Source organism: Barbatula barbatula, assembly GCF_947034865.1.
Source record: "Barbatula barbatula genome assembly, chromosome: 25".
Lineage (NCBI taxonomy): Eukaryota > Metazoa > Chordata > Actinopteri > Cypriniformes > Nemacheilidae > Barbatula > Barbatula barbatula.
This window is the reverse complement of record NC_136788.1, coordinates 12,522,798-12,585,054: the sequence shown is the minus strand read 5'-3', so window position 1 is coordinate 12,585,054 and position 62,257 is coordinate 12,522,798. Positions and strand designations below refer to the sequence as shown.

General features: G+C 39.3%; 1 protein-coding gene across 1 annotated transcript; it reads left to right on the top strand.

The window, feature by feature from the left end:
* Positions 1–4,376: 4,376 nt before the first annotated feature.
* mpped2 (metallophosphoesterase domain containing 2b) lies at positions 4,377–22,930 on the top strand. The gene is made up of 7 exons (XM_079450174.1): positions 4,377–4,749; positions 5,993–6,247; positions 7,979–8,160; positions 9,107–9,332; positions 21,294–21,409; positions 21,541–21,654; positions 21,774–22,930. The coding sequence occupies exons 2-7, from the start codon at positions 6,120–6,122 to the stop codon at positions 21,890–21,892; spliced, it is 885 nt and encodes a 294-aa protein (XP_079306300.1). The 5' UTR covers positions 4,377–4,749; positions 5,993–6,119; the 3' UTR covers positions 21,893–22,930.
* Positions 22,931–62,257: the final 39,327 nt, after the last annotated feature.

Below are 62,257 nucleotides of genomic sequence, written 5' to 3'. Positions count from 1 at the left end.
ATCATTGTTTAAAGGGATACTTCCCCCAAATATCTAAATTCTGTTATCGTTTACTCACCTTCAAGTTGTTCCACATCTGTATAAATGTCTTTGTTCTGATGAACACAGAGAAAGATATTTGGAGAATATTATAACCAAACAGATCTTGCCCCAATGAGTCCCATGGAAGGAAAAATAACTTAATCGTTTTTGTCATAAAAGAAGACATTGTGAAGAATGTAGCAAAGCAAAAAGTTCTGGGGCACGTTTGACTACCATTATTAGTAGTAATATAGCTTTTGTGTGAAGTATCCCTTGGAACTGTGATTTTGGGGATGGGGTTATTTGTCCAAACTCACCTATAGATGACAGTGGGTGGTATGGAACCTGTTAAATTTTATTGAAAACAAACACTCCCTTACCATTGCCATTGATCAGGCAAAAATATAGTCCGGTCCAATACTCACACGATTGGTTTAGCAGTTGTTGTTCTGTATGGCCAAGTTGTGTTGCATTTATGTGTTGCTAGTCGCACAAACATTTTATCAAATAGTTTACATCTTTAAGTTAGATGTGAGTCCTAGCATGCTTTATGGTAGGCTGTAATATACTTTAAGACCTGTAACCTTCTGTCTTTGATAAACCCACTTTGGCAACATCAATGATTGAGAACAGTAGAATTAATTGAATCAGAGATGGAGCGAGACCGAGGTCCTGAGATGACAGGAAGGGAGGGAACAAGGTTAAGGTCTAAATAAGCTTTTTACAGAGACACATGACTTGCGGTCTCTAACTCACTCGCTCGGCCACTCACTCTCTCTTTAGCCCATGGAAGCAAGTCAGTGTATCACAGCATCAGGGACAAGGTGATTGCAAGGCCACGGAGACACAAATCAATACTTCATTTGCCGGGCAAGATGCACTTTCCGTTGCCATATCAAACCCATCAGATGTAGTGGAAAAAGAGGGGGGGATCAGAATCTGTGAAAAACTTCACTTAAGACCTTTAATTTTCCCAAGAAGTGATGAATGTCGGAGAGGGCCCGAGCCCATTATAAGTCAAGACACAATTGTGAGGTCAAGCCCTGTATATGTTTTAACTCAGTTTTAACATCTCAGCGAACAATATCTCTTTGGGGAAGAACATCAGCTGTAATCCACATAAAAGATGCTTGGCTAATTGCTTGAAAGATCGAAGAAGGTCTCTAATGAGTGTCATTCTTAATGTGAGATGGTTACCCATCATGTTTTTATGTTTCCGTCTTCAGTGAATAGTCCTTTGTGTAAAGTGTCAGGTGTGTAACCTGTAAATGCAGTTTCAGACTATTACATTTTACTTGTTCCTGTGTTAACAATTAGTTAATTCATTTATTTTTCTGCAAAACATTTTGAAGGTGCTTCTTGGTTGTTAAGGTCCATTTTGAAGGATATGTCCAGTCACTAACAACGATAACAGAACATCTCTCCTCAAAAATTCTCTATGATTTGAGGTATATTTCATGTCCATAGCACAGTTTGAATTATGCACCACAAAACTCTGAAATATATAACCTAAGGTTTTGCAAACCAAGTGGGAATTATGATTGAAACTTATTGACCTCTTCACCGATCTGAGTATGTATTTGATTAACCTTTACCAAGGTTAGTTTATTGTGTTCACTGTAGTTATTCAAGCCCTCAGTATTCATGTCCTGCCCCTTGATAATACAGTACACTGTTGTTTTGGCTTATATGCTGAAATTGCACATTTAATATTGACTACACGTCATTTGCAATGTTTGACAGCTGCGCCACCCCCCTCTGTTCTTATTCATTGGAAAAGCACTGTCCCCATTACCTCATTCCAGAACCTCCTGTAATTATTGAAAAGGTCAAAGGGCATCCGGCCTTCCTTCTCCAAGGGGCTTAAACTGCATGCCAGAGTTCTAAAGGTAAAGGAAATGATAGTGTCATGGTGTCGTGTAACCTTTGACATATTGACAAATATTCATGTTCATGAAAGACGCATAAACGGGGTTAGCTGAGAGTTTCACAATCAATATTAAACTCCACAGTAGTCCTCTTCAGTCATATTTATATGGCACATTAGTTGTATTTTTAACAGTATCTGCAAACGTCTGGTTTAAATTTGAGGTCTTTAGGGAGAAATAATCAGGTCTGTTAGAATTTTTTTCTCGTGATTTTGAACCTGAGAGACAATTTCAAAAATTCACAATGCATGGTAGAAATTCTGGCTAGGTTAAATCTGTATGTTATTATACTGAACTAAATGTCACTATTTGAAAAGATGGTTCAGGGAGGTGCGGTCCCACGTCCCCCTTTACTAATTATCCCAGCCACCACTGAGTCAATTCTTTTTATAAGGGCGGGCTCCTCGCAAGCTGCTGCAATTGTCAGGACTCCACAGGGGATGGCAAATGCCCAGTGACCACTGTTGAAGACCCAAACCCTATTGCATTATGGGGAATTAGTGTGTATTGATTCATCCTCTCTAGATTATGGATTTGTGCCCTTAATTATTACTTTGGAGGTCAGTTAGTGGTCGACTTTTAAAAAAGGATTAGTACTTTGTTTCATTAGCACAAGTTTTTTGCTTTAAGTGTATTACCCTACTGTTTGAGTCATTTGGAGCAACCATGAACTGCTTCTTAAAAATCAGCATGATTACTTTCTTGAGGGGAGGAGCAAAAATGTAAGGTTTGGTGATGTCAGCCGATAAGTAAAGACATGTCAAAGGTACAATGATTTATTCAAAGACAAATATAAACATGTGTAGTTAAAGTTCTCCTCATTTCTGTTCTGGTTTTATGTTGACTGTTCTACTCATGCCTATGTGCGCATTATATTATTTATATCAAATAATACAGCCACTTTTTTGATCATTTTGATTTCTTGAGGCCCATTCAAATAGTCTACCTTTTCTATTTACATAAATCCATTAAAGCTATTTTGAGCACGACACAGAGACGCCGTCATTAGGATTATGTGATGTCTCAGATACATCTCCTGAAGGAGAATTGTCCTTACATAAGAAGATTTAATCTCATCCATCCTTTAAGAACACATTCACCACATACTTCATTCAGAAAAATGCTCCAGGATAAACATGTTTATCAAAGACCGCTATGAGACCATCCAAAATGCCCACCTACAAACATCCACAATCCCACATACACCAATACGACACGACACTGTGCCGTAAACAACATGTGCAAACAGAAGAGCAGCACGGGTGATGCTAGCCTCTGTCAGTATATAACTGGATGACAGAAGGCACGGAAGCCAGAACAGCTTGGTTGCCATGGAAGTAAAATTCCCTTTCAGCTTGCATTTGCCTGCCTCCCTCAGCCTCTGTTCTTCAAAGAATGCCTGTTCTTTCTCGCTTTCTTTCTCACTCGCATAAACCTCAATGACAACCATGTACATGCAAGGACAACATAAGGGTTTAGTACCTATGCATGTTTGCGCGTGCATGAAGAAGAGGTACGAATCAGAGTTTCATTCTGTCTCGTTGTCTCAATAGTGTTACTGCATTAATTCAGTAATTCAATATATTGTACTTATCTCGGCAATTTAGTTTTTTCATGTATGCGCTTTGGCAGACCCTTTTATCCAAACAGTGCATTAAAGCTAGACATTTTTACATAAGTATGTGTATTCCTTATTGAACCCATGACCCCTGTGCAGCTAATTATATTTTATGAATAGGTCTTTAATTAATGCATTGATGCATATGAGGCACATTTATTAGTCATACAAAATAATTTAGTGATATGTGATCATAAGTTACCTCGCTAGAGCAGTTCTCAGATGGCTCACAGGTCGGTTCTGAATGTAAATAATACTTATACATAAATAAATATATGAAGAGTTTGGTTCCAAAATGAGATGCAATTGTGCCAATTGATATCAATCACACTGCAGTTGATTTGTTTAGATTTGAGCCCTAATGACTTAAAATACTGCAAACTAACACAATGAAAACATAGTAACATAATAAAGAAACATGAGTTATCTCATTTTGGAATCAAACTCTTCATACGTCCCTTTACATGTCTAACTCTAGTACAATATCTGTACGAGACTGAAAACAAAATCACGCTATCCTTGTACATTTACACAATGTTGATTCTTTAATATTTAACCTGCAAGTGTTTCATATCAGGCAATTGTCATGTGCATAATAAAACTTTAATTCATTTTCTCTTACTTTAATAACACAGGTTATCCTTGTAAGATCAGGGGCCAGATGAGAATCAGTGTGATAGACCACAAAGCCAACCCGGCCTTCGAAGCACTTACAAAATACAAAACAGTACAAAACCAATTCAAATGCAAAAATCCTTCCTCCCTGACCTTTGTTTTTTTTGTAAAATACCTGCGGTTTAAAATTGGCAAGATCATTGGCTGTCTGCCCTGCCGCGTACGTTTTCCGGTTTAAGGTACTATCCAATGGCGGTCGGGTTTTTTCCCCCAGACGTGACAGTGGCGCTCTACCGTTGTGCTCTCTGACCCCAGTGGCAGCGAGAGCTCATTGCACTCGTATCTCTCGGGCTCCCCCTCTTCCCCCATCGACGCTGCTCTCCCTCCTACCTCCCGCCTTCTTCGTCTGTCGCATTTCACTGGGAGTGCTGGTGGAGAAAGACCCTGGGGGTCGAAGGTTCTGCCCTACCCGACACGACCTCAACCTTTCGCGGCTTCTTAAATATCCGATGACCGTCGTCTATGACAGTTCAGCGGACGACCCCCGATTTTGGGCCAGAAGAGAAGGTACATACAAGTCGCTTTTCGAGAAGAAGATCGCTAGGGGAAAAAACAGCGAGGCACAAAGCGGTAATGGGTTAGAGGTGGCTGCTTGTCATGTTCGAGGGAAATAGATCAGAACGTTTCCAGCGATACGTTGTAGCGTTTTTAGAACAGCGCGGCGGATATTTTGCAACATTTTTTTGCATCGGCGCAGTGGATACATTGTAACATTTTCCCGCGGTCAAGTTTCTTTCATGTTTCAGCCTTGCTCGGCGTCGGAATAAAGGAATTATGTGGAAAGCGGAAATATTTGATCGCATGGCTTTCATGCGCTTTAGGTCGTTCTTGCCTTGCTAAAACGAGGTCTTTCCGATTTTGCTTATTTGTGGTTTTTGAGTGAAAGTTTTTTACGTTTTACTACCAAAAGCAGCTTGTTTATAGTAACCCGACCTGGTTTTGAAAAACCGGTAGAATGAAACAAAAATACAGAGTTTTCCGTGCCAGTTTCGAAGCTTGGCTTTTGTTGACAGGTAATGAAAGAGTCAAGGGCTGCCAGCTCACCGTGTTACACGAGCTGTTGGCCACAAGCGTTATTAATGTGCCCGGTCTAAGGTCGTCTAGGGAAGGTGACCAAAGTTCAAGTTTACGGCGAAAGGTTAGCTCGCCAGAGACCGTAGAGATAGTGCAGCTGAATGAAATAAACGAAGAATTGTACGACCTGCGCAAACCATCTTGTGTATGTATTTGACTGGTAAGGTTAGGCAACAAAACGTTTTGATGCGATTATAAAATCACCACATATGCACTTTTTAAATGATAATTTAGACGTTTTCCCTGCTATTATAAGCAGATGTCTATAAAATATCTGATTTAATTGGGCATGAACATGAAGCTGTAGAAAATATGTGCTGCCTGTGGGAACAAACAAACAAGAAATAAAAATGACAACTGCTGTAGTGGAGAATGGATATTCTCATTTTTGTTCATGACTGGACAGAGGTATTTCTTTGTTTTGAAAAATAATTCAAATTTTCAGCTAAAATATAAAGACGGAACTGTTCGTGTATTTGGAAAATTATTTAATAAAAATTTTCCTCTAGCTCAATTGGTAGAGCATTGAGTTAGCAGTGCAAAGGTAATGTCATTGATTCCCAGGGAACACACAAACTCAAATTTATACATTAAATTTTAAGTCACTTTGCATTGCCAAATGCATAAATGTATTAATACTTTCTCCCTTTTTATTGTATCGTGTTTTGTTTTATAGAAACAACGTTGATGTCCTCATAGGCGGTGGTTACTCGGATCAAACCTTTGCATGTTGACTTGAGATGCTAGCTCACCGGATCAGTTCTGTTCCTCTGTGACCCGCTCATGTCCCAACCAGAGGTGCCATGGCTCGCAGAATTTCCTCTCAGGGGAAGGTCACCATCTCTGTGGATGAGTACAGCTCCAACCCGACCCAGGCCTTTACCCACTACAACATCAACCAAAGCCGTTTTCAGCCCCCACATGTTCACATGTGAGTGTGTGTGTGTGTGTGTGTACAGTCCTGCTGTAAACGAAACATTGATTTAATTGATTGATTCAGGAAAGAGGAGAATGTTGACAGAAAGGACATCTGGTCGCCTTTGTCTCATCTCACCCACCAGGTGACCAGGAACTCCTGCGGTTTCACTTCTGTTGAAATGAATTAAATTGACCGTTTTAACTTAATTTTGGAAGATTAAGCGTCTTAATTATATTTTTTCCGGCATAACAACAAGGTTTAATTATGCTTTCATGTCTGAGATAATGAGAGTTTTTTTGCCACTGCATAAATCTCATTTAAATTCTTCAAATACGGTTTTATCCTAACCATGAACTGTACATGTAGATTTTCAAATTCTTACTTGTATGTCTAAATTTGTGATTTGGTTGCACAAAAAGAAACTTTGTTGTCCCATCCATCCTAATCTTGGATCACCACGCAAATAGGCTTTTGGATTAGCAGATGCACAATGAATGAGTCATTTAAAGTGCATTGTGGGATTGAGTTTTGAATAATATTTATATCTAAATGCAGGTTAAGAACAAAGACACATCACAATGTTGTACATCATTCATACATAAAAAAAATCGTTTTGTGATTTTTATACACAAGATCCTTGGATGTTCGGACAAATACAGTGGCTTGCCCCTCTTGTTCGTGTACTTATTAACCAGAGGGAGGTCAAAGGTTAGTTGACTTGATTAGCTCTTTAACAATAGCTCTTTGACCTCCGGGTCAGGGCTTACCTCTATAGAAATCTAACTATTGACCGATGCTGATGATGGCGTAATGAGGAGCAGTGTGGATATTGGAAAACGCACCACGCTGATTAGCCAAGCCAGATTGCTGCCTCATTGGTACTGTGCAATTAAGGCACATGAAGTTAAGCAAAGAGAATCGACCGGGATGCATGTGCCATTGAATTGCTTTTAGCCTAAGTGTGGAAAAACAGCCATTTGCCATTTTACTCCATTATCTGCCTGCAGCAAAGCACTTTTTCCAACAAATGTACAGCGGAGCTTTATTTATCAGTGTGGTAACAATGCAGAGGAAACATTTGTAGGTAGACAGTGATATAATTTTGCACATAGAATGCTTGATAGAGGAGGACAGACAAGGTACATAAATAGCCTTTAACATCAGCATAAGTGTTATGAGGCTTACAGAAGCATTGATTTACTGCTTTGTTTTGTTTCTCTCGCCGGGCCATTTCCAATTTACACTGGAACTTCACTTGTAAGGCAACAGGATTGGGTTATGTTTTTTTTATGGATCTTGTAGATGCTAGAGAATATTTCCGAGCTTGTTTTTGTCAGTTGAATGTGGTTTGATTGCAGAACTGTTAGTGAACGTGTGTATAAAATATAGAAACATGGTACCCGTGTGCCGGTATTTATGCTTTAAACCATATTAGCATACACAAAAATACATTAAATGTACACGTAACTTCACAGTGTAATTTGATGAAAATTTAAAAAAAAAAAGTATTTTTATGAATCAAAGGAAGTTTTATGTTTTCGAAATGTTTAAAAAAGGTTTGTAATAAAGTAAATTCAAATATCGTTGGATAAAGAAACCTTAACATCTTTAGTTTTATTGTTTTTAAATAAAATAAACATGGTTCATTGAACGAAGCTATAGAAACGGGCATCATGTTAAAAAAAGAAAAGAAATGTGTACAAATACGTTTCTAACACAAACACTTTCTCACTATCTCCACAGGGTAGAGCCACTTCCCTACGATGCGCCAAAACCCGTGGGTCACACACGATTCGTCTGCGTCTCGGACACTCACTCGAGGACAGATAATATCCAGATGCCTTTTGGTGATGTGTTGCTTCACACAGGTGACTTCACTGAGCTCGGCCTCCCGTCTGAAGTGAAGAAGTTTAATGACTGGTTAGGTAAGTTTTTAAAAGCAGTCCTGTCACAATTGCTGACAATCACCTCGTGTTTAAGTGACTTAAACAGTCAGAATCTGTAAGAAGATTTTAAATTCCCATTAGACAATTGCAAATGACAGTTGCAAATCAGTGCATTGTGTTACTCTGAACTTGCGTGAATTATGTCAGTGGAGTATATTTTGTTAGTATGATGTCAGAACTGATTTAAACTGAATCTATAGAGCTGCTCTGAGTACATGCTGTACAATTCATCAGCATTGTTTCTGGCAAGTAGAAAGGCCTGTAGTGTTACCGGGGGGTGAAGGAGGTCAAATTGGAAATTGAAAAATGCCCAGGTGTTGCCTTTAATAGTTGCTCTTCGCTCTTGCCTTGTTGGTCTCGGCAACAATTCACTTTGATAAAATCATGAAGGTTCTTTTAGTGTTACGGGGGTCAAAAAGATTGTTTATCTAGTGAAATCAAAGTCATTCCACTGCCTACAAATAGTAGCCTTTGTGTTGGGCTGAATTATACGCTCGCCTTTGGACTGTCAAAGCCTTTATATAAACCCTCTTTATATGTTGTGATATTTTTAGATGACCTAAATGCCATACAAAATGTAAAAAATTACATAAATAGAAAAGCCACGATGTCATAATGGGTCAGAGGTTTGGTCCTACATGATTTCAAACAACATCTCATTTCAGAATTACATTTTAGACTTTTATTGACCACACGCGTTTCATTGGACACACGTGCCTGGCCTGAAGTTAACTTATGGTTTGGTCATAAATCATATTATTATTTTATTGTATTAAATTATTAAAATTGATTCTTTGGGGATGTCTACCGAAAGTTAAGTTTGGGCCACATAACGTTTGTGTAAGTTGTGGCCGCTGAACGTCTATACAGCAGAAACTTAGGGTTCCGAAATTGTGTTTCTCTCATTGTCTTTCTTCTCTCACAGGCACTCTTCCCTATGAGTACAAAGTTGTTATCGCTGGAAACCATGAACTTACGTTCGATAAAGACTTTATGTCAGAACTCATAAAGCAGGATTACTACCGTTTCCCGTCAGTGTCCAAACTGAGGCCTGAGGATTTCGACGACGTTCAGTCCGTCCTTACAAACTGTGTGTATTTACAGGACTCCGAGGTCACCATTAAAGGCTTCCGAATATATGGAACTCCTTGGTAAGTTAAAAAAAGATATAATTCTCAAGTTGTATGAAGCATTGCTGGTTTGCGTTGGTTGTGTTTATGATCCCACGCAGTGGGGAAGACAATTACAAACACTTCAAACAGACATTTGAAGCTAAGGCATGCTTTATTTATCCAAATATCGATATCAAACAGATACCATATAAAATTGCTTTTGTTTATGTATAGCCAAAGTAGAACCAGTAGCCGTGTGATGAAGTTTTGATAAAGCTCCATAAATCGCAATCAGAGTTGTATATATTGAAACCGCACGTAACATAAGTGAGGTCTTTTAGTTCAGTAACAGATGGCTAGATTGACCCACATTGTTCTTTGTCTCTGATTAATTGAAATCAAATAAGTATAATGATCATTTTTCATGGCTGGGCCGTACCGTGAGATTGACTGATGGACTTTGGCCGTGGACAGACAGACCTCTGTAGACCTGGGTTATGTTAGACACTGTTGTACTTTCTGCTCTGCAGGACATGAGACATGTTCTCACTCGTTGCAGATAATGTTACAGACACACACACATTCACTCTCTCATTCCATCCATCATTGTTTCTCTATTAGTCCGACTCGCGCGCACACACATACACACACCCGTCATCGCACATCGGCATCCTTATGTGAAGTCCTGACCGTCTGATAAGCCAACCCATTATCTCAGTTAACCCCTCACCCACTGGCCTTCCTCTCTCCCGCGGGACGCCCACAGGGCTGTGTTAGATTTCAGGTGTGGATAGATGCTTAGCAGTGTTTGGCATGGAGAGCGTTGCGGCAATATGAAACGACGGTCGACAGTTAGAATAAGTCTGTGGAGACGAAAGCGATGCGGTGTCAATGAAAGATGAGGAGGGTGGCTTAATGTGTTTGAGCAAATCTCATGAAAACACGTGAAGGTCACATTTGATTTAGTCTCCAATTAAAAGCAATAACTTTTTTTTGCATACAGAAAATTCACCTTTGTGTGTTTTAAATTCCAAAATACTTAGAGAAATTAAAATCACAATTGTCATTATATTTATCTTCATGTTATTTAAACCTGTATATGACTTTTTCATCTGTAGAACACAAATATTTTGAGAAAAAGTCCAATGCTGTTTGGTTACAAAAGTTCTTCAAAATATCCCCTTTCATGTTTTGCAGAAGAAAGTCATACAGGTTTGGAATAACATGAGGTTCAATAATTGATTAATGTTTATGAAATATGTTTGGGTTAAATATCCCTTTATTTATATAAGCAGAAATAGGATTTATTTGAAGTAACACATTATATTTATTTACATTTTGGGTTGATAAATAACCTGGTCATGTGCTTGACAAGTTGTTCTCGTGTTGAAGCAGAAATAAATCTGAAATGTATATTACAATTCACGAGTAATATATCACATTATAAACAATAACGTCAAGTGCATTTGAAGCCATTTTTAAGCATGTGTTCTGAAAAGAGCTATGTTGTGATTATTTCTTCTCACGTAAAGCAAAAAAAAGAAAAACGAACACGAAGCTACTGTATTCAATTTGTTGGCAGGTTTTCAGCCAGCCAAAATTCAATGCTAATTTTGATAAGTAGGAAAGCCAGACATGTGATGGGTGGTCTGGGTCGGGGGGAGGGAGTCTTCTTTGGTCATGGTTTTCCCAGCCTCTCCTGCAGGAAGTGTTTTTTGTTTCCGACGCATCCTTTTGCTTTTGTTGGGAGCCGGGATCAAAACGTGAGACCAGTCCCGGTGGACCCCCGCCAAGGGTATGCTCGCAGTGGGTCGCTCTGACCTTCCTGACCCGGGCCTCAGCTATCAAGGAGGTCATTTACACGGCTTTATTCATCTACCTCACAAAGAGCTCGCTCATGCCTGACTCAGACCGCGCTCCCATCTGGGCAGAGGTAGAAAATAAGCTCCACTGTGTTCCATATGTTTATTTATCGGTATTCCATTACGTCGTAGGTAGTACATTGACCTTGACTGTGAGACGCCCACGGCTTGATTCCTCTCTGGACAGATCTTCAATATGCCTTCATATGCCTAACCAGATCATCTAGTAGGAGTCGGGCCATCTTGCATTACGTATCCTGATAACACTAATCCTACTTAAGAGATACGTGCAGCATATATTCTAGCTTGCAGCTGTAATTAGTTTGATTAAGGAGCGAGCTAGTTGTGCTTAATGGCCGTTCGGCTTTTGAAAATCAAAGGCTTTTTAATCCTCTTAGAGAAGGCAGACACAAAGTCATGTGACCTGAGCTCATTTTGGGTGAGTGTTTAAAAGGCAAGGCTACAATAGATAGTGGGGGTGCGCCTCTTTCGCTGCCATAGAAACTATATCGCAGCTTTATCCCTTGTGCCAACGTTGTATGATTTATTATACGCTCGTGAATGAGAAATCCAGAAATGCTACACATCTGTGATTCAAGCACAATATACTTAATGTTGTGATTTATGAATGTTCGCCATGCTGTGATAACCCTGTGACGTTGTTGTGGTCGCATCTTTCTTTTGACTAATATAATGGACAATTACGCTGCAGTCATTGACTAACTGGCTGGTCTGATGTTCTACCAAAGGACCCTGTGTGAATTGTAATGGCAGCCTTGAAAAACCGTTAAAGCGATAGTTCATCGCCAAAAATAATTTGTCATGATTTACTCACTCGCACAAGTGCAACCAATGCAAGAAATGGGTACCACTGTTGTTCGGTTACCAATATTCTTCAGAATATCATCTTTTGTGTCATGTGGAAGAAAGTCATACAGGTTTTTGAAATTAAAGTGGGTGAGTAAATGATGAACTATCCCTTTAAAGCATGTAGACGTTGCTATCATTTGAAACAATGCATTTCTATAGATCCTTTTTTGTCGCGTGGAAACATCACTGTTTTATTTTGGTGGCTCAGTATTGATGCAAATACTATTGCTGGTATTCTTAAAAGCAATCTATAACTTTGCCTCTTTCGGCATCTTTGTTTGATACACAAAATTGCAGGTTACTTTACAATACTTTCCAAATCTAATGACGTCAAACCGACATTTCCCATGAAATCATAGAAGACGGCTCAAATTATAAATCATTATTATAAAACGCTTTATACTTACCGTTGCAAACCGGAGCAAGGTATAGAGACCGTTTCGAACACCAACTTTTTTGTACTTGCCCAATAAATGAATGTAAAAAAAAGATGCAGCTTTTTTTTTTTTAAAGATCCAGTGTATGAAATTTAGAGCATTTTAAACGCATTTAGTGGTGAGGTTGCGAATTGCAACCAATGGCTCACTCCTTCCCCTTTCAAAGCACTATGGCGACTGACACAGGACAAAGATGTCGTCAAGTTTTCGCTTCTTTGCCAAAGGAGATAACATATTTAAAAAAAAAGGTGCTTAAAAGGTTCTTCACAGCCTTGCCGGAGTAGAACCATTTAAGAACCATTCAGTCAAAGGTTCTTTGAAGTTGCACCAAAGAACGCCACAATAAACCTTTTGTTAAACAGAAAGATTCTTCAGATTTTAAAGGTTCTGCATGGAACCCAAAGGTTCTTCTACGGCATCGAAGAACCTTTTGAAACACCTTTTTTTTTTAAAGAGTGTACTGTAGAAACAACATCGCCAATTCCATGCAAGGGACCGGCGGTGTACGTACATAAAAATATCTTATTCTAAGAAAAAAAAAGTATTTTTATACCCCTGAAGACTAAAATATCATATTGGACCTTTAAAAGCTAGTATATCATAATGAAATATACATATAAACAACGACTATCCTTAAAGCTACTAAAATATAAATATCAGCACTTTTCCTAAAACAGAAAACGATGCAATCCACCTGCGCTCACAGGATGATGTAAGATTTGTCAGGCATGTTAATAACATCTTCAGCGTAATGTGTGTTAATGTGATGAACTTGAACATTACTCTGGCATCAGAAGGCTTGCTAATGAATAGTAATTGACTAGTCTAAAATGTAATTGACTGTAAAGACGTGTTGACAGGGTCTGTAACTGACCGACATGCCGGTGTGTATAGCAGTTTGGTTAAATTTAGATGCTCTTTGTCCGATACTACCCGGCTCGAAAGATAGTTTGTTTGGTATGAAAACAATTTTTCATTCTTCATTGACCTTGGAACCACTTTCTTTTGTCATGGAAAAAACCCAGAAACAGTGACTTCCATACAGTCCATAAATGTAATTACCTCCTTCGTCCGGCCTTCTCGCCTATCAACAGAGAGACCTCTGCGGAATCAACAATCGTCTTCTGCATCTGACGACAGGCTACCTGCACACGTCACTGATTGTAAGCTGACCCTTAGCTTGAAGGTGCCCTCGTTTGTCAGGGGTAATTAACAGCTGACATCTCCTCCTCTGGGCTAGCCGATGGCTGGCGGCAGTTTTGGTACCAGGCCCGGCAGATTGTGAAGGGGGGACATTCTGAGTTCAAAAAGAGAAAGTAAAGTTGACCAACTGGAAAGAGGTCAGGGATATTTAGAAAGTAGGGTGCGCAAAAATACGATGGCTGGGGTGTTGTTGACCATGTGGAGATTTCTTGTTTTGTATTTCTTTAAAACGCTTTAAGAGTGGAGCAGTAGACTTGTTTGTTTTTATCGTCTCCCGGTGGGATTTAATGAGGCTATTTTCAGTGTGCTTTGAAGGCGGTGTTCAGACATAACACATTTTGTCCAGTCCATTGTCCATTCACATCAAAAATGACTGTAAAGATAACTATAACTGTAACTATTAGCATTAGCACCAGATGTACGATTACGTTATGTTTATTCCAAGCTCGTATGCTGCAGTTTCACATTTTAAGAGCGTGAGCCGTTGAAATTTGAATGGATTTTGATTGGTTGTCAAAGTGGTATTGTTCATTAGTTGGAAAAAATTTGTCTGAAAATGATCCCAATAATGTCGTTTGTCTGTATCGTAATTTAGAACAATTAGAAAGATAGATTTAGATTGATACATTTATAACGATTTTAAAAAAACTGGTGTGAACTAGACTTTTAAAAAAATAGGGTTATTATGATATTTTCTGCAATATTGTTACCAGGGCAACGCAAAACACTATGAATAATTACATATTTCAGAGAAATGTAAATATGTTAATGGAACACTGTAGCATATAGAATACTACATCTCATTAATTACAAGCTAATCATTTTAATTATTTGTGAAATTATTTTGATCTAGTTTTTTAAATGCTCAATATATTAGTGTTAAAAAAGCACATTTAGAATAACAATAAAGATACTTCAATTATATAGCATACAGCAATAAATGTCTTGCAATAACTGAGATATGGAAATTTGAAACGGGCACATGCTTAGTGTAAGAGGACTGTTATGCCCCAAAATAAAAATGTTGTCATCATTTACTCACCCTCGGTTTGTTTCAAATATTACAGTTCTTTTTTCTGATGAACAGAGAGAAAGATATTTGGAAGAATGCTTGTAACCAAACAGTTCTTGGCCACCATTGACTACCATAGTAGGACAAATTACAATAAAAGTGCCCCAGAACTGTTTGCTTTCATATATTCATCAAAAAAATTTTAAAGCAATTTTTTCAACTGTTAGGGGTAGTTAACGGTGTCCAAAAACTGTTTGGTTACAAGCATTCTTCCAAACATCTTTCTCGGTGTTCATCAGAACAAAGACATTTATTTTGGAAACAGATTTGGAGCAACTTGAGGGTTAGTAAATGACAGAAGTTTAATTTTTTTTTTGGTGAACTGTTCCTTTGAATCTACGAGGTTGCGTGGGGCTACTTTTTTATAAGCTGTTTGTACAACACCAGGTGTTTTTGTTGAAAACCGCAACCTAATAAGCTTTAGTGCTGAATGACAAATGTAATGCCCTGTTAAGGCAAAATTCAGTTATGGAAGCCACAGTAAACGTGAGTCCTGTTAAAGGATACTGCATTCTGAAAAAGGGAACTGCATTGAATTGTCATAGGGAGTCTGAAACTACATGCTGTACTATGAAGATCCATCACTTTCTTTAATTGGGAAGATAGGTCGATATAGTTCTCATTGTTTGTTTTTCGCAGCACGAGCTGATTGGAGCCTTGGCAAAACCAGTCCCAAAGTCCTCTCATTTCTCCCCCTTATTCTGTTTTCTCTTTATGCCTCGCATCTATCTCTCTCCCCCGACCTCGGCAACCTTATCCTTTCAGAATCACAGCACTCTGTCTCTGATCCCAGTCTCTTTCAGGGGCAGATAAATATTTCAGCAATCCTTTTTGAATGTGAGGTGTCTGAAGGGCTGGCAGTGCTGAGCATTAGATTGGCACACTGATTCTTAAGTAAGCACAGAGACTGTGTGTTTTGGGGGTGGGGGGTGTTTCAGTCGCGGCACAGGCGTCTGCTCCTGTGTGCCACTGTGTGTGTCTGTGTGTTGTGTCCAGGTCACAGAGAGTTCATCAAAACAAAGTGCTTACGCAGCCATAACAGACACAGCCAAAGCAGACACAAATAAACACTTGTGTCTCCATAAAGAGCACAGTTTCTGAGAAGGGTTTTTTGTTCTTTAAAGCTTTTTCATATCTTTCTCAACTAATATACAGAATATAAGCTAGGTTTTCATTTCTTCAGTTATGTTCTCTTATTTGTATGTTATATTTATGTAATTAAACATCAATGTCTTTGCACAAACCACCCAAAACTTGATACGCTTTTTGTTACTTTTATCCAGCTGAAATTAAAACTGGTACAAAACTGTACTCTCATTGCAGACTTGAAGAACCCATTGTCTCTAGGCCAGTGTTTCTCAAAGTGTGGGGCAGGCCCCACTGGTGGGGAATAGAGAGATGACAAGTGGGGCGCGACAAATGGGTGGACATTTTGAAATTTTTTTGACAAATCTCTATTAATTACTTTATTATTGACCATTCCCATCAAAACAAAACAATGACATTTAAAGGTAAGCCTTACATTTATCTGCACCAGCAGATAAAACCAAGACAGACAGTGGACCTAAAGTTTATAACCCTTTTTTTGCTATCGGGGACAGGTGGGGCTCGGACCCCTTCCCTCCCTCCAAAGTGGGGAATGGCAGAAAAAGTTTGAGAAACACTGCTCTAGGCACACATTATATAGGTATAAGAATATTTTGTAAAGAAATGAGCCTGGGCTTATTTGACTTGGGGCTATGTGCGCAGGCCTCTGGGATCCACAGACATCTTTTGGCACCAGAATATCAAAGAGGACATGCGGATATAGACTATTTTGACTGACAGTGTATAGTATGGAAGCCCTGTGTGAGGCCCCAGGCATATCTAGGACCCAGAATATCACAGAGACATGGGAAATTGTGGAAAAATTGTCAGGCAAACTCCATGGTTATGATGAAGTTTTGCACAGGCAAAATGAGGTTAGTAGGGGTATGATACACACGATACTCAGCTCAAGATGCATACAATACACAGTACCGGGTTTACAACACGATACTATCACGATATTTGGGGGAAAGGCGATGTTTCAATTTTAAGTAACATTTTGGTTGTATGTACAGTACACCTTGTTATAGAATTGTCAATATTCAAGGTTTAATTGAACCTTGTTCTGTATATAAAAAAGAAGAAACTAAATATAAAAAAGCCAAAACATACATTTTGACGTAGGTCACGTCTTGGCATATTGTACAAAGTCTTATCTATTTAATACATATCGTACATCAGGTTTTTGTAGGGATGGCCGGTTATAATATGTGGCAATTCTAGCCGGTTGAGATGTTATTTGAATCGCAATACATGTTTTCAACAGCAGGGGCCACTGTGTTTACTACAAGCTAGGAAAACATGGCTATGCTGATATTTCTTAAATGTAAAACAATCGTGTGATTTTACTTCTGAGTCGGAACTACGCTTTAGTCTACACAGAGACACGTACCCTATACCGTACCCTACATCGTAGCCAATACCACGAGGATTGCTAACGCTGTGATTGGTCTCCCTTCAGGTAAAAGGTTTTGTCAGGTTTACTCATACGCATTTCCGAATGAATTATCTAAATAAATGCCGTGTTTTTTTGTTTTAACAAGTCAAGCTGCAAAAGTGAAAGTTTTCTTGTCGCTATCACTGCTAAATGCTTCTCAAATACAGTACACAACGAACTGCTTATTCTTCGGTTCTTGTCATGGTTACGCAAGCAACACGCCCGTCGATGTGGACAGCGGTATAAAAGAAAACCGCCACGTTGCCTACTGTGTAGGTCTGACGCACAAGTAAAAATTCTCCTTTAGTCTGTTTACTTTAAAGATCATTTTGTATTCATTTTCTATTTTCTTTGGAATTTGTTTTAAATTTGCCGTTTAGTTTTGTTATTTGACAACATTTCTTTTTATTTTACAAAGAAATGCGCAGCATTTGAGAAATAATAAAAGGGCAGTTGTTCGTTTCTAATGTCTCGAATCATTTTGTAAAAATAAACCGCGAACGAATCGTATTGTGAGATCAGTATCGCAAATCCTATCGCAAGCCGAGTGAATCGTTACATCCCTAGTTTTTTGTATCAGGTTTAACTTTAGTTGTTGCACCTCAAGTAGCTATAATAATAAATTACAAATCGCTGCTGTCTTTCTGAAAGCTTGTATCTCCATATTTGGTGATTCTTATTTTTATAAATCATTATTATTAGTCACAGTTTATGTTTGTCACTGGGTTTTGCAAGTATCCAACCAATAAATCATTTAAAAACACTGTTTTTACATTACCTGAAAAACAGCAAATCTGGACATGAGAGGTTTTGGAAGGACAGCGACTATATCATCTATTTCATATCTTTCGCCCATTGGCTAGGTTGCTCCTTAGATGTCAGCATTTGTCATTGAAAAACATCATTCTCTGTTCTGCTCATGTAGGTCATAACTTTGTTGCCTTCGCAATCTTACACGTCTTTGTCACCAACTTCATTTCTGAGCTTCGGCGAAATTGTCTTCTCCTTGACTAGGATAAAATAGAGTTATGCTTTTCTGCTCACAGAGAGACCATTCGGGAGCTCATTTGTACTGCCTCCCCGTATTTGTTTTTCAATCTGTGATCCCCCATTTGTTTTTATGTGTGTCAGGATGTAATGACAGTCCGTTGACGACTGGTTCGATGCGAGGACGGAAGCCCGACACAGACTCTGACGTTTATATGCGAGTTAAAGCAGACGCACCAAGCGCACTCGCAGGAAAGCTAACAGGGCTTGAGAGATTGTACCCAAGAGTATCGGCCCAGTGCACATGCTCGAAAGCAGCCACTCGCCTTTATTTGCCTTTCCATCAATCACTTGCAGACAAGCCTGGCTAGCAAACACACACACACTTACGCCGAGACCACGACAGCCATTTCCTCTATTCAGGCTGTATTTTATCCACTATCAGCTCCGGTCTCTCGGCTCAATCTATGTAGAAGCATTAATGGGTTGACAAATAGTAGATAATGTCTATGGAAGTCTGTGAGACAGCCTGTCAGGCCACGATGATGGACATTTAGTGTCCCCTACATAAACGACTATTTAGTTTGGTTAATGAGGGAGCGTTGCTTTGGCAACAGTTTCCTTTTAAATATTTCCTTTCAGCTTTGTAAGGAAAGTTTGTATTTATTATTAAGTGATAAACATGTTAATCTCGATTAGCACCAAAACAAGCGGTTTGCTTTTCAAACTGAAATTTTGTCTGTAAAGTGCATAAATGACAATGTTTAACTGCTTATTTTTTAAGCACAAGTCTCATTCAGCCACGACAAGATGGTTTTTGACTAAATTTGTATTTCTGTGGCCTTGAGCCGGGCAGCCAAGCTCACAGTTTCATCATTGGTAAAAAATATTAAAAGAAAAAAAATGCATGCATACAAAATGTTCCTGCTGTCATGCGGTATTTCCGCTTTGAGGAGAGGATGCACAAAGAATTTAGCTTAAGTGGAAACTTCAGTGTCGCGCCTTAGCTCAGCCTTGATGTTTGTGGAACTTTGCCGTTTTGTTATTTGAAGGACTCCGTTCCTTTGCACCAGGGTTTAATTGGGTCTCCGAGTTTAATTGGAAGCTATTTTAAAGCGACAAACCAAGAGCTTTTCCATTTTTCTCACTAAAAGCTTTTTCGTTCTCTCCGTAATTGGTTTTCAATGCTCTGCTCCAGGGCTCTTATGGACTGTATTGTTATTCTGAGGGAGTACAACTCCGTGGGCTCCGGTCTCTGTGCTCTTCTCATCTGTTTCAACATAATTCAGCAAAGAAAAAGATTCGGTCCTCGGGTCTCTGGGAATATGCTGTGAAAATCTTATTTCCCTCCGGTCCTAACCTCCTCTTAGAGGCTGTGACTTTGTCAAGTGCTCATTGTAAAATGACCTGTGGACAACTGGCCATATGTTCTCATACTGTATTCATGCCTGTGTCGAACTACTTAAGACTCATTAATTCTATTAGCCGCTTTTATTTATCTACTTAGTATTTATAACCTCCTTCCCAGTGCTTGTTTTGATATTCATCCGTAAGCCAGTTTAAAGGGCAAATAACTACATTAACATTTTAATGGGGTTAAAAGATATATTCAAATTATATGTGCATATTACAATGGTGTGGTTTTAATACTTTCACATTTGTTTAAAGTCAAAAGTGGGGTTGACTGGTGAGCTATAAATTCAAATATGAGTATTTTTATATAATGGATAGGTTTAACATTATTTTATGTATATTTCAATATGATTTTAATTGAAGTTACAAACTTAAATGACTTTTTAAATATTGTATATCTATTGCACGTCACATTATTAAAGTGATGGTTCACCCCAAATGAAAATACCTCTATGATCGCGGTATAAATTTGACTTGCATTTGTATTGTGTCTATACAATAGAAGTTAACGGGAACCGTCGTTGTTCAGTTACCAACATTCTTTGAAATATCTTGTTTTGTTCTGCATAAAAAAGTCATACGGGTTTAAAATGACAAGAGGGTGGGTAAATGATACATTTTTGGGTGAGCCATGCTTTAAAAATGTTTTTTATTTTGCATATCACGTTATAACATTTTTCTTCAATATCGTGCAGCCCTACTTTCTTAAGAAATACTTACAAGTACACTGATAAATGACTGTGGATATTGTGAACATTAGTATGCGGTGGCCAGCCAATTATAACAGGTCGTTTACATAATCAGGTCTTAAAGGTACAGTAGCACAAAGATTAATTCTTTGGGTCAAAGAAAAAGGAAAATTTACACCAGCCTTTTGCACAAGCATCCTTAATTCACAATTTTAGCGCTCCTGTGGGAAAATGTTAATGTTATAAGGCTAGAATTAAAGCTTCTTCTAAATCTTTGTTTGTTTTTCTTGTTCATTTTCACATCGCCAATAAGAAATCATGTGCTCTGTTGCCATTTGGTAAGCACCGGTGAGCGGTTGCAGATGCAGTGCCGGAGACTGTGCTCTCCACAGAGCTCTCCAGTTCTCATTTGTCTGCACTGTCTCCATCTATCACCCTGCCCTGCTTATCAGCAAGGGGTCAGTTCCTGCCTCCTCTACCAAGGCCTACATTTAGCCCTGGCCTTGCGCAGCCTTGTCTAGCCGGGGCCAGACACTTGGCCCTTATCAGACGGGGTCTGAGAGTGGTAAATAAAGGTCTGGCCTGGGTTACCGTGGCCTGTCAGCAGACCTGTCCCAGAAGGGAAATAAAACTCTTATTAACATGCTTCTGCTCATTGGTGTTGACAGCTTGATCAATCTGCCTCCTCTACAGATGACCTCTGCTCCGCTGTAAACCGCCAAACGCCCTGACAGAGACTGAAATGAATAGCCCGGGTTGTGCCGGGGCCTCATCTGATACTTCTATACTCCGAGGCATTTTGGGATTTTCTTTGTTTGTTTAAAAAAAGGAAGAAAGCGATCTGGATATTGTCAACCTTTGCTTGGGAGAACGTCGCGCGGGCGTGCGTTGCGAGTATTTTGACGTTTATGAAGTGCACTAAACGCTTTTTGTGTTCCCCCAGGACCCCGTGGTTTAATGGATGGGGCTTTAACTTACCTCGTGGCCAGTCCCTACTCGATAAGTGGAACCAGATCCCTGAAGATATAGATATTCTTATGACACACGGGCCTCCTCTGGGTAAGCGTGGAAATGGTAACGTAACTGTAGATGCTTGTGTGGGGCAGATGGTGTCTCCGGATGGATTGCTGTGTTTTAAAGTTGTCATAAATGCGATGATGACTAAAGATGCGATGTTGGACTTGGCACAGGGTTCAGAGATTGGGTTCCAAAAGAGCTCCAGAGAGTCGGATGCGTGGAGCTTCTCAACACTGTACAGAAGAGGGTGCGACCCAAACTTCACGCGTATGGAGGAATCCATGAAGGTGAGATTTAGTCTAAAAACAAAAGATGGATAATGCAAATATTTCCTTGTTTTTAATCCTATTCTCTCTCTCCCCCCTCTCTCTCTCTCTCTTTCTCTCTCTCTCTCTCTCTCTCTCAGGGTATGGCATAATGACAGATGGCTACACAACATTTATCAACTCCTCCACATGTACAGTCAGTTTCCAGCCCACCAATCCACCAATCATATTTGATCTGCCCAACCCAGGAAACTCCTGAGACTCAAAAGCCGCCCCCTTTTTTCTACATGACAGCTTCATTAAAATGAATGGTCTTTTTGTACTGCTTGTATTTAAAAATGCATGGAAATCGAATATTTTTTACAGTCGGAATGAAGCCCATGGCATTCGAATGTCTATCGGTGGGCGAAGAACTTGTGACTTCTTTGTAATTCGTTTGCATCCGTTGCCTTCTGTAATTGCTTTATTTTGGTCAGGATTATAAAAGTGCATTTATAAAGGTACTCGAAGTGTGAGCAATACCTGACCATGGTTATGGTTTAATATTAATTGTGCTTTGTAAATTTATTATAACGTTATTTAAGGTCATGGACTCAATACCTTGTGTGGTGTTTTGGATTTATCGGGGCAAGTTCATACTTCATTTTCAATCCTAAAGGTCTGATATTTATTATCAATCAGACTTTATTTTTAATTCGCTTTAACTTAATCTTACATGCCATCAAACACCATAGCATATGCATTTGTGCTCTCAGCATATAACAGAGAGGTAGAGTGTATGTAAAAAATATGGAAGCCATTGTGACTTTTTAAATGAGGTCGTTGTGAATGGACATTTTACATTATCGCTGTTTGTGTTCTCGAGGCTAAATTTGCAGTCTTGATCATATTAAAAGAGGATAAGTTGTCTCAATGTGACAGGCTGACAGGTCTTATCCCTGAATATATATGTGAAAATATTTAAACAGTTTCTAAATTCTGTAAATCTGGTTAGTTCTGTAAAGAACCAAATAATGCTTATCCTGGGTTTGCTATACCTGTATTATTCCATTGGCTTCGAAGCTGAAAATGAAATAACACTCCAAGCCAATGGTTTTCTTTTTCTTCATGTAACTGCCATTTTTACTTGTATTGTGTTACTGTGCGTGTTGTTATTGCACTGTGTGGATATGCATAGTTGGCTCAAAAAAAAAACATGTAATTTCTGCTTTGTACATGCTTTCTTTATGTTTTGTGACTTTTTTATCCATCGTGACATTTAGCCAAGTTTATATGCAAATAAAATGCAAGATTTTTATCCGCTGTCATTTCGTCTTTTCCAAATACAATACCAGTAAATTGAACAAGCTCAAATAAATGCATCTTTATCATAATTTTAAGGGTAGCCTATAGTTCACCCAAAGAAATAAAACATGTATTCACCCTCATGTCAGCCCAAACCAGTATGACTTTCGTTCCTATGCAGAACACACTACAGACATCCACTGGGTGATTTCTCAAAATATCTTCCTTTGTGTCTCGCAAAAGAAAGACTCGAATACTAGTTTCGAAGGTGAGTAACATGAGTGTGAATAAATAATGACAGAATTTTTAGGTGAACTACCCCTTTTAAAAATCAGACATTCTAATATTTTAAATGCATAAAATGATAAGGCTACGCATGAAAACAGGAATGTGAAGAAATAGTTATAACAAAGAATGAACAGATTTGCCCAAACTGTAGCGTAAAGCATGTTTATAGCATAACATGTCACGTGTTCAGTGTAAGCCTTTCAAATCCACTTCAATTAGAAGCTAAACAAAACCACTCGACTGATCATTAAAAAGCTTAATTCCGTTCCAACGCTGCCAACAAAAGACATTCTTGTGCATTTTGTTACTTCTGAGTTCAGCAACGGCCTTGATTGATTAATGTCTCCCATTAATTACCCCACATCTGTCAGAGCTGAAAATAAATAGATAGCTTTGACAGAGATGGCCCTAACCTCATGTTATCCTGTCGGATGCTATCGATCGTGGAAATTTGTCATCACAGCCTTGGCGTACTTGTCTCTAATGGATGTCACAGGCTTCATAGAGCGTTTGTTCACTCTGACCCCACAAAGATGTTCAATCAGTCAACATCCTACAGTGTCGACCAACTCTAAACGGTAAGAAAATGCAGAATGGTGTCATGTCAGCTTTTAAAGGTTGAGCTGAATACATAAGATCCGATGCAGCGCTTGGTTTCACATACCCTTCCCTGCAGCGAAACATCCATATCTTCTTGTAAGTGTCCAGGAATTTCTTGTGCTTTGGAGTGCTTCTCTTTGAGACCTTCCATTATATGCACATGGCCTGATGTCTTTTCTATATTGTTCACAATTGGACGTTGCTTGGCATCGTGCAGCAATGCAGTAAAAGGAGGAACGTTCCCTTTAGAAGTATTTCTAGAAATAGAGAGAGAGAGACATTTCAATATATAATGAGGTTTAGAGTATAAAATATTCTTTTGTCATATTGATGAGTCAGAAATGAGCTTTTGACATTTGCAATTGTTAACCTGATTGTTAACCTACATTCGGATTGAAGCGCTTTATATCCCAGGGTTAAAGTTCAGTTCATAAATGACAAATGTAAATTGTACTTAATCCAGGGTTAAAAGTGGCCATTGTTAAGTCAAAGTCATCATTTATTTTAATGTACTTGTATTAAACCGATTTTAATGGTCCGCGTTGGAATAGATTCATTTCTTGTGAAACCCCGAGGTACGCTGGTCTGTTTTCTTGTGTCTTTTCATTTCTTTCCCTGAGCAGGTCTACAAATCATTTTGACGTTGACACTTAATGCTATGAGGCCGAAGCATTGTGCCCTGTCAACACAGAGCCAGAGAGAAAAACAGCCCCACCGAGGAGTACATTAGGTTTTCCACCTGACAAATTCCATATATTCAGCTGAGTGTAATAAATCAATGAGGGAGTAAACAAAATGAATAAATCATACGGAAATCTCTGTATACTTTGGACTACTTGTGTGGAATTATTAACAGTAGCTGAATTACAGGAGCCCTACGGCAATATAGCGCGTGAGATCTGTGCTTCAAAAAAAGAAAATCAGTTTCGGGACATCTTCTTTTCTTTCTTAATCCTAATAAGAATCCTAATCTAATCTTTATCCTGATCAAAATCCTAATCCTATCCATCTCTAAGGGCAGAAACCAATTACTGTTGCATAATTCATCACACATGCTTTACGGTTTATTAACATACAGTATTTTCTGATGTATACGTATATGGTAATCAGATACAATCTAAAGAGCAATTCAGTATATAAATATAGTAAACAATATGCTAAATAAGCACGTAAAGTCAATCAATCATCTCGTCACAGCTATACGCAAATTAAATCACGTGAACCGTTTATATCTACATCTGGATGGTCAAAGGATAGAATTGAAATATAAAAAAATACTGTTGTTTAGTGCTGATAAATAGCCTACATTTAGGCCTCCAACACATACATACGTGCAAATGCTTCTGCTTATTTTACAGTAGCTGCCCTTTGATAAGTTGATTGTAATTGTAGTCTTGGACTCAAAGTAAGAAATTGTAGTAAAATATGTAAATATCTTTCAAGAGTAATGAGTTGGTGGTCAACGTCGTGTGGTGAACTCAATCTTGAGGGCTTTGGCTCCATCTAGTGGCTTTCTCCGGAAACGCATTTTTCTTAATGCGTAATGTCACGCTAACCCTTCAAGCAATGATCCCCTGTATGTTAACTTATCTATAAGGACATTCCATAGAGTATTGTTTTTATACACAGCTATTTATAAACACTATAACCGAACCCCACTTTTAACCTAAAGATAAAAAAGATTTTTCGCATTTTTACAAATTGAAAAAGCTTTATTTAGTAGATTCTTACAGTGTTTACGAGTACACCATCAAACGGAGGCGTGGCCCCAAAATATAGGGATGCCTAATGGTGCCAAACATTTTAAAAACTGTAAATGATTAATTTGTATTAGTATTGAATGTGATACTTACAGGTTTTGTGCATATGTGACTGCTGTTTGCTCATCTTAAACATTCGGAGATGCTGTTTTGTCGCAGCTGGCTGGTGTATCAAAGCATATCTGTATGTGTGCTTTGACTGACACTTGATGGTCATGAAAGGTTCTCGTGACTATAGCTCCATCTAGAGGTCATGACAAAAAACAACTCAATTAACAAAGAATATAAGTGCAAAATACAAAGGTTATGAAAACGCTTTAATGACTGGGTGACTCTGTTTTTCATCCACTTGCGTAACATGTATTAAAAAAATTGAATAGTAAAATATTTATAAATAGCATGTGCCTTATGTTATTATTATAGTTGTTTTATAGCAGAACCAGGTTTTAGTCTACTACAAAAAATATTATTTGTCATGAGGACTTTAGGCTTAAGTGCTGAATGCAAGGTGCTTGACATGCATTTATAAATGATCCCACTATCTACTGTGTACTTAGTGGCATGCAGAACGACATTACATGTGAGATACTGTAGTGTTTTTATTCTGAACACTAGGGGGAAACAGCACTCCGTGGGAAAAAATGTGAGCTTTCCAAACTTTCTTTCTTTCTTTCATTCTCTCATTCAATCTACCCGTCTCCATCCATCTTGGGAGAAGAAGTTCAGGACATTAAACATAAATGTCACTTGTTTCTTCAGGCACATACTGTGTGTGTTTTAGGGGTCAAGAGACTATGAATCCGAGTGAGCATTCACTTTTCTTTTACAAACACACAATTTAAGTTTCTCTTACACCTTCTGTAAAAAAGAATCAATGCTTCAGACGTGAAAGTAAAATGGACAGGTTACACAGCCAACATGAGGTCAAAGATCCTGTCACAGAAACAAGCCAGGTCAAAACTGGCCCTGTTGGAAAAAACATGGGTTATGCTGGGTTAGGTATATTTTGATGCTGGGCTACGTTCAGCCCCGACAAAGCGTTGCACAAACAAATTTTAAACGGAAACGGTTGTACGGTTGAACACCCTGTTGTGATGACACAAGAGTTGAACTATGGCAGCTGAGAAGGCCATTCTTTGTGCTCTTTTTGAAGAATATTCCAGGAAATGTGTTGGAAACCGTAGCAAAACGTTGTGCACCGGTTTGAGCTTGAACGTGCCCCTTGTTTGCTGATTTGTGCTGGTCTAAGATGGTCAATTGCTGGTTTCAATTCCTTAGCTGGTCGTGACCAGCTTAAACCAGTACATGACCAGCTTAAACCAGCATGTGACCAGCATAAAACCAGCATCAAAACATACCCAACATATTCTGTTATTTTCAACAGGGGGTCAGCCGGGGTTATATCCTTTATAAAATGGAATAATATAGATTTATTTTCGATTGATGTCTTGATATAAATGTGACTTTTAAATGTCCGCATGTGCCTATATTTCCATTCAGCATTTCTTATTTTGATGCATATAAAACACATCATGTAAACATTAAACTCATGTTCGAACACTAAATCATTGCTCTAATTTTCAACCTATTTTTTCCATCTCAAATTCTCTCTCATTTTCATCCTGAAAAACGCTTTCTAAAATTACAGGCCATGCATTTGCTGTTAAGACCAAAACAATTATGAAAAGTCTAAAGAATCGACTAATTAAAAGGCAATTTTGTCTCATCAGATCACAACCGCTCCCCCTTCCCCAAACATCTCCTCTCCTGCGCCTGTCTGCAGTTGGGGTGGCCCATCAAAGCCTGACATTTAAATGGGCCGATGTTGAACACATGCGGGATGATGGGACCGAATCAGATGGAGCTCCCCGCTGAGATGATTAACGTGCGGCTACTCGGCTTCAGTGCGTTCTCTCAATCGTCTTCATTTACATGTGCTGGCTGCTGTCATTAGTCTTATGCAAAGGGGCGGATGATTCTGGGTCTGGCTCACCTGCAACATCAAAGACACGAGGACGACGCTTCCCTGCACAGACATAATGTAAATATGTGTTTATAAAGGCATGTATATTGTATGAAGATTCTCTATTTATTTTGTTTAGAAAGCATTGAGATTCATTCGCTTTTCGGATTGTGTACTGTTGAATTTCATGTGTCTCCTACAAAGGTTCGGAAGAGATCTTGTTTAAGAAGTTAAAAGTGGTAATAAGCCTTACATGTAAGCCTATAAAATGATGAAGTACATAAAATGATTTGTCATTTACTAGTCTAATTTGCACTTGTTTTTTGTCTTGAAATATTACGTGAGACTCTTTTTACTGTGAAACACAAAAGAAGATATTTTGAGATGTGTCAGTGGTTTTGTGTTCAAACAATGGAAGTCAATGGGGTTCAATGTTGTTTGGTTTCCAGCATTCTTCTTTTTTGTGTTCTGCACAAGAAAGTCTGTCATACAGGAATGAAATGACACGAGAGTGAGTAAATGATGAACATTTGAGTTAACTATCCCAGTTCACGAATCTACATTCATCTTGTTCACTATCGCAGCAGAAAAAAATGCAACGGTCATTTGCTGTTTTTTGTGCCATCAACGTCCAGTATGGTGTCCCTGTTTGACTCTTCAAATGTAGCATGCACATGTGTGTCCTCTTCAATACCCCCGGCTGGTATACCTCCTCAGCAAACAGATGACTTTGCCACACTATGGCAATCCACCTTCTGCAACCCCTCACTGGCCATCACACTCCAGGACACACTCCCCTGAGTCTGCGGTCGCAGCTGTTGTAGATGCCCCACAGTGACCACTACACGCAAATCCTCACATATACACGCATACACACGCAAGGTCGGGTCAATGTGGACATGCCTGCCTTTTCTGTCAGTGCATGGTGATGTTTCCCACGATGCTTTGAGACGGCTGAGGATCTGTCTCTTGTCCGTGTTCAGTCTAGCACAAACATCACAATGCAGTAAAGCCTTTATTTTGCTTCTTTAAAGGTCCAGTGTGTCTTTGGAGGATCTATTGGCGGAAATTGAATTTAATGTACAGACTGTAACTATGTCTTTAGAGGTATATAAAGACCTCACATAATGAAGCGTTATGTTTTATTACCTAAGAATGAGCTATTTCTATCTACACACACCGTCGGACCCCTTACAATTCATCATGTTGTTTCAACAATATCCCTAAACGGACAAACTGCTCTACAGAGCAATCGTATTTTGTGAATACGTTATCTCCTTTGGCAAAGAAGCGAAAAACGTACCTTTTGAAAAACGTATCATTTTCTTTTGCATAAATGAGTTTGTCATTTTCTCCCACAAACGTCAAACACAGAGCCTCCGATCCGTGTTTGTGTGTGTGATCTCTCTTTCACGTGTAAAAACTCCCGTCTGTTCGAATTACTTTTGCCACCTCCGTCCTACTGTAGCTAATTACTGTACAAACAGCCTACAGGTCTCACACACACATCCAGACACACGCTTTCGCGAATGGATACACGGCACACAGGTCTGTGCAAATATCATGCGACAGGTCTGTGGGTCCCATCACCTGAGGTCAAAGAGGCCGCAGACCTGCCGCTTGGCTGGACACCACCGGAGAAGTACAAATCGGTAACAGATTGTTCCTGACACAAGTTATACAGCAACCTGACAGGACAAACAGGGCCCCGGCTGCTGGGGGACCGCCACCACTGCGCATCATGGGTGACAAGCCTGGTGTGAACCAAAGATTTGAGGAAGCAGCCGCACGATGTGGGAAGAGTAATGGACGGAAGTGATGGATGGATGAGTGCATATTGAGAGGAATGGATGAACGGGGGGGGTGTCAAAATGTTTCAGGGCTATTTTGACAGGTTTGAAATGCCACAGCTGCAGAAATGTTCAGCAAACCACAAGCATGTTGGGAAATCGTAATAAGACGGGGGTGGGGTGTGATGTTGGAGTTCAAGTTTCAATACAATATCTTAAAAAGCATGTGTATATTGTCTTCATCAAATGAAATGGTAAAAAAGAGTAAATAAGAAAAGCATTGAAAGTCAAGGTCACCATCTGTACGAAAGACAAATCACAGATGAGATCTCTTTATCATCTTTGGAAATCAAATGGAGACTTCGGCTTGAGTCTCAAATAATTCTCCTGAAAAAAGACCCAGAATCCTCACAGATGTGTCACTTAAAGTTCAGGAGAGATCTCAGGAATATCAAGAATAATCTACATTAATTTTACACCTCCCTACCTTTAATGTAATTTCTTATTTTTTAAGTTGATGTTTAAATACATCAAGAATTAGCAATCGCATTTCAAAGTGAATGAAAATTACGAGAGGATGTATTTCTTAGTTTATCGCGACAGTTTCAAACATTCGCCTCTCTACAAATTCAAAATCATTTTTCTGTCAGTTTAATATAATCACCACATGAGTAAGAAACCTTGTCAGAAATGAGTTATAATTAACCAGGCCATGATGGTGGGCATTACCCACTGGTGGTGGGGTGACACGTTAAACCCTGCCTGCCTTTGTGGGCACCGGGATGAGGGCATCTCGCTAATGGAGGTCATAGGGTCTCCAAAGCAACAGAAGTCACGGCAGACACAAGCTCCTGTTGTTTACCTAGAGTCTGAGCTCAGCTCTTGAGAGCTTAATGCAACGCTAATGTGGTACTGCAGGCAAGTTAATTACAGTGCACACGAAACAAAATGTCACTAGAAAGTTTTTTTAGTTCCTCGCTCTCTTTCTCCCCTTGAATCTGACATGGTCAACACAACACCCACCAGAACGAAGGGTCTTTGAAAGCGAAGTTAATGAAAAACGAATTAGAGCCAGATAATTCAAAGACATGACTCAAACTGTTTTATAGAGCTGTTTTAGGCAAAGTGCAGCATACGTGTTGGGGATTAAACGTTTTCGGTTTCTTGTTCCTGGTACAACAATAAAATTAAATTAAATTGCTGCAATTTAAAAGGAATGAAATGTTTTGTGTCCCCCGTTACAGGTGTGCTGTAATTTCGCGCCAATTTGCGTGCTTCCGCTGGCGGCTCTTTTGTTCGAACAAGGACAAATTAACGCTTAAAGTAGATGACAAAACGTAATTTTACGATTTAGATAAGAAAGGCCATTTCAGAGAGGTGTTCATTTCCCAAACAGTATTTACCTGTGCTGTTATCAAAGTTTAAAAGCTTCACTAGATCTTAAGGGATGCGAGTCCAAGTCTTTATCCCCAAAGTTGTGATGACAAAGTAAGAAACAAAATGAATGTGAGCTGAAAATAAATCTCGGAGGGACAGTTTAATGACGACTAATAATTAGCTTGACGGCTCTATTATTTCCAATAGCTAATATGAAAACTATGCCATAATGATAATAATGTTGCTGTTGCTGTTAATGCACGAACTAGCCAAACGTTTAAAAAAGTAATAAGAAACACAGTTTGAGGTCATAAATGTGACTGATCAATTTCTGTAATACAATCTTTTTTAATCTCTTGTCCTGAAGGTAAATTGTTAGGACCATGATGAAATAGTGTGAAGGGGTTAGAAACGGTCTCACTTTAAATATTCATTCAAGAATTAAGCATTCACACATGGGCCTGCTATAACCATGTCCATCAATGGAAAATATCAAGAATCGTTTTGATTTCTTAATAATCTTCCCAGATAGCACAGGTAGCCTACATCTGTAAGATGTCTGCTAAAGATCTGGAAAACATCTGCTGTGTAAAACATCTGATAAACGTCTTGTAAAATACAATTGACATACATTGTAAATAATACATTTCTAAATGTCTATGTGACATCTGACAGGAGACATCTCAGATACGTCTTGCAGATGAGCAAACTGAAGAAATATGTCTGGCAGATATAAAAATATAACACTTATAGAATGGTGGCAGGAAATAATTGATTTAATATTGAATCAATAACTAATGTTGAGAATAACCAATATTGGCTAACATTGATTTAACATTCAATCTATTATCCTTGCTATCTGCGAAAATCGATGATGTATATACTGTATATATGTTCAAAAGCCACAAATATATGGCTGTGGTCAGTGGAAGTCCAGGTTATTTTGAAGAAAGAAAACTTTTCGTCTGAATGCATACACGCGCTTCCTGAGAGACATTACATGAGATGTGTTCACGTTAATGATTGAAGTCAGTAGATAGGCTAATTTCAGAAGCTTTCCAGAAAGTCAATTATGTCTCTCTGCCCCTCCCGCTTACCACATCAACCCCCGTAAGCTTCATCTATTACCTTTACAGACTTTTGACAGAAATACCATTAAAAAAAGACACCCACATTACTTAAAAGAAAGAGCATCACACAGTCGGCTGATGAAAATTAAGCAGTGCACGCACTCGTGCGCATTCGAAATGGAGCTAGACCACTGTGACAGGAAATGCGCATCAAATGCGTCGCTGCAGTGCCTAATAGCCATAGCAGTAGATTGCGAATGAGGGGCAGAACGCTATCAACCATCACGGGAGCACATCTCCGTCGTTGTCTCTCGCCCCTCCCTCTCGAGCTAGGAGTGTGTGTGTGCCACTCAGACGGGCGAGAGTGTAGACCTCCAGCTGGGCCACATTTAGGAAATGCCACTGAGCATGGGCGGCTTGCTTGACTAGGCGCAGTCTCACTGAGCCATGCACCATTGGGGATAGTGTGAGAAAGGGTGCAGGCAGAACATGCCCCTTATAGAGAAGGGACAGCTTGCGTTCAGACACACTACTTGCACGGACACACATACATAAGTGCAAACAAATACACGGATGCGAGCATCCACAGTGTTTGAATCTAATTGAATTGAATTGTATCTATTGACGGATATGCACTAATATACACAACTATGTCTTCAGAGGGGAATAAAAACTTTACATAATGAAGCGTTATGTTTTTATAACTTTAGGATGAGCTATTTCTAACTATATACATTGCGGGTAACCACATTGAATTTGCCTTGTTGTTTCTAGCTCTAAACGGACAAACTGCTCTACATTTCATAAATATATCTCATTTGGCAAAGAAGTGAAACGTGACGATATTTTTTTACTGTGTTGGCCACCGTAGCTTCGAAAAGAAGGGGTGCACAATTTGCAACCTCACCGCTTATGCCACTATATTTTTGGTTAAACTGTGACATTAACACTCTAAAAGTTTGTTGCTCCAATGACTTAGTTCTCATGTTGCCTAGAAAAAAAACAAGAAATCTCCATTTTGATATTTCTTTCCTATCGGCACACACAAAACTGCCATGAATCCACCACCCACCTTGTGGCACGAATGTTTGCTTTGATGATTTGCCCACTCGTGTAGAAAATGGATCAATTGAGTGAATGGGTTGAAGTTCAACTGTGTGTCAGTATACAGATCTCAGCATAGAGTACATGCCTGTTATTTTCATCGTCTGACTGTTGACATCTCAATCCAACTCTGAAATGCTGATGTCTACATAACGTCAGACATGGCCTGTACACTCATCACTTGACTGTCGTTGGCAAACACATGGTGGTTATAGGGATTGTAGGGACTCCAGGCTGGTACAAATGCTAGATCCTAATTAGCTTAGCACAACGTAACCTTTGGTAATGTGTCATGATTCCGCCATCATGTCATGTTTATTCTTGGTCTTGTAGCGGAGTCATGGCATAGCCTTAGGTTTTGTGTGAGAAAGGCATGGCTTTGTTTTGATTCTGACTTGCCATGTGCTTTCTCGTGTCTCGTCAGTGTTTCCCGCCCTTTTGTCTCGTTAACCTTCCCTGAGTGTTTCAGTACCCACACCTGCCCATTGTTATCTCCTTTGTTAGTCTCCCTATAAGATGCCCTCTTGTCTATTGTCTTGTGCTCGTTCGTTATACTTGTATGCTGTTCATGTTTCCCGCACCGTATGTAAAGTTCTTTGGTCTTGTCATGTTCTGGTCTGCGTAATGTTATATTACCTAGTGTTTGGTTATTTTTGCCCCCCATGTGGGAAGTGATTGTTTTCAGTTTTGTATTCTAGTTTATTTAGTGTTTGTCCCCATTGTGGGTGTTTGTTTTGTCATTTATTATAAAAATTCTTGTTATCCCCGTGTCTGCCTGCACTTGGGTTCTCTCCTGTCCTAATTCATGACAGTAATGCCTTGATACTGGCATGCAATTCACAGACAAAGCGCAGAGGGCACAACCCGGGCGGTGAAGTGCAATGGGTACTTTTGCAAAACACCCATGCACATATATTGCATGATATATTTTTTAATGAATATGATAAGAAATGTTTGCGATCTTATCTTAGTTGATGTTGAAGTTTTTTTCAGGAGACAAATACAAGAAGCAAGTCTCTGTTAAATCTTTAATTTAATTGCTGCCTATAGGACAAACAATACTGACTGATTCTTTTCTATGGATGGTTATGCACTCAAACCAGTTCACCCGATAAAAATGTTGAAATTGAAGACGTTAACATCAGTGAAACATCATAGTTAATATTGTCTTTGCCCAGTGCATTGTGAGACAGTGTTAAATTGTCTGTCACTAAGACCTACATCTGTATTGAGAATGTTTAGTCCGAAGCAGAATGAGCCGCTCTCCCAAGAGCCTGAAGGTTACAAAGACAAACTCTTTCAACTTTATTTTTCTTGTTTTGAATGGAGTGCAGACAGACAATACAACAGGGTGAATTTCAGTGCTGCAGTGAGAGAATGCAAAGCCGTTTGTGGCAGGAAAGAAGGACACCCATTGGCAGAAACCAGCTATTGGCAGAAAAGCAGTTAACCAACCCGATGTCAAAACAACCAAACCTGATAGAGACTACGACAGTTGTTACCTTGAAATGTGATGAGAATGTTGCGAGTACATCAATTTGACGTTAAAATTGTTTTCCCTCTCAGTAAAAATTGTAACAAAACAAACTGTGTATAGTAAAGATAAACTGAGATCTATACTATATATAACTATACATCTATAGATGTCTGCATGTACTAACAGTTTCAAACGTTTCAAATGCATTTACTTGAACACAAACCTGACACGTAACATGAGCCTTCTGACTATTGCCTGACTAGTACTTATGCACTTGCAACAACTAATGAAAAATAGATGTAGGACAGTTTTCTTTATGTTTAGTTTCTGGCCGATAGTTAACTGCTTGTTGTATAACTAACAAAGTTAGCTAGCATACCCTATGCGTTCAAAGGTTAACGCTATGTGAAAAATAATCTCCCCAGTTTCTGATTTGGGCATATGTGAGATTTTTTAGACACAAACAAAGACAGTCGTTTTTTTATCTTAAGTGTTATCAAGTGAAACGCAAGCATTTTTTATGTCAGTGTTTTTGTTCGCAATGGCAGCAGGTTTGTGTTAAAATATCAAATTGGAGACTGTATTCCGTCGATTTTGGCACTAAACAACACAACAAGATGCTATTTTAAACTTATGTAGCCTAATCGGTGCTACTTTGTATTGGCCGCCTCCAGTATTCCTTTTGTTTTGCCTCCAGCTAGCGCCGTGATCGTGTCACCGGCAGTAAAGGGGTGTCATGATCCTGCCTCACCTTGTCATGCTTTTCTGGTTTTGGATCAGAAAAGGGCAGGATCATGACAGTGCTGCGTGTTTTGTGTGGAAGCACGTGGCCATTGTTTGTTATGATGGCCATGTGCTTTCCTGTCTTGTCTTGACCCCGCCCCCTCGTTTCCTTGTCTATCTTCCCACCTGTTATTATCCCCTCCACCTGCCTATTTTTATTATCCCTTGTTAGTTGAAGTAAAATATTATTTCAAGAGATTTAACTAGACGACTAGACGAAAAAGTGTTCCATATTTGTGAAAACTGCCACTATTACAATTTACAACCAGAACAAACGCTGGTCATCTGACCTGACCATGTCAGAGTTTAATGAACTATTGAGCTCCGACATGACCCTGAACTAGTAACTAAGTACTGAGGACTGTCTGAGGGATAAGCAGCACCCCCAGGGTCACAGGCCTGTCGCCCATCCTGTGGTAAGATCAGGGGGTTGTCACGGCAACTCCAACTGCCAGCCCTGGGACAAGATAGGTCACCCCATTGGTTCTCTCACATACTAAAAAGATAAAATAATTTGCGTGATTACATTCTTCTGAATAACATTGAAAATTAGCGTAGAGATGATGATGAGGGAAGGAAAGGGCAGCAGAGAGCGATGGGGTAATAAAGAGGCATCGAGTGGCGAGAGGAAGTGAGGGTCGGCCCCTGAGCAGTGCAGCTGCCCAGCAGGCATTGAGAAAACAACAGCAGGGCCCTGCACAGCTGTGCTCGGAGTGGAGCCTGTCACTAGCGCTTAGGCTGACAACCACTCGCCGTTCGTTGGGGCCCCCTCACAGGTCAGTGGGTGACAGGAGGGGCCGTCATGCTCGACTGAACAGCCTCCCGCCCCGACAAACATACACACGGTCGCGCTCGGCCATCGACATACTGGGAAAAGGTGTTTCGCCGTCATCTGATTGGCTCGTAGAGGCGGCTTCAATTGCTGCGCTCCCCAGGTTACAAATCCATGTTTCTAATTAAGTGCTACTGTCACACGAAGTCTAATGAAGATGTGCCCTTTTCAAATGAGGCTGTGCGGTGTTAGGGAGGTGATCATGGTTCACATTAATGAACCTGTGATGTGCATGAGCGAATCATGTGTCAGTCTTAGTTCAAAGTAGCCAGGCAATAATGTAATTACTTGCATGAATTACAGAAAAAGCACTGAGAAACTTTTCTGCAACAATTACGTATTGAATATGGCAGTTTAGAGGACCTCTACCCCGTCCAAATGAATATATCCCGCCAGAGTTAGGCCTAATATAGTTTTATGAATATGTTGATTTCTATACCATTTCTATATTTTTTGTTTAATGTCAATTTTAGCAATCATAATATTTGCTTTTGTCATTTCTTCGCTCTAGAATTATAATGTTCTATCTAACATTTCTGTCAAAATATGTTATTCGCATATTCTGAGACAACTTATTAACATTAACATTTTGGGGCTTTTTTGTTAACAAATCTACAAAGTCAAATAGAATGCAAAAACTTCAAAACATGATATCCCAGAATGCATATAGAATACATTAATTTAATGTGCTGCTATATTAGTTATGTTTATTTTTATTCCACTTTTGATTTAGAGATCATTTGTTCTAGATATGAATTTTAGTGCCTGACCTTAAACTAGACAAAAATATGAAATAATGCTTATAAATGAAAACTGAAGTTTTTCAAATAATATTTAGGCCAATATTTAATTTGATTTCAATTATTCAATTATTTCAATGAACTGTTTTAATAGTTGAAGTTAACTATAAAATCTTGTTCCTGGCATTTTTTTTTAAAGTATTTCATGCAAATGCTCTATGATGCAAAATATCCTATGAATTTCAAAATAAGATCATGACAAATTCATCTGATAAAGAGATCTGTATTTTTAAGATGTGATGTTCGGACTGAACATCATTACGGTTTCAGCATCAGCAATGTTATGTGTCAAATATTTATGCTTGTTTATTATGGGTGTATTGTTTCTCTGTTTAGCATCAACGGTCCCTGTAACGGTGCCAAGTGGGGCATGAAGTCACAAATAAGCAATCCAATACAATGCACTTGGCTTCAAATGCAGAAGGGGACATGGCTGGCCTAATCCCGCTCTCATTAGAAACTCCAGCGATGGGAAATGAGCCTGGGGAAGGTTACACACCTATTAAACATGGTGGAAGCATTGTTCTGTGCTTTTAACACATCTGGGGCCATGCACAGTGATGAAGAGCCACTTGTTGATGCCGTTTGTTGTGATCGAACATACTACCATTATGAAATACGAGAGGCAAATGTGACATTGTTAAATTGCATTAAGTCAAATGATTGCAAGCCAACACCACGCACCACATGATGCATTGCAGTGGTTGTTTTGGACTAACACATTTGTCTTTGTATGTGGGTATTTGATCCTACTACATACCCCCTTTCTCCAAGGTTGAATGACAATGAAATATTACTTGGCGTCAAATTTGAATACTTATGATAATAACGTTCCTTTATGCGAGTCCAATTTAAGCAAAATGCTCACACATTTGGCTGGACATGAAGGGTAACAGACCGGATCATATTTTCTATGAATATGAAAACTTTGAAAATGCTTTGAATATTTTACGTTCAGTGATTACACAAGCGCCTTCATCTTCAAAGTGACTGTTGCAATGTTGTGTCTTTTGTTTTTTATTGTAGTGTGCTAATACCAAAATCTAACAATAAGGGGAACAACTTTGATGTCTCTATATAGGCAATATACTCTTCTAATGAACATGTTTGACTACTTTAGTCATTTCCGTGAGTACAGATCGCAATGCTACGGCATGTAATGATATTCGAAAGAATTGTGTGCTTGTAATTTAAAAGCAACGGTTTGGGCCTTTTTCTATTCCAACATGACAATGCCCCGAGACAAGGTTAAAAAAATAAATGATTGATTCAGTCTAGTTTGGAAGAACTTGACTGGTCTGCATAAAGCCCAGACCTGAACCCAGCTGAACACCTCTGGCACTGTAAGGTCACGGGTTGGTAGCTGGTGCCTGTGGGGTAAATAACAAAGGCAAAAGATGCATCAGAACATAATAGCATTCACACATACGTAACTAAAAGTTTTTAAAGGTTACGTTTTTTTGCATTATTGCATTTTTGCAAGGTTGCATTATTGTATGTCCAATATTAGCAAAATGAGGTAAAACTATTTGAGCTGTTTCCAAATTACATCTATATCGTATTCCCTTACTTTTGACGTTATTATATAGTTATTTCAAATTTTTTCTTGTTATTTATCTTCTTGTATTCTTCTTACCATTTCATCAAACTCAGCCATCAGTGGTTAGTTCAAGTTTATATAGTATTCCCAAAATATGGACTACATTGTATCAACAAGGCGGTGCACCTAAATGCAAAAACTCAACACAAACCGTCTCAGCCCCCATTACTGACATCATTCCCCTCATTAGATAATTTAAGAGCATGATGCCTTTCCAAGCCTTCGAGTTCATCTGAACGGATTAGATTATTCAACAGTGATCCTGCGACTGAAATGGTGTCATCGACCGTGATTATGGTTTAGAGAAGACTCCCGTCTCCGGATCTCCAGCCCTGGAGGGAAGGCAGCGAGGGGGAAGATTGTTGCGCTTGACACGTATTAGAGTAAAGCTAAGCAAATCAGCAAAGCTCAGAGCAAACCTGTGCTATCTGTTATGAATCAGATTCTGACTCACACACTTCATTAATTTCACACTCCTTTCACCCTAAATAACTCCATTTGCTTTACTTGTGTTTGGGGTATTGAGCTGTGAGGGTCCTGTTGGGTAAGTATTCATCTTAAAGCCTGTTCCTTCAGGCAAGCTCATGGGAAGATTTGTGAGTCATGAAGCATAATGAGACAAATGCAATTTAAATGATCTGCAGAGATAGATCATGCTTTTCTAAACAGCGTAATGCTGGAACATCAGGGTGAAATCCAGATGAGACTGAATTAAATCCAGCTAAACGTGGATTTGAATACAGACAGAGGACAAAGCTTGACTCGTTGATCCTGGCTAGGTCCGTTGAACTGGAATTCTCCTGAAATTTGGACAAACAAACAAACTTTCACAGAATGCAGATATTGTTTAGACAAAGTGTTGTTGAAAATGCTTCATTTTTGCCAGAGGGGGTCAGTGCTTAAATACATTTATTCTCATTTATAATTTAAGTATCTGTACTTAATCAGAATGTTTTTTCTTTAAAAAATACTTCACTATAAAACATTATACAGAATACTGTATATTATACTTTTTTCCGCACTAGATAAGTAAATCTTTGAACAAAAGCATTAGATTGTTAATGAATTTTACAGAATTTTATCAGATGATTTATTAATTGAGTCATTCAATGAGTCCTGTGTTGATTCAGACGTCTGATTCTTGTGTGTGTGAATGTGTTTTAAGGTAAATGATTCATTTGAAATAAGATGGTCGTTTGCTCTTTATCTGGTTTTGTTTCTTGTGACTTTGTGCGACCCACCTTTTATCACTGTGCGACCCACAAGTGGGTGAACACCCCTGCTCTAGCGGACCAATACAGAACTTCTGTTTTGCCACCCCAGCAGACTTTTGTGTCTCAAAACTGTAGCAAAATGTACCTGATGGGGGCGATTTTGTGTCAAGAGGCAAAATGTTGTTTCATTCATTTATTCATTCATTTACTGATTCATTTGATTGTTTATTGGTACATTTTTTCATTTAAACTAAAGTCATCTTCAGCACATTAGTAAATCCACTGTAGAGCGTGTGCCTCGCTCTCAAGAGCTTTCTGTCGCCATGTTGCTTTTTTGGTGCCTTTGCTATGGCGAATCGTAATATCGGAGCTCCACTGATCGTGGCTTGTCATAGTTGTGGTGCAAGCACTTAACTCAAGGTAAGCCTACCTAGAGTTGATAGAACTAACTCAAATAAGCTGTTCTGAAACCAGAAAGTTTTGCATCTCGGTGTAAATCAACTCAGAGTTCACATTTTAGCTCTGTGTTGGTTGAACCTCCTTATTGAAACGTGCCCCAGGTTGCAACTTTCATAAACAAAAATGTGTCATTTATAAACAAGAATGATGGCAGCAGGCTAAAAAGGTCATCTGTCCTGGCCATCCAAGTCTATTTTGTACATTTGCCTAAAACAGAAAAGTTGCTCCAGATTTTTTTTTTCAAGATGTTATCTTCCACGAATTAGCCAATATAAGCCACCTCGTCACCTTTTTGCCATGATATTGTGTTGGTTAAAACTGATACCGACCGAAAAATAATGCTAAAGTCTACCGTTTCATTCTATGACCTGTATGTTTTTTCTTACGGTTTCATGTTGTTTTGAGTTGACAAAAGGGAACAAGAACATAAGCAACAACACAAACAAACCTCTCTCAAGACAATATGCTCTATGAATGCCTTTCCTACATAACTAAAGTTTCTTTGAGTTGAGGCATATTTAATTATATGTTATGTAGATGCTACTTTTAAACAGCACCTTTCCGTTGAGTTAACGAAAAGACTTGCCCCCTGCGAGCGGGTTGTCACCTCAGACAGAAATGCACCCATCTAATTAATGAATAACGCGTGGGAAGACATATCATCTTCTTTCAAAGAAATGCCGTCAGTTATGAGATTCATTCCAATACACTGCAATTATTAGCCGAGGCTCTCGTGCACCCGAACCTATTCAAGTTTATTCGCTTCACTGAACTTAAGGATACAGTGAAGGAAATAAAGTAGTTTAAAAACTAATTTCAGAGTTTCTGCTTTTAAATGTTATATGCTGTATGATGGTTGTCCACACTGAATATTTTGGGTTTTGCAAGTTCAACCCCCCCCCAAAGCTCTTGTACACCCTGTAATAACGTCTATAATTAAAAATGGTGCGTCACTTTCACTTAAGCAGCAAAAGTGACGACAGAGGAAAATAATGGCATACATGTTTAGGGTTTGACATGAGAACACTTGAACTACAGCATGCCTTTAAAGGGATAGTTCACCCCAAAATAAATTCTGTCATCATTTACTCACCCCCGTTTTCTTCCAAATCTGTGTACATTTCTTTGTTCTGATGAACATGGAAGAACGCTTGTAAGCAAACAGTTCTTGCGGTTACCATTGACTACCATAGGAACACTTACAATAGTAGTCAAAAGCGCCCAGAAAAGTTTGCTTTCCGACATTCTTCAAAATATCTTCTTTTGTGTTCATCAGAACAAAGACATGTACGCGTGTTTGGAACAAATATTTTGAGGGTGAGTAAATTGTTATAATGTAAGCCTGTGAGCCAGTCGATCCATCATGTTGCATTCGTCGTGCAACAGGAGCATCCAATCTCACCCTTTGGTTCTGATAAAAAGGGGAAAGAAATGTGAGAGAAGAGTCACTTCAATCTGAGATGAGGAATGCCCTTTAATCACGTTTTGTCAGTCAGGTGTCGTATTCTAGGCTTCTTTTTTTCAGATGTGGTACTTCTCTCTGTCACTGCTGTGGTGTTCATTGAAACAGAGACCTGTGGGTCAAAAGAGAGGAAAATGTTTACTAAGAAAATATTTGATGAAACTAATAAGCAGCAACAAAACAGCAAAAACAAGGAAACTGGACTATGAAAGATCAATAAAATGCATCTATTCATTTATAGAAAGCACTTGGCACTTGGCCACTGACATTGGCACAATCTTTGTCTCTGGCACTTGATCATAATTGCATTTAGCAACTTATAAATGTTAAACCTACAACAATGTGAATTTTGACAAGAAATTAAATGTTTTGCATGTAACGCATAAAAAAATGATATTAAACTAGCATGTCCACCCATACATGAGTTCATTTTCCTCCAATTATCAATCGGACAAGTGTTCTTTTAGAAAAGATAATGAATCAAATTAGCAAACCCAAAGCAGAAACAGACTAATTAGCAAATGTTAAGACATTCACACACTCTTACGAGACTAATTTGATTAATGCCACTTCTTCCTCGATTTAGACAAAACATCATATCAATTAACTGCTTGAAAAGACGCTCAACATATGTTCTAAATTAGCTTTGATTTCTGGCCACTCAAGCTTGAAAATCTCAAGATTTGATCAAGAGCCTTTCAGAGCTCAGAGCAAGAGTGAAGTGATCTACGGCGGATTACTGTTGTTTTAAACATGATACTCTTTTACAAACTCTCCTTGAATCATACTTCAAGTGGACTTCATGACAACTTCTTTATATGCTTCACAAGGGAAGCTTTTCACATCGTGACAAGTACTTCACGAGCTGCCGGCTTTTTGCAGTCTAATAATTAAACGTATTAACTTGATAATTAAAAAGATGTGCATGCTGAAGGCTTAGAGGTCTGTTTGTCTCGTGACATATTATTCATCGTGGGTTTTTCTTAGCACACATGAGAAGAAAAAGATGAGATGTCCCATAAACAACGAAGGAACCAACTTAAACATGCAACGATATGGGTAAGCCATTATATAAACTCCATAAATCATACAGACAATTGTCAAAATGACTAACAACAATCTGAAATTCTTCAAAGATATTTTGCTTGGTTTTTTAACTTACATTAAATGTTTATATCATATAATGTACTGTCAGATATCTATCGTACATTAAAAATATTGATATCAAAAAGTTAAAACATACTGTATACACAGCATACACAAAACAAAATTGACAAAAAAAGCATAAGCACACACATAGCATAATAAATATTGTATTTTTGGTTTCAAAATACATTTTAAGCGATTAATTTTTAAGGCATCATTATGGTTGAAACATACAGTCAGAAGACCCTGAAGATTCCAGGCTTGAACTGCACTAGGGGACAAAACCAAATTATTTCTGGATAGTTGCTCAGCTCAACCTAAGGTTATATACCAGGCAAGATGGATGCCAGACTCACAGCTGCTTTCTGCTTCCCGTAGCCCCTCCTTTGGGAACACTAACCCACATCTCAGGGGCCATAAGCAAAGCCCGTGGGTCCCCTGAGAATGACTCCTGCAATCCTGTGGCCCACTTCCCGTCGTCACTTGACTTAAACAACTAAAAGAGTATCAGTGTTTACGTCTGAAGTCATCAGATCACAGAAACCCGAAAATATATTTATAACAAAATGCTCTGTATATGTCTAAAACATAATAAAACAATACCCATCAAAGCATTACAAACTAATCCAATGATCAAAAACTTTTTTTTGCCACGTGAAACGGCATGTCAAAATAGCAGGTGTTTTGCATTGACGGCTTTGCATTTAAGCGAGGTGACTGATGTCAAAGTGAGGCATTAATTCAAGTCAATAAGCAGATCATCATTAATCCTTTCAAAATATCACACATCCCTGGGGAGGACCATCGTCGTGCGTAAATGATTCTCCTCGCTTGTAAATTATGAACAAATATGCGAGTGCTGTGGAGACTACTGGAAAGGTTCCCTCTTCTTTATGGCAGAATAAATATACGCTGGCATCGGCCCGGCCAAATTGCGACCACAAATATAAGCAATTTGCCCTAATATACTTTTCAATTACCGCTCAACGTCAGCAGGCAAGAGGATGAGATGATGCGAGTGGGTCAAGGCGGCCCCAAAACAATGACAGGGCCCCGGAGCCTCCGGCCCCCTGCGGCTCTCCCATCTGCAGTCATTACAGTGACTACTCAGACATGAAGGAAAAAGCCCACTCTCTCTGTCACATAGCCGTCAGGCAGGACAGCGGAGGGGAAAAGAGTGTGAGATGCCACTATGATTTCCTATGCTTCTCCGTGGGCCTTGCCTCAACCCATCCATTATCAAAGTATTAGCGGGAAAGGAGTGCTCTGTGCTTTAGGTGCCCAGTCGGGAGAAGGGCCAGTACGCCACAGACAGTAGGATTCCCATCGGTGTGTGATTATTCAGCAATGGTTGGCCTGTGTACCTCCCCCTAAGTTGCATAAACCTCGAGCTCTTTCAGAGGGGGTTCAGGGGCCACTTATCAAAAAAATAGTCAGTAGCCTGTTGAACCGCAACCTTGCCGTGACCCTGGCATCTGAAGGATTATCCGGGGAAGCTGCGAGGACCGCATGACTTTTCAGAGAGAGAAAATAGACTTTCATAAGCATAGAGAGAAGTCAGTCAACTTTCCCTACAGGTAGAGCTCTTGAATGTAGGAGATGCGGCGAATTATCATGTTGGAGACAGAGAAACAGGCACTGCGTCAAACCCCTGCTACACGACTTTAATGCATCTGACCAGTAGGGGGCCATAGAGGATTAGTATTGCACTCAGCGAGGCCGTGACCTCACAAGTTATTTTCAGAGCCTGCAGAGTGTAATACAGAGAGAGGCAAACCTGGAGTTTTGGATACAAGAAGCATAATGTTCTGTTCTGTTCTGTTCTGTATTTTTCGACCGATCTCAGATATCCCGTTATCTGAACAATTGTTATGTAGTCAAAAAGATTGAGACTTTTCACATAAAATAAGGTAATTGGTACAATATTTTGGTTGAACTATCGCTTTAAAGTTTTCAAAATATCTTCTTTTGTGTTCTGCAAAAAAGTCGTACATGTTTTAAATGACAGTGAGTAAATGATGACATTTCATGATCATTTTTGGGTGAACTTTCCTTTAATTAACAAAAGGTAAACTGACATCTGTGAAAACCCAGCTAAAGTCTTTTTTTAATTTACGGTTTACTACATTAAATCATCCTACATAATGTAAAGAACATTATGTGAAAATATAACCTTTATATATTTAATATTGACAGAGTAGATGATGTAGATATTATTGTGATTTTTTTTTAATTATTTTAAATTATTTATTGAAATCTTTAATATAATCTGTCATATCCAGCTCAATAATGCTCCCGATCTTTTACAGGCTACATTACAGTGGAACCCTAAGAGGTTAAAACCATCCAATTTTTAAAAGATCGATTTTAGGTGTATTACATTCAATTTAGTTTGCTCACATTCAGCCGTCCCTCGAACAGAATTATTGTTTTCTATTCCGCACAAGTGTACCAATTGCCATAGAGAATTAAGTTATTGCACTCCAAAAAAAGTACGGCCGTGCCCAAACATCTGTCTCAGACAATAAAACGATTTAGACTTTACAGCTCAAAAAACTGCAAGAGCTGCACATTTTTGCTTTAAAACTGTTTTCGTACATACAATTGAGTTTGGTTGGACAAACTGAAGAATGAGTCAAAATGATCTTTAGCAATGAGCAGCAAGCCACCAATGACGTCGAAACAAGTAAACTTTCTTTGAACTTGAAACGTTTCTACAAATCTACAACTTGTTGCAAAAGCTTAACAGTGACAAATAATGGCGTTACAGCGTAGCAGTTACTTAAACCTGCCATTACATATTAAAAAAGAGTATAAAAAATATATTTAATAGACAGCTGTTTTTCAAATCTTATTTTGCGCCAATGCATGACCTGTGCCGTGCCATCTCAGCGTTCAACACAAAACGGCATCTGAATATCCAGCTGCCCACAGAGACAGTGAGTGAAACTAATACGAGACCTCGCGGCACTCATCAAACCGCACGAAGGCAGAAAGAGACAAGCCTGTGCTTCCCACACAGTCCCCGCTCCGCTTCTAATTGAGAGGTGAGTGGCAAATGAAGCTGGACACACAGATCTTTCCCTGGAGACCCAGCGGCTGGGTCAACGCCCACTTCACACCCTCTAAGCCCAGAAGAAGGGAGAGAGAGAGAGAGAGAGAGAGAGAGAGAGGAAAGAGATGCATAGTTTTGCCTGGCATGGGCATTAATGTGGTAGTTGGGTCTCACCCAAGTCGCCCGCCAAGCTAACTGCTCTTACCGACTGTCAGGGCACATAAGGGTGAGTGGGGGAGGCCGAAGGCTTGCATGGGTGTTTGCAGTCCGACAGGAGAGGATGACACCCTTCACTTCATTTTTGTTCACATTTGTTCTCACCAACGACAAACTGGAGATAGATATAAAAAATAATATAATAATAATATTTTAAAGAACCTTGGTAACAGAACAACACTGACACATTTCTTAAAATGTCTTCTCGTGTCTTCAAAATATAGTCATATACATGTTTGGATTGACATAAGGTTGAATAAATGATTAATTGGCCACTTGTGTCTGACAGACTCGACTCAAAAATTGTTCAATGCCCCAATGTGAACACAAGTTCTGCCAGTTTTGATCAGAAAAAGTCGAGTGCTCTCTTCACAAACACACACACGCACGCACACACATGTACACACCCCAGCAGTGTTTGAAGACAGTAGGAGAAGAAACCTGCAGGAAATGCCATTCCTGGAAATGCCACACAGCATGATGGTTTTGCTGTTGTCCAATACGCCTGTGGTTTATTTCTGCTGAAGCTTAAGACACCAGCGGCTGCCTGAAAGGTTTGTTCAACAGTTGTTATTGTCGTGGGTGCTCACCCTGACATCTGGAGACACTGAGGGGAGATACAAATTCAACGATAAGATAAAACTCAGTGAAGCCCGATGATAAAAAAACACAGCCTCAAGTAGATAATAAATGAATAAGGCCAGGAGATTTCTAATCTGGCATTAATATTTGTCTCAACTTGCGCCAAAGACAACAATATTCTATTTCAGAGCTCTTTGGAATTCTTGATTCTGATTGGTTGATCGTGACATTCTGTGATATGCTTCATATGGACTCGGTTGTCCATATGTCTGAGGTAGGGATATCAGTGTCCGGTTTAATTTCTAAAACGACTTTACATACCTTAACATACATTTGACTTGTGATAAACACCAGCTGTTGTCAAAAGAACAAGCCATTCTACCACCGTTTAGATTGATTTCATGTTACGTGTTTTCTCCTCCAAGTCCATTAAAACAGCTCTCGCAGTATAATACAGTTACAACATGTTACATTTAGATCTGCGAATTAAAGAATTTTGGTCTATTTCGTAGAATTGAATTATGAACATGACACAGCATCGCAATACTACTAAGTACTTTTGTGTTATGCAGTAGAAAGCCATACAGGTTCGAAATGACAGGAGGACAAGTTAATGATGACAGAATTTTCATTTCTGGGTTAAATAACCCTTTTAGGCATAAGACCACCATCATAAGTGTGCAGACCCCCACACAAAGATATATAAGCCAATGTGTGTGCGTGTGTCTGCACGTGTGCGTGTGAAAATAGGTAATGATTTTGCCGATCACACTTATTACTCTTAACCTTGGAAGCTCATTAAGAGCAATCTATAAGATCTGTGTGAATGGACGTCTAGAAAGTGTGTGTGTGTGAAATCTGAGTATTGAGTGCTTTTGCCACCTGGTTGAAACAGGCTGTTCTCAGGTCTTTTAAGGTCTCCAATCACACACAATAGTAGTCTATGTCCTATTTAGGTTTGTATAATTGAATCCTGTTTCTTTTCTTTTTTTCTTATTTTCAAAGGTTTTAATGTTCATCTTAGCCATATCAGTTTCTGCCTGAGAACGGATCACGAATCGTTACATTAAATATGTTTTTTGTGACGGTGGGTCTTTGGGTGGCTTAAGTGCGAGGTCCATTTGCTCTGTCTAGAGGGTGTGCTGTTGTGTGAGAGTATGTGTTTGGGCTCAGTGAGGCAGACAGACGTGGCCGAGCTAATGAACAGCATTGCTTTCATGGACGGGCTACACAGGACCAACAGGGCCCCAGCGCTCGAACATCTCATCCCACCCTCAAGTTCACTCAGACGCTAACATAACAGACTTGTTGGAATACAACACGGAGTGTATACATGAGTGTGGTCCTCAAATCGGAACAAAGGCTTGCAGCTGTAAAAAGCATCCAAACATTTCTTTAAATGGTTGTTTCTTTTACCATTGAGGCCTTTGATCCGCTGTCATCTGAGATCATTTTACTTCTCTATTATTATTATCTTTCTGGCTGTTCCAATCCTTCACTATTCCAATTTGTATGTGGTGCCGAATCAATTATCCATTCTGATGAGAGGATTGAAGCTAAAGTGAAAAACAGGTTGAAGTTTAGGCCTACAATTCAATAATCAACAGAAAGAGACGTTAGGTTTTGAGAGGGTTGACAGCCTCTGAATATCCCTTAGGCCTCTGTTCTTGAAAAACATACTAACATGAAACATGGACTAAGCCAAACAAAAGTATAAGTAAACTTCTGACGCAAGACAGTATTGATACTTCATTCGATCCAACCATTAATACAACTTGAAGTTGACATTCAAGCATGTAAACTAGAGCAGTATTATATTAACAGGTAGTTAAATCTGAACTGTTAGAAGACTTCAAAGTGCTTAAAAATTAGAGAAAAAAAAAAGACAGCATATGACACATTACATATAGCAACTAAAGTATGCAAGTCAAAATGCAAATATTTAAAACGCACTTGACTGTTCCATTGCATCTGAGGTGAACACTGTGATAATTGGTATGTGAGGAATACAGTCCTCTTGTCCACAGATGTCTCTAGCTCTTAAGCGGAATTTCACAACATGCAGCCGCTGTGCTAGAGCGGAGAATTCGTGTCTCCCCTCGTCTCATTTGCAGTCTTCCTGTATGGGATGGCACCGAAATTGGAATGCTATGCATCAGTGGGCACACTCGAACTCCGACTGTTCTCTCTGCGGCGAGTGTCGAGGCCTGGGGAGAGACAAGTAACCTGTTAAACTGAGGGTGTGACTTTGCGGTCTTCGCGAAAGAGCCAGGGATGTGAAGATGTGCGGCAGCCGCATGACAACAATGTTTGCATCATAAAAAAGATCAGCAGTGTATTCCTTTTAAAATGATTGTGACAATTGAGCCGTTTGACAGGTATAAGTCAGGTGTGGTACCCTGAAAGGCAATTCAAAGATTGCAAATCTTTTTGTCGTAACCAGTGGTGAATGTGTCAAGTGATGAATGACATGATGCCCTGTAACTTGTATGTTGGTGATACCCAAAACTTGGAGTTCTGGCTTCTGATTTTTTTTGCATTTTGCATTTTTCCTTCTGCAGCAGAAAAATATACGTGAAGGGAAAATGAAACCCCAAAAAATAGTTTCTTTTAAACCAAATTGTCATAATAAGAGAATTAGTGTGTGAATACAGCTGAGAAACACTGAAGTCTCCAGTCTTGTCGCCACAACCGTAGCTTCGCGGATTAGCCGTGGCCTAGCTGACCCGGGCGCGAGGAGAGGACCAGACAGCTGTGATTGCAGTAGAGATTTCACACAGTGTAATTACCACACTGACACCAAGGACTCCGAGGTAGAACGCAGAAAGCGAGTGTGTGCGCTCGTGAAAGTGTGGGGGGGGGCAAAAGAGAGAAAGGGGGGACTCTACAGGTTATTAGCACTAAACACTGAGGGAAATGAAAAAGCAAAGTCAATGCGTAATTTGAAGGCCTATCAAGCCTCATCAGGAACAGCGGGGAGGAGAGTGTCTGACTTCATCAGCTCGCTCTCCCGACTTGGACGGAAAATTACAGTAATTAAAAAGGCAGCTAAGCACTCCGCCGAACGCGAGGGGAACCTTTCTTCCCCCACCTCCCTTCACCTTCCACCGTGGCCGGCTGCTTTTTGCCTGACCTCTCTGTTCCCTTTGGCGCTAGCTTGCGGGCTTTGTGTGGAACTCGAGGGATGGTAATTACTGCCTCACTGGCTGATGTCGTATTGATCAGCCGAGAAAGGTGCCGAGGCAAAATGAGAGTCCCAACACAGTGGACCCAGGCCAATCGAAAGGTAATTCCAGCCCGTGCAATGACTCTGCCCCTCTCTCCCCTCACTCCGCCACTGCCTCGTTCGCCCTACCCTTTCATTAAGAGACAGCTGTGATATTGCCAAATCGATACCCAACGCTGCATTGATTGCACTGTCAGCGAGGCTTTCTGCAGAAGGCTCAATCAGTGAACTATGACACGCGCCCTCTGATCCAAATACACTCTTCACTGTATTGGCAACATCGTTGAGAAGTTGATGGGAGGAGAATAGCCACCGTGCCTACTTGGACGACAATGACGCTTTGGCATTTTAAAAGCCACGTCGATACTCTTTGAGATGTTGAGGATTACAGGTAATGATATCGCTGTCAAGAGCTTGATGAAACCAAGTGGTGAAATTTAGTAAATAAATAAAAGTACAGGCATGAGGTAAATGGGAGTAAGGCAAACAGTTCGATTAGGGAAAGAAGGCAGGCAAATAGGGAGGGCTTGAAGGAAAAACGAACAGTGCTAACTAGACGATAATAAAGATTAGAGGGCTACCAACCTCTGTCAAAACATTACAGAGGGCTGCACTGGGTGACGGGAATCTTATTCATGCTGTTAAGAAAGAGCAATGTACTCTATGCCAAGATAGTAATTAGAATTATTCAGACATAGACTTTCGATCATTTGACCGCAGGTCTTACAATGCTATGGTATATATATCAAACTCTTCCAATCAAGTTTTTGGAAAATGAAACTTAAAGCGACATCTTCACTTGATGACTTTTTAAATTTTAATGTAAAAAAAACCGAGATGTCACAATATAAATGTGAATTTTTATAAATCACTACTAATGAGCTCTCATTATTAATAAAAAAACATTCACTTTTAATCAAATGTTACTGAATGCAGCTGTAATGCAGAGGAGAACTGGTCTTCCTGGCTGAGGCTGGTTTCTCCCGAGGTGTATTTCAATGATTTATTCATCATTGCAGTTTTGGTTCCTTGCCACTTTGCTATATAAATAAATGTTGGCATGTGACATGACAAAAATGACATCTCTTCTCCTGTTCCTTCTCTCCGGGGTAGTTACCAATAGTCCTGTTAAAAACCTCAAATAGGTCTCTTTAGCCATTTGTTTTTAATTTTTTTGTTGTATCTAATTACTCATTTGTAAATAGAGCATTTTTAGCCATTGTAAGTGGTAAGCTTACTTCACAGTTGACAAACCTTGTAACATCATATCGACCATTAAATTTTAACCCAATCCTAAGCTAACCAGTGCTACATTTAATGGTAATTGAGGCCGGCCATGAGATCCTTTTGTGTTAAGTCGAACAAAGCACTCATCATCATTATCAAGTGGGACCAGATCACTCTTGTACTTTCAGACACTTCCATTTTTCCCAAATCTAGAGGCTGATTATTTCTCTGAGGAGAGGATTGAGTAAGGGCTCCTAATCACATACGTCCACTTAACACTCCAGAGGGTGTGAGAACACAGGCCACCTTGGAGAAGGTAAATGACAGCCTGGTCTTCTTTCTGATAGACAAGGGGCCTTCAAAACGGTCTCCCAGGTGCGGCGTCTGACAAAGAGAAGAGAATGATAGGCCTCTGTGAGGTGGTGTGAACCCTTCCTGAGAAGACAAATTGTTGTCTTTAGAATTATTGTTTTGGAGAAACTTAAAGCAATGATAGCAGTTAAAGAATGCCTGGGGAGGTCACAGCGGTTTCAAATTAAGGGATATGATCCTTTTTAGCATCATTGGGTATAACAATTGAAATGGTCGTATAATAGGCTGATATTGTGCTGAAGCTGTCAAAAATAGACAGGCTCATACAACACTCGTACAACGAATGAGAAAAGGATGAAAGGGAAATCTCATCACATTTTCTGTCGTTTTAAATCACAGTTTTAAAAAGAATAATAAATGAGCCACTTTTTACAAACTGCCTACTTATGGAAAGCATTTACAATAGAACGGTGAAGAATAGAAATTTGAAGAAGGCGAATGAAAGCAAACACCAACAGATCATGCTTTTGTTGAACATTACCAAGAAGATTTCTTCAAAATATCAACTTTTGTAGTTTTGGTAAGCTTGAACCATTGTGTGTGTGAGATCGGTTTGCACTCATTTGCTCACTGCTCGATGCCCTACTATACCCTGCGCACCCCCCAGCAGCCGTCACTAGCCTTCAATGAGTAAGGCCGTGCTGTGTATGATTGCCGTGACTCTCCGGCACTCTATTGACAACGTAGCAGGTGTTCGTTCCACATCCTCTCTCCTCTCCCTGGGAGACACTAATCCCCTTCAGGAGGCCTGGCTCCAGCCTCGCCCCTGAGCCCCCCTCCTCACCCAGGACTGTTCCGATAAAGCTTTGATATCCAGCCCACAGTCACTGTGCCTTAGCGCGTTAGGGGCAGGTGCAACAGAGTCGTGTGTTACATTCAAGACACCTCCGCCGTCTTTAGTGCGGGTTCATGGATCTGCTTTGATGCAGACCATTGTTCTATTTATCCCTCTTTGTTCAATTAGATAAATATAGAGTAGGGAATTAGAGTCATTGACACCCACAGTCAGCTGTGGCTGTTGACTGTCGCGACAATTTTCATGACAGATTGTAAAGCCAATATCTCTGTTTTTATTTGGGTTTTCAAAAAATAAAATGAATCTGAGTTTTGTTATTTTAAATATTCATAAAGTAAGGAATTACTTTAGCAACGTAAGGAAGTTGTTGACACTGCTGTAAAGTCAGTGTGACTCAATTGTTCTATTTAAAAAAACTTAAGGGTGGTAGGGGTCTCACAATATTTATGAAATTAAGAAATGCTATTAATATCATGGTGATATTACCCATGTGGAAAATATTGTATATTTTATTATTGCCAGCATTGGGATAAAAATGGTTGAAACTCATATTTTGAGTGTGATTCATCAGGCAAAAAATTGTAAACTGAAGTGAAAATCTAATATTGTGACATCCGTAAAACACAACAAAAACACACTGATTGCCAATAAACCGCTCTAAAGTAATGCAAGAAACAGTTCAGCGCATACAAGGAAGGTCGCACAATACTCCTTGGCTCTTGTTTCACAGTATGTTCCGTGATTACCTGTTTAACTCTATCATAATGTTCGATTCAGGGAGCTGCATGTTGCTACGTTCACGTTCAACCCTGCCGAGCTCCAGAGAAGCAGGCAACACCTCTTATATCAATTAAACCCTCCACGTCTCCAGCGACGCCATCATTGTAACCTGCCAATCTTCGGTCAAAAACTACACATCAAGGTCCTTAAGAGATGACACCTGTTCAGCAAATAAAAAAAAACGGAAATCATTGACCAGAAAACTTTTTGCGTCCTCTGTTATATTTATTATTTCGGGTGCTGAACAGTTGCTCTGAGAGACTAATTAAAACATGTCTGCATTTGGGTTTGGAAATAAAGGCAGAGAAGTAAATTGAAAGGGAGAAAATGGTGTGGCTAATGCGACGTCCCCTTTAATTTGAGCCCCTCGCTGAGCAAATATTCACTTTCCCTCCTCACATTTGAAAGTCGCGTGTTGTATAAAACCTGGTTAGCCCAACACAGAGCAGGTCAGGCAGGAATGAGACGAGATGGGAAACTCTTGGCCTGATATCTCAGTAATAGTCTATGTTATTACTGTAAAAGAACACATTATACATAGTAGCAACACATTTCAAAATGGATAATTTGAAAAACTTTGTTCTAAACATGTTCTCACTCTCAAGAAACATTTGAACAACTTGGAGAAAACACTGCTTTTTTGAGAACCATGACTATGGAGTGATGGCACATGGTGGATGCTAATTATTATTTTTCAGGTCTAACAAGCAGGCCATCCCCTCCCGCTGCTCGTAGAATGTTTTCAACTTTTGATCCTGACACCTGCGTCTCCCTGGAATTCCACTAGTTTTATTTCCCTCTAATGTACCTCCAGGATCTAATGGATCGCGAAAGGTCTGGCAGGATATAATCTGCAAAACAGAGCATATTTTCTATGTGAACGGTGAAAGAGTGGTGTGGAACACTTCCGCCCAAATATGCCTTTCACTGTGAAATGTATGAGGGAGAGTTTGAGAAGTTGAAATGTCAGGGAGACGATCATTCACTTTCAAAATATATGCGATGGGAAAGAACATTTGAGAGACATTCGTTCAGTTTCCTATATGTTGATTTTTATTTGCCTGTCTCCTTAGTGTGGACACTTTTAGTCTTGTGCACTAGAAGTTTTTTTTTATTTCTATACTGTATATTCGACGCTAAATTTTTTTTTATTTTTACCAAAGCATTATACTCTAATTGCATTATTTTGCCACAATTTATTGGGGCAACATTGTTGGTCAAAGTGAAAATAATAGAAGGATTCAAAATTGCCTTAGTTTTAAAAACTACCCATAACTAGGACATAGCTTAAAATGAAATGGAAATGGGTATTTTTCTACAATGTACATCTATTTAAAAAAATATGAGTTGACCATTTTATTTTCAGATTCATGTTTGCAGTTACCTTAATATGTCTCATGTATAAACTGATACATTTAATTACAAAAGCCAACAACCATCTGCAGCAATAATGATTACACTCTTGGGTTCATGGCTGAAACAGCAGACTGTTCACAGTTCAGACAGGCAATAGTGGCAAATGCCTGTGTTGTGCTTACCCTGGCAGTAAAGATATGCCCTGTGACTTCTCAGATTTGTAGAGCGAGATTAGTGTGGTTGATGGAGACATTGAGTGTTGGGGCGATGGAAAGCATCCCCAGGCCCTGCGCTGCTTGCGGCATTCTGGGTAACACTGAGACATGACAGGTTGTGTTTGGACGTCTGGACGGCCACAGCCATCAGACAGCGTTATGCAGATTTCTGTTGGGAGCAGTGGAGACTGGCATTCCCCCAGGTGCCACGGAGTGCCTTCTTAATAATAGGAAGTGACAAGAAGCAGACGGCCCACATCTCTCTGCTTGCCACGCTGTTCGGGACAATGCCACTTAAACGGGTGGCTGCTAAATTGTGTGTAAGGGCAAAAAAAGAGAAAACATCAGCCTTTTGTCATCGTCGTCTTGAACGGATTGGACAATACATTAGACAGTTGTCAAAGGACTCGCATTAACACTCTTGTTTAGGTGACAAGCTAGTCATTTAGAAAAGGCAGAGATGATGTTTATGAGGGCAGAATAAAAACGCTAAAAGAGCAAAACAACATGAAATGTCATGAAACGTTTACCTTTGTTTAAGACATGAGACCTTTTCATGAGTTCATGCCGTTTACGAAGGCTAAAGAATGTAGAAAAGTTAGAAACAAGATGAGTTTATTGATGTACAGATATTAGGAATGCACCGATATGTACATTTTTGTCCTATAACCGATAATTCTTTATCAGCCGATATACAATATCTAAATATGAATATAAAATTCCCTAAGACAAAAGGCAAAAAGTGGACAACTGCTTTTATTAAAAAACATTGACAGGGGAAAACAAGGTAACTATTAATTCTTTTTTTCCCCTGAAAATCACGTACCAAGCCTACTATACACTAGTGAAAGATTATTTAACCTTCAAACTTTCCTGGAATATTTTTTGTTTAATAAACAAATTATAGATGTTCTTCCAGAGCAACCCAGAAACATTTTCTTTATAGTCACAACAGGTCTCGAAACAGAAAGCATTCAGACAACAGTTTGTTTCCTATAATTAACACATTTATAAATACATTATCTACATACTGTACCTACATCACAATTGTTTTGCTAAAAGCACTATATAAATTATGTATTTTAACTGTGAGCAGCGTTCAGCTGAAGAAGTTTAACCAGATAAAATGATTTTTGGTTAATCGGCTATAATATATCGGCCTAAATTGTATTATCGGCCGATAACATTAAATATGACCATTTATCTTCCGATACCGATATGGCCGATAATTGATCGTGCATCCCAAATAGATATTTAATTTATTTTTCAATTAACAAGACAAGAAGACTAAAGCCTAAAGATAAACAATGTTCATTTATGAGATGCACTGTAGAAGGAGAAATGTCATGGTTTCACACATTGCTGAGTTTCTAATATTTAACAATACAATTATCTTTTGTTTGGGAAGACCTCTACTTAAGTCACAAAACAGACAAATTCTATTATCAATTTCCTGATTTCATACAATTCCGCTCTAGGATTACCACAGACAACCTCACAACATCAAAAGCCTGAGCAAGGTTCCCACTTAAAAAACACAATAGTCTCTCTTTTTTCTCACCGTTTAAGACAATATAGTTTTGTTTTGGGCTCTGCAGCTGAGGGTGAAATGACCAGTGAAATCCGACGGCTGGTGTGTTATTTCACACCCTGGGCGTCGACTGTATGTATTTTCGCACAAAAGAGATGAAGCCGGGCGCTCTTTCATTTTCGTCCACGGGGTGTTCACTCTCCACGGAGCGCAATTAGAAGGCCCTTCGCCGCTGCAGCCGGGCCTGAGAGGGTGCCGCAGCCGCAGCGAGTCCTGACACTGAGCCTATAGCGCTGCATTTCGTGGGAGGAAGCTTCAATTAAAACCCCACACCACTGCTGTTTTTTGCCTTTTTATACACGTCTTGCTGTCACTATAGGGAGATGAATAACAGGTTATCAATCATGTATGCAAGATGTTAAAATAAGGATCTTGGTGAACTGGTTTGTTATTGTAAAAATCTATTTTCACTGTAAAAATATATAGTAAGTACATGTAGAGATCCATTTTATTTTTGATTTCCAAATTATTGACAATAATGTAATGTTGCTTATTATTAAATTATTTTATTAATTTAAACAAATAAATACATGATTAAAATATTATCGATTTAAGCAACTACTTCAGTTTCTTGAATAACTTAAGAACAATTCATTTACGGTGATGCATTGGGATAGAATCAATGTCCTTTGTGTTGCTTACCAGAGCAACACACATTTTTTCGACTTTTCTAAATTAACTTTAATTCACAATATAGCAGGTAACAGTTTATGACAGAAAGTAACCCATGTTCAACAGAAGTAGTTCATACCTGACATGCATATATCACTCCATACAAAAGCTGACTCTACAGAGGGCAACCAAATAGAAATTTCCCATTTGGCAACAGGGCTGCAACATTCTGACAGGTGCCTGTTGGAATTGAACAATCTGAGGTTGCACAGCATTATTGTCTGTGAATTGTGTGGGTGTTCTGGACGTTACTGCAGGGCTTCATAACTCCAGAAAACAAAAGGCTGTAGAACTGTATAAATCACATAAATTCTGTAAACTTTTTCATCTTTTGAGTTCCTTTACAGAAACATCAACCGCCCCAGATACGTCAAAATTATTTAAACAAATGTTCATTCAAATGAATAAATATATTTAGAAGCCTGTTTCGAAACTAGCAAGAGATGAGAGTTGTTTAGATTCTGATTCAGTTTGGCTAGCAGTTTGGAAAGAATGTGAGAATTAATTTGTTTCATTATGAGAAAGAAGTTGCAATCTAACTGATTTGAACCAAACTAAACAAAAAAAAGGCTAAATTAAGAGATTAAAACCATTCAGCATATTTATCATTATTTTCCTAATTCTGCATCATTATTTGTTTATATCTTCCTCAAGAGTCTTTCTCATTCAAATATATTACACATACTCCTGGCTTGACTTTCTCTTAATATTATTTCCTTTCCAAAATAACATTACTAAAAAAAATTTTACTTCACTTTTTTAGTAAAAATTACTTTTTTTAAAGGAATCGTAATTTATTGAATCTCAAAATTATACTATTGGTAACAATCACTTTTTACTTGACTTCACTTTAATTAAGTTTATTTTAATTCTTTTAATTCGACATTCCAAATTCAGTCTTTAAATCTTCGATATTTCAATTTTTTACTTGCAGTATTTCTACATAAAACAAGAAATTCAGTGCCACATCCACTAACATCCCTCAGGCACACAGTTTACTCACAAAAACACCCAAATCCGACACAAAGTAGCCCAAATGCATGACACACATTTCCATTAATCATTAGTTGGTGATATTCCCAATAAAGAAACCCACTGCGATTGTCTATTGTGGAAGGTTAGAGTCACGACGTTCTGCTGCTTTAAGCTATATTCCCCAGTGCGATGGCTCTGATCTCTTTAGACGTATGAAAATCAGCTCCTCAGCCAGCCTCATGTTCAGTGACATTTCACAGTACTGCAGCAGATACACCATTGAACCTGGGTTGTAATGGCACCTCCATTGCGGAGGGTGAATCCATATGACAGGGCAGGCTGGGGTTACGCAAAGAACGCTCGCGCCCAAAACTAACAATATCTCATGAAGAGTAACTGCCACCAAATCATGAATATATTAGAAGGGACTAGAAGTGATGCTGTACACAAGAGGAATCAAACATTAAACACAACAACGTCAAATTATATATTTCAAATATTGCTTTGTCTTCTATAAAAGTAGTGATTTAAACATAAGCCACATGTGCTTTTACAGTCGAGAGAGAGACATTTTTACATGAATTTTAAATGATTTCATATTAAACTGAAATGTTTCCTATAAATAGTTGAGAACATTGAAACAGCGCAAGGTGAAAAAGACACAAAAACAAACGCAGAACAAGATTTTATCCACAAACAAAGCATTCCCAACACTCTCTGTGTATCTCAGCTCATCGGTCTGCATTCAATCCCATGAGCACACGTGGCTGACCAGCTCCCTGCTTCTAAACTCCCACTCTACAACCCGGCTTAAACAAAACCAAATCACCTCCTGTTCCATCTTCAAAGCACCAGACTGAAACCATTTCTCTGAACCAACTGAGCTTTCATCCCTGCACGGGAACCAGGTTTGCCGGGGACCTGGGGCTTGCTCGCATCAGCCTGCCCTTGCCTGACTCACCTGGGTCAGGATGAGGGAGCAGCTGGGTTGAGGGTGATCAAGCAGACCCTTTGCAGATGGATGGTTGGATGTGCAGTCTACTCATTAGTACTTTGGCACACCTGACAGGGGTCTGTGAATCCTCAAGAGGAGATTTGAGCCTGTCTGCCATAGACAACCACTTTGGCTCAATTTGTTATGTTAGGTTTAATTAAAAATTCATAGTTTTTGAGACATTAATAGGCCAGTAAGTTCCAAGTCAACCTCAACAATGTTTTTGTAAATGTTTCATACATATGCAAGAATTCAAGACTGAGCTAAAAACATATTTTTTATGAGTCACAATAGAAATACACAAAGTCGATGTGTTTTTTGACCATGTTTCTGTTTTAAACCAGCAAACACATTTTATTCAACTTTCTGAAGCTCAATATTAACGTCTAACCAAAAATTGTATAACTGTAACATCTTCAATGTCAAACTTTGGCTGAGCTACTGGGAAACAATAGGAGAAAACCATAATTCAACTGAAGAAAAAAAGCACACCGGGAGCTTTAAATCTGTCGCTTTCATTTCATGTGTTGTAGCAGCAAAATGAACATCCAAATATGTCCCTGTCCACAGAGGGGTTAAAAAAGGTGGGAATGAGTGCATCTGTTCCTCACAAAACACACACACACCAATTAGATTTTTAGGTACAGTTATCAGTCTCTAGGTGGCAGTGTGGTCATGCCACCGGTAATAGGGCGAATCTCATCCCCACAATCCTCAAAAGCTCCCGAGATCTATAGTCTCTTGTTTTAAGAGCATCGAAGCACAAAGCAATGAAGTCTTTCATTGATCACAGGCATCACACTTTTTTTCCCGTCTTTCTCTCTCAAACCTTTTCTTCTTCTCCTGTCATGGCAAATATTCACCTTACCCAGTGAAGCAAATTCCTGACACCTTTTTAAGAAGTGACAACTGTGTATATTTCATGATAGCAAATTCCATTTTCATATCAAGGGTGACGAGAATACAATTTTCACTTCATTTAATCAAGGTGGAGACTTCTGTGGGTTATGGCACTTAAAGCTGTCAGAAGTTTGAGAAGCACTATTGCTGTCAATCTCACAACCCGATACTTAATGATGGAGTTAATTCAAAAACTTTCTAATTAGTATAGAGAAGGTGAAGCTTTGTGTCATTAGAAAGCATTGAAATGTACGGCAAGACGTTTGTTTGTGCGCCCATGCATGTGCAGACTTGGAACTATTTGTATAATTGTTTATTACAATACACCAAACATATTCTTGAAAACCATTACAGAAATAATAAGTGTTCCCTTATCTGAAAGTTACTTTGGATAAAAGAATACATGGAAAAACAATCAACAATACAATTGGTGCACAACAATGTACTGTAACATCTTTCTCGCTCTCTTTCTAACATTGTGATTGACAGTTGATTAGACTGGGAGAGCTGGCCTCCTACATTTAGCACAAGAACCCCAGATCTTTGACACCACCCTGCTGCAGGCCTGTTTGTCCCCAAACAATCAAACCCCACAAAACCAATCTGTCAATCTACCCCTATCACGACCGTGCTTCTACAAGCACTCATACATTTTTGTATATATCCGTCCACACACACACGCACACAGACTCTCACTCATATACACACTCAAGAAAATGACAAGAATGGTGAAGTGATCTTTAGTTGAGAGCCTGTTTGGGGTTAAAGCAGCAAGGGATGATGGGTACGAAAAAACACTTGAACACATTGCTTACCATGGGTCAATAAAGTGATGAATAAGAAAATCTTTTATATATAAAACCGATACAAAAACAAATACGAACACATTCATATGTAAAGTATTTAGAAAAAAACTGGCCGACCTGCCCTTGACCAAATTGATTGAGCAAGCCAGAATTACACTGAGAAATTTCAGCAACATTTCAGAGTTCTGCCGAATAGTCTAACATGACATCCATCTCAAATGAAGTGAACTTATTCTGAACAACAAGTGAACTCCCTGCCAGAATGTGAAAAGGAGGATAATAGTTTAGACTTGTCGGTAAATAGCAGAAATTCAATTAGACAGTGAAGGAATCCCTTCAGGTTAGTAGAAACCTACGTTTAATTTGGCTACCTCAGTGAGATTGCAGGAAGGTAAGAAAAGGAAAAAAACACATTTGTCATGCGACTGAACCACAATCAAACTGACAAACCACAATAAATCTGAAGTAAAAACTTGGCAACAGCCACTCCAGCCCACATCATGCACTTACCTGTCTCCAGGTGAAACTGGTTGCTACTCTCCAACAGTCCTTCCCTTAAGGGCCTTCTAGTTTTCTTCACAGAAGGGATGGAGGCCTTCATAGATGCATCCACTGAAAATGACCTCCTGAAGACATGCAGTAACTCCGTCTTCTAACTCTCATATTCCATGCGCATCTTACCTGTCAACAGAAAGAAGTTACACCAAAGAACCAACATCCAGCTCCTGTCTGAGTGTCGGCCACCATCAGGTCTGCGTACATATATATAGAGGGCCCCCCCAACAGAAGGACTCGCAAGCACACCTGAATGGGCTCGAAGTGTGCCTAACTAGCTGCACACCGTGTCATGGTGTGCTCTGATTGCCTTATCTTCTCATTTATCACAGATGAATTGGAACCAGCCTTGCTGAAAGCTCCTTTCATTGTTGGGGGAATGAAAAACCGTGTGAAGCCCGGTGTGTATCCGAACAAGGGGCCTTCTGTCAACCCCGAGTGGATGAAGAAGAAAGGTGACTGGAGAGGAAGAAATGAGAGAAAGACGGAAGGGAGAGAGAGGTAATGAATAAATGTGAGCATAAGGAAAGATTATGTCAGCCTCACAAGTTATTGAGTAGATTCCCCGAAAGGTAACAGTGAACCATGATGCTTAACAACAGTGCTTCACACTAACCAACCATAGGGTGAAGTGAGCATGTTTCCGCCAAGTTAGCACCCTGCCAAGCTCATCTACAACAGCTTTGGTTGGTGTTAAAATGGAGAAAAAAACAACAACAAAAAACATGAGGTGTGTTCTCTCTCCATATAAGACCTCCCACACTTATCGGTCGCAAGTAGATTTAATTTGCAAGTTTTGACATGCAATGGTCGTGTTTGGGTTGTATGCCAGATCAAAAGCCACGGTTGTAAATGAGACGTAGATCTTCCCGCAGTCTATTGTGGCTTTGAGAACTATATATTATCACTACAGCTAAACTGATGCCATCCGTTCAACCAAGAATAAAATTGTTTAAAGACACGAGGAACCTACGTACCACAGTTGACTCTACACCTCACATGTACCTTCAGCTTGATATATGACAGCTGTGCCTCTAAGTGTCAGCTGGCTAGGCCTTCCCTGTTCCTTAAGGCCCCTGAACATCTTTTCTTCTAAATATCAATGCCGATCTGAATTTGGCTCACCCCAATGCAAAGGAGAGTGACAAGTACACCACTGACAAACTTTTTATCTCTCACATCTGCTTTGCTTCTTAGTGATCCCATCAAACTGACAGCACACACCCTGAGGGTGACCAGCAGGGTCCCTGCATAGCAGAACAGACCCAATTTGCACCATGGACACTATGGGACATAG

Coding starts and splice junctions, on each gene's coding strand:
- mpped2 (XM_079450174.1), top strand. CDS start 6,120: ATGGCTCGCAGAATTTCCTCTCAGGGGAAGGTCACCATCTCTGTGGAT. Junction 6,248..7,978: donor CAGCCCCCACATGTTCACAT/GTGAGTGTGTGT, acceptor CTATCTCCACAG/GGTAGAGCCACTTCCCTACG. Junction 21,410..21,540: donor GACACACGGGCCTCCTCTGG/GTAAGCGTGGAA, acceptor GACTTGGCACAG/GGTTCAGAGATTGGGTTCCA.